The sequence below is a fragment of the Haliotis rufescens genome, unplaced genomic scaffold, assembly GCF_023055435.1.
Source record: "Haliotis rufescens isolate VD_foot unplaced genomic scaffold, xgHalRufe1.0.p SCAF_54, whole genome shotgun sequence".
NCBI lineage: Eukaryota > Metazoa > Mollusca > Gastropoda > Lepetellida > Haliotidae > Haliotis > Haliotis rufescens.
In genome coordinates this window covers 3,029,506-3,091,761 of record NW_025964268.1, presented here as the reverse complement: position 1 = coordinate 3,091,761, position 62,256 = coordinate 3,029,506, and the positions used below count along the sequence as shown (strand labels likewise).

The 62,256-nt window shown below is 40.1% G+C and overlaps 1 protein-coding gene across 1 annotated transcript; it reads right to left on the bottom strand.

The window, feature by feature from the left end:
• Positions 1 to 17,885: 17,885 nt before the first annotated feature.
• Positions 17,886 to 57,878, bottom strand: LOC124111690 (5-hydroxytryptamine receptor 1D-like). The gene is made up of 2 exons (XM_046471447.2): positions 57,758 to 57,878; positions 17,886 to 20,621 (listed from the first exon to the last, which is right to left on the bottom strand). Exon 2 carries the CDS (start codon positions 20,373 to 20,375, stop codon positions 18,783 to 18,785), a length of 1,593 nt encoding a protein of 530 aa, XP_046327403.2. The 5' UTR covers positions 20,376 to 20,621; positions 57,758 to 57,878; the 3' UTR covers positions 17,886 to 18,782.
• Positions 57,879 to 62,256: the final 4,378 nt, after the last annotated feature.

Here is a 62,256-nt window from a genome sequence, read left to right as displayed (position 1 = left end):
AGTCAGGTTGTCTCAAGAGTCAGTTCTTGCAGAGACGAGTCCTTGTTAGTACAGCTGTACTGACACCAAGACCACAGCTGATTGTGTTTCAGAGTTCCACATCGCATAGTTGTCATGGAAACGAAATGAGCTACTTTAAACAAACACTCACGTGAACCCTTTTGCTACGACCGGCGTAAGTCTACATTATCAGAACGTCGCCATAGTCATACCTCTACGACCGGCGTAACTCTACATTATCAGACAGTTTAGCATAGCCATTGGTCTACGACCGGCGTAAAGTCTACATTATCAGACAGTTACCATAGCCATTGGTCTACGACCGGCGTAAGTCTACATTATCAGACAGTTACCATAGCCATTGGTCTACGACCGGCGTAAGTCAACATTATCAGACAGTTACCATAGCCATTGGTCTACGACCGGCGTAAGTCAACATTATCAGACAGTTACCATAGCCATTGGTCTACGACCGGCGTAAGTCTACATTATCAGACAGTTACCATAGCCATTGGTCTACGACCGGCGTAAGTCTACATTATCAGACAGTTACCATAGCCATTGGTCTACGACCGGCGTAAGTCTACATTATCAGACAGTTACCATAGCCATTGGTCTACGACCGGCGTAAGTCAACATTATCAGACAGTTACCATAGCCATTGGTCTACGACCGGCGTAAGTCAACATTATCAGACAGTTACCATAGCTATTGGTCAACGACCGGCGTAAGTCAACATTATCAGACAGTTACGATAGTCGAGATTCAGGTTCTCCCAGATTCATCCCAGATCTATGCAGAACTGAGGCAAGATGAAGTTGGGTTTAACGTTGCTTTCGAAATTACTTCATAAATATAGCGACGTGCAAGCACATGTATGTGACTTCTTTTACTAATCCACACATATAACGGTTTAATAGTGCTACTCCACTGAGATACCTGCTAGTGACGCAGTTCAACATGGAAACCTTAACATGGTCAATCAGTCCTTGTTTTATTTGCCTAATGCCGAGCGACAGGCGGGGCAAAAACACTATAATCTTTCAAAGTTTTTTGCCATCCACTACATTATGGACAACATATACACAGAGCAATTAAGAGAAAAACTATAAAAAAATATGACGTGAAAGCCCCAGGGAGCAACTCTATGTGTATTAAGAGTTCAAACAATATAGAATATAAAAAATCTCATATCTGTACTCAGTAATATTCCGGCTATATATATGACGGCGGCCTGTAATCAAACGGTTCATGAACAGACAAACCAGTAATATCATGAGCAACGTCCAACGCCGTCGGTGACATATCTATCATCATAGTTGCCTCCTACAAGCATAGGTGTCTCCTTCACTCGTGAATATTTATAACTAAGTGATTTGTGTTTTACGCCGTTTTGAACAACAGTTCAACTGTATCACAATGTGTCAGATTGATGTGAGAGGAAAGCAGCTAAGTGGAGAAGGTGTTACATGATAACAACGTTCTGGATACCCATTGAGCACAATGCGACGCTTTAGACCGCCTTGGGGGTGTTAATGATGTAGTGTCGTTTGTGTAATGACCAAATAAGCAGTCTATGAAGTTCTTATTGCAAACATATTTATTTATAAGAACTGTCTGCGCTTGTGATGTATAAACGTAAAAATCTGTGCGCACACTTTGTGTAAATTCCGCTTCGATCCGCGGAGGCAGACAGTGTGCACACCAGATTATCCTCACTTATCGTCCCAAACTGTCTTCCACAGGAGATATCGCTATGATGAAATCGCAACACGAGGCTTTGCAGATCAGTGTGACATCATCGGTTACCATGACGTCACAATGAAAGGATATCACTAATCTCAATGCCACTGAAGCTGTATAGATGCACCTTTTACACTTAAGACAGTGGTTTCCACAGGTTAACTGAAAACGTTAGAATAAGACTTTTGGATGATTACTAGAATTTTACCCATTTTTTTTTATATGAGACATTTCAAACACTCGTCGTTGTGAAAGTTTAACATCTTCAGCAAGCCAGGCCGTTTTAAAATCTTATCGAATTTTGTTGATATATTTGTTTTAAAAAGACCCTTGTATGATATTCTTTATATTGTTTACGCTGAAATCACGTCATGGTCCAGCAGAATTGTGTCACGATTGTGTGATTGTCACGCACTGCTGACAACTCGCTATGTATGTGAGGGTATCTAGGACATGAGGTTTCATTGTAAATGTATTAAAGTCACACTCCTATGATAAGCACTGACAGGTACAAACAAACCATCGCCCCAGGATTAGAATCCTGACCATCCTGGGGACGCTCGTCCACCGAACTACTTACCTCCACCCAAGCATGTAAAGCAAACACGAAATCCTGCGGTTGAGCACTGCCGACAACCTCTGCCACCAATGACGGCTAGGCAGCAGGGGAGCCTGGAGGGATTCATTCACAGATACTTAGCAAACCAAATCACTACGACTCCATTACTGCTCTCTGGCCATGTGAAGCACACTTACATGAATGGCGTGAGGACTCCAAATACGTTTTGTACACGCCTATCTTGAGAGCATTAGCAGTTGAGACGAGTCTGTCATTTTCCCAGGAAGTGTTTCGTACTGAAGTTCTGTGATTTGACACTTGGTGTGTGTGTGGTGTGTGTGTGGAAGGGGGGGGGGGGGGGGGGGGGGGGGGAGAAGAGAGAGACTGAATATTTGGGACTGGAATTCCGGCAGGCAAATGACTGGCGCTCTCCATCAACGCGGCGGGCTTATCCTTTAATCCTAATGGCATGCTTGATTTAATATCCGGAGAAAGAAGGAAAGAGCTGCACTTCGTCAGCGAACGTCAGAAGCTATTCAATGGGCTCATGTAATCACTTGCTTCTCTTGGCTTTTGGGTATTTGAAACACAGAACAGGGAGTCTGATATTACTGCACTTACAGATGTAACGCTGGGAGTCTGCTTCGTCTGTCGCTTTATCGAATGATGCTGGACTGCCTGGAGATGAAGTCTTTGATTCCGAGCAAACATCACACAGGGCACCCCCGTCCTTGGTTATCAATATTTGGGCAATATTTACGCTTTCTCATCAGTTGGATTCTTTCAGACAGCTTGAGTAGGAGCTTCCAGGCTTCGCTGTTTGAATTGATTTAATATAGATAATACTGTTTGGCATTTATTGTATAGTTCTCACAAAGAACTAAAACCTTGGAACAAATATTTGGTTTATTATCATCCTAGTTATGCGATTTAATAAAGACAAGGTTGGCCTGTTTGTCATTCTGATCAGAAGGTTTATCTTAAGCCGCATTGGAAAACCTATTTCTGTCCTATACAAAGTTGGTGTACGTCGTTACATGATATTAAATTTAGTACGGAAAGGGCAAGTTCTCAGTGAGGAAATACCAAGGTTTATCCCAAGACACCAATGTCTGCTTTGGTTCCGGCTCTTTAGATGGACATTTGATATAGTAGCTCTTCTGCAGGAAGTGCCAATGTCTAAGATAAAATTATTTATTATATTTAGACGGTACGAGATGATTGTGGTCAGCACAACGACCCGTCTTGCAAATAAAGAAAGTCATCTTAAGAAGAAACATCAGTAAGGTGTGACTAATCGTTTCTTTAAGTAAAGTGGAATTAGATACATTGACCAGGGTCGCAGGTGACACAATTAATGATGTGCACAAGACTGCAAACCTTTTGATGGAGTTAGCGTATGTGTGGACACGGACTGAGCTGGGTAGGTGAACACTGATGGGCCGAACTGCTAAAAGGGTGCCCGGAGCTCCGAGACAATCCGGAGCTGTAGCTCAACAAGATGTTGCATCACTGGCAGGGAGCATGGTAACTTCCGGATCAACACAATGAAGCCATAGCTCTTCAAACCAGTATGGTAATTTGTAGTTTCACATTCAGCTTCAGTCACTCTTATCACACATTGTCTTATTGTTATTCAAAGAAAGTGTTTGGATAAAGCTTTACTTGCCCATATTGGGAATAGAACGAACGTACTGTTGTTTATAAAGGTGGTACTAGATTGTTTTTCTGTTTTTCATGGGCCGGATTGTATTTATTTTTACCATTTTTTGTTGTTGTTCAAGGACCGGCTCGTCCTGACCCCTCATCCCACTTTATACCTCAAGAATATGATTGGCAGAGATTCATCAGCTGGCACGGTACCACGTGGCTTTACTGACACGGTTTGTGTAGTTATAAACGGTAGGGTACGTCTTAATAACATGATGTATTTTAGTATGTGGGACAGGCAGTAACAGCAACATCCGATTATTCGAGTGAGCTTAGCACTGTACTGACAATGACAAAATATCAAAAGCTGAACCCAGAAACGTGTGTTGTAGAATGTATTAGAAGGTTGTTGGGCGTGCGAAAGGAAACTCAATACACTGCTCAATGCTTTTTTTTTATCCAAATCACGAACAAGATTTGCTCATCACACACCAAATAGACTTTGAAGAGATGTGTTATGCTTAATTTTGCATCAAAGCGATCTCACAATTATTAATCTGCTTTTTGACGTCTTCCGCCATAGTTGTCAGGAGTCCGGCGATCGTGCGACGAAAAGACTGATGCAATTAGCTAACTAGTCACGAACAAACTGAGACCCCTTGTGAAGCAGTCAAGGGAATAAATATTTGAGTATTCTATTTGCAGGAGAAGCGAATGCTGGTGCAGTTTTTGTGAGAATGGATGGTGCGCGCGCATTTCGTTCTTACTTGCTCTTTGATATACTAGGGAAAGGCGACGGCCATTCTTTATCACGTCACGGAGAAAAGTGTGCGTATTTTTTTCATTGTAGTCTTTGCTTTGAAGACAGCTTGTCTTTCCTGTCTTTGATTATCGTGTCAAGGGCTGTATGGGAAGGGAACTCACCATCTTCCCAATATGCTGGTCCTTCTCCCATAAAGTGTTGGTTAAACAATAAGAACACTTCCATGTGGCTTATTTGTGGACTGACGGAAAAGTGTTGGGATTTAACGGTTGATCGCACTGTATAGGCATCCTAAATACAGTACCACGATCCTTTTATATGGCACTACGATCCTTTCATATGGTACTACGATCCTTTCATATGGTACTACGATCATTTTATATAGTACTACGATCATTTTATATAGTACTACGATCATTTTATATGGCACTACGATCTTTTTATATAGTACTACGATCCTTTTATATAGTACTACGATCCTTTTATATAGTACTACGATCCTTTTATATAGTACTACGATGCTTTTATATAGTACAATGATTCTTTAATATAGTTGCTTTTATATAGTACAATGATTCTTTAATATAGTACTACGATCATTTTATATGGTACTACGATCAATTTAATATAGTACTATGATCATTTGCTATGGCACTACGATCATTTTATATAGTACTATGATCCTTTTACATGGCACTACGATCATTTTATACAGTACTACGATCATTTTATATAGTACTACGATTATTTTATATAGTACTACGATCATTTTATATAGTACTACGATCCTTTTATATGGCACTACGATCATTTTATATAGTACTACGATCATTTTATATGGTACTACGATCATTTTATATAGTACTTCGATCATTTTATATGGCACTACGATCCTTTTATATAGTACTTCGATCATTTTATATAGTACTACGATCATTTTATATAGTACTATGATCCTTTTACATGGCACTACGATCATTTTATACAGTACTACGATCATTTTATATAGTACTACGATTATTTTATATAGTACTACGATCATTTTATATAGTACTACGATCCTTTTATATGGCACTACGATCATTTTATATAGTACTACGATCATTTTATATGGTACTACGATCATTTTATATAGTACTTCGATCATTTTATATGGCACTACGATCCTTTTATATAGTACTTCGATCATTTTATATAGTACTACGATCATTTTATATAGTACTACGATCCTTTTATATAGTACTACGATCCTTTTATATGGCACTACGATCATTTTATATAGTAGTACGATAATTTTATATCCCCCGCCATAAAGTGTGTGTGTGTGTGTGTGTGTCTCTGTGTGTGTGTCTGTGTGTGTGCGTGTGTGTGTGTGTGTGTGTGTGTGCGTGCGTGCGTGCGTGCGTGTGTGTCTGTGTCTGTGTGTGTGTGTGTGTGTGTGTGTGTGCGCGGGAGGATATGGGGTTTTGCCCCGCCTTCCTTCAATGGGGCAGAAGTTGTGGATACAAGGATGACATTTTGCATACATTTTAAAGGGGTAATTATAGTAGTCGAATTAAAAAACCGTCAGCTAAAATAAATATTGACAAGAGTTATGGCCCATCTTTGAACTGGTGGGCTTGTCGTTCAAGATGCGCAAAAGCGACAGGTTTTTTTTCAGAAACTGCTATAAATGACATTAGACTAAAACAATCAATGATAACGATCTTGTTTCTTATAACCATTCCGCCAGTCATAATTTGTGAACAAACAAGCATTCTAAGCCTACAAAGATGTGTGGTTGACTTCTTTGTTTCGCAATCGAACACAGGCGTCATCTAGAATATAGTCTTTATCAGGGTTCCTTTCTCGTCTCAGCTGTCTCCAATAACTTCGAGATGTTTACATGACCTTCTTTCTTATTTTTTCATATGTACTCGCTTTGAAAAAGACAAGGTTAGAGCGTTGATTATCACACACACTAGTCCACTCAAAGTCGGGCTACACTGAGATGCAACACAAACATATTTCTTAAGCCACCTTTCTTTCAAGCAGGGCAGAACATGCTTGTCCTTTTGGCGAGCACCTGGTGTCATCACTGATTTTTCAGTAATCCTTTCATATACTTTTCACAGCAACTTTGCCCCGACCCAACTGTTGCGAGGCTCGTCCAGAAACGATGAGGATGTGCGAGTTGAAGAGGATCAGGTTTCCGCAATATATCGTGTAATAGTCACGATGCCGACGATACTACGACGTGTTTTTTGTTTGTTGTTGATTACGTCACTGTCAACAATATCCTAGCTATTTTCCAGCTTTGTTTTTTTGTCTCGAGTAAACCAATGGCGTCAACCCTTACGGCACACTTGGGTTACAGGGACTAATTCTTGGCTAAAGTTACCAAAGGGCAAGGGTAGCGTGCTATAAGGTCAACTTGCTTAATCTAGATGGAACTTGAATCCTGCTCCATCATATCCCCTCGGTCCTAAGGGGCAGAACCATAGTGAGTTGACAAGTAGGACACCCGGTGTTCGAACCGCAGTCCGCCTCACGCGGTACACATAGCTTATAGCTTGCTAACATCTTGTAAGATGCATTGGTGGTGTAAGTGAGCACTAAAGTGACACTAGTCGTAATTTTTTACAACTTTGGTGAACATGTGGGTAGGTGAGTGAGTGAGGTTTGAATAGTATTTCAGTTAATTAAAGGCATGTCAGTATGATGTGGAGGAAATCTCGAAGTGATACAGGTCTTAAAGTACTGTCGGAAATGCTAGAAAACTGCTTTTCTGGCTTTATGTAATAAATACGAGTCATAGGACTATAAAAAGAGCATATATAAAAATAACACACGAATTGACCTAATCTAATCTGTCCGAACTGAAATTGTGATTACCCTTAAAATGTACTTTTACAGGTAAAATGATGATAACCTGAGGTAATTACCTAACACCTGTCCCGAGGTGATGTCCCGTGCATTCTTCCAGGTGCAAATGTCACCGAGTTGGGGGTGGTCTCAAAATATTACTGTTATTGTACTTAAATGACATGCGTTGATGGGTAGCAATTTTGGATATGTACTGCATTATATTTGCTTGAAAACTTGATGGACTAGTTAAGAGCTATGAAACGGGATGAGTATTGGAAGGTAACTGGCGTTATCCATGACAATAACACTGGCGTTGTTTAAACTGGGCAATAGCTGAAGTTCCAACCAGTCTATGAACACATCACCTCCTATAATTTCCTTATGAAAATCACCAGTTTTATTTTTCGCCTCGAAAACTAGCACACATCCACCAATAAGCCCCATATCATGACACGATTACCTTTACCTGATGGTACCACGAGTGCTTTTTGTCCATCTGCCGATAGCCACATGTAGTCAGTGGAATGATTCATCAAGGAAAATTATCTGGACGCCCTGACTGTGGTAGCTATGAATGGTTCGGAGATAATGTGACCTCATAGACAGGATGGAATATTTTCCCCTGAAAAGTGCTCGGTCTTCGCCACGCACAGTGTATCGAAATCCCATCTCTTGGAGAGCAATTGTTAGGGCAGTCCGTGAAACATTAATTGTATCTTTAATTCTTACCAAATTCTACTACAAGTCAGGGTTGCCGTCTGCTCATACAATTTGTACACTATACGCCTAATCAACCTGTATCAAAGCTGTCTTATATCCTTTTACTTCCCAGTTTTGTTTTTGAGACCACCCCTATACCTGTTTTGGTTTCTTATCATTCCGTAGACTTGATGATATGAATTGCATACCCTATAGTTTGGACAGTTCGGTAATTCACCCTATCTAAATTGATCTATGTTTTCCCTCTATTTCTCTAAAGGGTAAAGAACTTGTATACATTTCCCAGTACAGACTCCATATCGTGTACCATGGTTATGGCTATGCAAGTGTAATGTGACATGCAACATGGTAGCAATGTTAACACACAAAACAACGCAGCGTCAGTTTGTCATTTTAGAATATGTACATCTGAAATTGTCTCAAAATGATATTTGTGTGTGGAGTAGATGTTTTATGAAGACTACATTATTATCATTATAACGGAGGCACGAGCGCATATTTCTATAATCCGTTTTAGACTGTCATCATTGGACTTAGATTAAATGTGAACTACCTGTTTTCGTTCGAATTTGTCTCCTGTAAACTTGTCGATAGGACTCCTTGTGACTGAAACACTTCAAGCCACAGGTAGGGCGATCGGAAGTTACTTGATATTTCAATAATAACAGTCTCCTTATTTAACAGGCAAAAAACAGTTTTCTAGCATTTCCGACAGTCTTTAGATGTTTACCACTATGGTGAAACCAGCGAGCACGGTAAGCTAGAGACATATAAGGGTCGATCTGGGGATTCAAACCCAGATCGTAAGTTTCTAGCACGACTTTGGGACGTATTTCTGAGTAGCGAATTTCGCCCCCCTCAGATGACTGTGCCTCCCGTGCCTCCAGGCTGTGGAGGAAGTATGGTACTGATAGCGCAAGGATCGTTGGCACCCACGCGAAGAAACCTTTACGTCTGAGGGCCGCGAAGGTCAGTTTCGTAAAACGGACATGCCTTTACGAACATTTTGTTCATTTAAATTTTGTTGTTCAACTAAACGATAACGATGGGATGCTAGTAAAAAAAACAAAAAACGTTGGGTAACTCAATATAGCTGACTCAGGCTTTTAGTTCCTTCTCTAGAGCAACATTGGGTGCTCAATGAGTGTGGTGAAAATCAACAGATGAAGAAGTAGACATCTAGCATCCCGTGGGTTGTGTAATTATATTATCACTAAATAACATAGAAGAGGCAATACGCTCGATTATATTTCACAACGCTTTCCGCAAGATAAGCATACATCGCCGATCGATGGACCAGATTCGGCACATGCTGCTGTAGATCGTGGAGGTCATCGCGACATTTCGTGCTCAGCTGTTAAATAGCGTTGATGTTTGTATCAAATCCCGCGACTGCTACTGAACATAACAGTTTTATAATAAATGAAAATGGATGTACCGAACTCTGGTAAAGGGAAGGAATCTCATTTAGTCTTTTAACTGTAAGTTGTTTTACGCCGCGTTTAGCAGTATTCCAGCTTTATGACGTTGGTCTGCTTTTAATCGAGTCTAGACAAGATAAACCAGTGATTAATGTTATGAGCCTCGTCCCTTTCCATCTAGGTACCAATTGACCGAGTCACCAAGCAAGACCACCACGACAAGCATAGGTTGCTTGGGACCATTTTAACGCGGAATCCCCGGCGCTGATAATAATGAATCTCTTGGAGGATTAATACTGACTTCGTTGTTGTAATCGTTATATCAAAATTATTTGAGATACATATTGCCTTTTAATAAGATCTTATCAACCAGAAAGTCAACCACGCCTCCAATACCTACATCTGTGGGTTCTCTTCAACCCGGCCATGTGTATGCAGCCAAGTAGATACTGCGTTCGCTCGTGAAGACGAAGACCTAGGTTTGATTCTTTACAAGAATACGTGTGCTGGTGTCTTCGCTATGAATGAAGATGAAAAAATCTCGTAAACATATTATAAGTCGTCATGATTGTCTTGCGCATTATCTTCGTATAGGATGCATATTACCCTAAGTTTGAAGTAAGTGACTTTTAAATTAGAAAATTATAATTACAAACCCTTATGAAAAAAATATTACAATATGTGTATTATCATTAATTCATTTACATGAAAAATGTAGAAAATAACCACTTAAGATTATACTAACAAAATGGCTACATGTTTCTACCTGTAGTGAGTGAGTTGGTAATCGAACCTGGGCCTTCGTCACGACGAACGCTTTACCCACTAGGCTACCCCACGGCACCGGTCCGCATTCATTCCGGCATCGGTGCCCCAGTTGTCTCAAATGCCGCTCCACCATACCAACTTCCGCAGGCCATGGTTCGAATCCTAGATCCGTCGTCTGTCAGCACCATACACCACACTCGCAGCAGTGAACGTTAACGACATAAAGGACATGTTCCCACATCAAGCTGACAAGCGGTGACATACTGATGAAACCGAACTCACTCACTCACTCCAAATGTTCAGCAGCATACAAACTTAATCCGAACCACTTACCTGCGTAATTCATGTCGTCCCCATAACGACTGAATTAGATTGTTGGCCAATTTCGGTCCTTGCCTCGTCTGTAGGGCAAAGTTTGCAAGTGTAATTTCGGTGTTAAGGGGTCAGTGGTCAGCTCAGACATTCTCGTTTCCAAGCCTCCTGATCCCACTATGTAGTTTGTCATATCCGCAGATAAGTCCCGCCGGCCTCAAAACGTGAACGTTGAAAATCCCCACAAGTCAGTATTGATTATAGACAATAAGTGCCCAGTGCGCTCCTGTCAGCTCGTGTTTTCGTATGACTCATCGCAACTGCGTCACAAGATGAAAAACGGACTATCAAGCAGACGGCTTGTGTTCGTGAGAAAGAAACTTGTGAACTAGGTTTTTGTGGCCTTTTACACCACGCCTCCTCATTATTGAATTATGTTCAGGTTGTGCAGATTACGGTGGGCTTAACGTGATTCCGTGTCTCCCTCCTTGCCAGTGAACTGTTCACGAGAAACTGTGTGACCAAGTAGTGGTAACATGTGCTTGTTTAAAAGTGGGAGTTCATTTATCTTTTTATTCGGAATCAGACTTTCTTTTGTTTATGATCAAATACAATCCGATAAAAGGACGCCTAAAGGTGTAGTTTTCGTGAAGAAATCGTATGAATGCTTTTATGCCTATGTTTGTTTTAAAGCGACACCAGCGCTTCAAAGTCGCTTTGTACGTGGACTAAACTGTTTCCTGTTTAAGCGTTTATATGCTAATAAAAATAGTCGTGCCTTTCAGTCTGAATAGGAGCAGTTATGACTATATACCAGGGTCGGTGGGGTGGCCTTGTGGTTAAAGCGTTCGCTCGTCACGCCGAAGGCACAGCTTCGATTCCCTGCATGGGTAAAATGTGAAGCCCATTTCTGGTGTATGTTTGAATATTGCTGACATAACAATAACTTACTCTCTATACCAACTATGTTTCAGGAATGATTCTGTTCCATAGCCAACCAGTTACAGTTCAGTTTACACTCTATCAGCAGACTTTCGGTTAATGCCTTCGCTTTAGTCCGACCCAGGTTCGATACCTGCATGGTCATGGGTACACTTTATAAAGCCCATCGTCAGATGTAACGCTGTGCTACTGGTGTTGTAAACCTCACAACCTCCTCATTAATACGTGTGTGAACACATGATAAAGTCCAAACAGGGAATATGCATCGAACTTCATTCGGAAAGGTCCTCCATACGTATACCATAAAGCTTTCTGAAAACTCCATTAAGGCCTTGAAAGTTGCAACAGCTTTTGAGCGCGATTCGCATGACACTCTTTGAAATCTTCGAAGAAAGGGCAGCATGCTCCACTGTACCTCATAAGTTGTGAAATGTAGACACCAAAGCCTGGACTTGCCGACATACTGCTCGACATAAAGGGAAAGTTGCCTACTGGAAAATTGAAGTCATTCCTTTTGCCATACATGTCATGCAGAAACGAAAAAATGAACATTGTAACGACTATTACGGATTTCGTTCTTAGTCTGCGGCAGTACTTGTGAGCCGTGGCCCCACAGAATTACCATCAAGCCAGAAGGCAGGATGTTCAAAGCCGTACCTTTTACTGATAGACCTTAAACAAGGTTAAATCATTTTTGCTCCAGACATTGAAAGGGCATGTTGAACCATCAAGATAATAGCCCTGTTTTCGCCTGGTCACAACAAGATCGAAAAGGTCGCATTTTACCGACCTCTTCGGAAGAGAAATTAGGGTTGATTGTGACTGCACTCTTTGATGTTCTGAGCAGTCATTCGCAAGACAAAATGTGAAAGGCCAACGGGCTGCCTAACCTAGACCAGTGGCGTGTCAAGCCCGGTTATTCCGTGTTGTCCAGGGCTATGCAGATACCCGTGTTGGGATCAGATGGAATGGTAACTCAATTTGCTCGGGAGTGGGCTTAACATAGGTTATCCACTCATCCGGGCTAGGGATTGGCTGATATTCATGAGCTACAAGATGGATATTGCCAAGACTTTTCTTACGCCAATGATGACGACAGTCTAGACAAACCTATCACATTTCAGCAGGCATTTTATGTAGGGAAGCGATTTTGTGAATCTCAACGTTTTGAACATGTACTTAGTGAATGAATTGGATTTAACGCCATCTTTTGTGAAGGTATATCAGCTATATCACGGCGTTTCAGCTGTATGATGGTGGAAAGATCTTTGCGGTGATTTAAGTAGTGCGTCGAGGTAAATTATAACATCAATGCGTTGTCGTATTTTTGCCACATACAAACAGGCCAAAAAATCAAGGGACAATTACAAAAACAAGCTATGCTGATGATTAATACATCAATGATGAAACCAGTTGTTTTTAGCGAAACGGATGATCATGCTAACTTTAATCACTTATTATCTGCATCCTTGATATAATTAACGTAAGATGTAGAAAACACTCCTCTGCTGTAACCCTTTCAGGCGTCTGTTCTTGTCATCCCAAGATGCTAAGAGCGATTATTGAAGGAATGGTTTTAACGCCGCGTTCTGGAAACCTTTATTCTTACCCAAATAATATACTGGGCACTGGAAGCCCAACTGTGCAGAGTTACGTCCCTCGGCCGTGCCAGGCTCTGCAATGCCTATGCAGACAACCTGTGGTCGTAGCCGTATGTTCAGAACGTTCTATTTCATTGTAGCCGATGATGATGTTTATACAATAGAACTGATTCATGAAGTTACCACACGTGTACAGTAGGATCGTTCAAAGGTGAAGATGATTCATGAAGTTACCACACGTGTACAGTAGGATCGTTCAAAGATGAAGATGATTCATGAAGTTACCACACGTGTACAGTAGGATCGTTCAAAGATTAAGATGATTCATGAAGTTACCACACGTGTACAGTAGGATCGTTCAAAGATTAAGATGATGTTAGGAGGATTGTGTATACTGAAGACTGAATGAAACGGACCCTGCTCAGATCACGTTACTCTTGAAACTTATGGTAACTTCATGAATTAATTCAATCATGTCTAATTATACTTTTGATTCATCCAATGCTTCGTCTACACAGTTATGCTCTCGCTCACACGCCAATAAAGTCACACATGTTAAAGGACGCTTGGCACCAAACATTCAGCCTTAAAGGAATTCGATTTTTGACCATTACTAAACTTGCATTTGTTGTTTTGTTGTATATGTCGTCTTTACGACACTGTCTGTTTATAGGCCACTTGTCACCGTTTTACGGCAAAACTTTGACAGACAAAAAAAGAACAAGAAAAATCATTCTCAATTCATAGAAATGTATTTTCTGAACAACAGTGGCAATATTCATGTAACAACCTTGCTTTTTAATACAAATATAGCTGACATCTCGATGGCTGCAGGGGAAAAGACAAAATATACTATGACATTTTATCTCATACAAAATATTAAAGTAAAAATACACATATCTGGCTAGCTCCGAGTCTAGCGCACAGTTAGTCCGCGAAGCACCTTCGAAAGTTAGGCTAACCAAACCAGCTCTCAATAGCACTCAGGTGTGCCATACCTGTACATATATTAACAGTATTCACTATGCAGGCAGTGTGCCATGTTTACCTGTTTAAAACGGTGGCATATTATAATGCTAAAAAGACTTATTCATTTTTGATTGATCTCGTAAGTACATTCTGCATACAGCATTAATGGTTAACATCATATAAGTCTGTGTTGGCAGACACTTTCCTGGCATTCTTTATCTCGGACACACGGCACATACCATAAGTACGGGTTAACGAGGTGCTGCTGTATCTTATATCCTTCAAAGGCTCGTCGGGGACTGCTTGGCTACACTCAAGAACACCATTTTAAAATCCGATTCGTTTTCATTTTCTTTCAAGTTCGAACCATGACATACTAAATAGTAAACATAGTAATAGAATAGCAGATGGTAGTTTACCTTTCACTTCCCTGACCCTGATGTCTGACCTTTTGTGGTTATGCCGGATAGATTCAAAGACATTTATTTAATTGCTGAGTTAGTGAGTTTGTTGTAACGCCGCTTTTAGCACTGTTCCAGTTATATCGAGGCGTATCAGCTTCATGTGGGAGGAAAGCCCGAAGTGATGCAGGTCTCAGACGTTTACCACTTCGGTGAAACGCACGAGTCACCAAGACAAACCTAGAAACATTTGATTTTTGCGAACATATATCCTCATGCAGCACCTTACCTTATGAAGATGCATTTAATGAGACGAAACACTGACAACATGACAAATGCTGAGGAAAGTGTATGAATAATGTACGTTAATCGTCAATGTCATTATGCGCGTCTGAGTTATCAGTGCATTTGAGTCAACATTACCTCACTGAGCACGAATTAATATGTTAATATTATGTTATTTTCAAGATGTCATACAAAATTAACAATTATTCGGCAATCGATAATCTCACGTGTATGTTTAGATACAAAAATTCCACATGAAAAAGACTGTTTACAGTGGTTACTCAAATCTGAGTCAGGGCTTCAAAACGAGACAATCTTGCCCTGAACAACCATATGTAATAACTAAATTTGATCTCTCCTGGACGTGAGCATTGCCTTGTTTTAGGGCCAAAATACGACCTTCTTGTTATAAATAGTGTTTTTTCTAATCAATATTCATTTTGATAACTATACGAGCACCGATTGTAAACGTGTTGTCTTCGAAATAGTAAGATCGAGGTGCCGCGTTTCACAAATTTAGATGGCTATTCTGTGAAATAGTAACTATCTATTTCTTGTGGAAGAGAATCTTTTGGAAATGTGGACACTCGAGACAGCTTGACCCTTCAATATCTTCCAGAGGTTCAAAGTAGTCCATTTTCCAATACCTACCAATGTAATTTATAGCACTGTAGATTTAGGATGCTGAATTACAAACAAACCAAAGCTAAAATATTGAACTAACGACCTGTTCAGCTGCCAAGTGAAAAGACCAATAGTTAAGGCGCGTGTTAATCAATACAGGGATGTTCGTATCGAGTTAAGATTCACAGGAGACCGAATTCCGTATTTGGATAGCCCCGCGTCTTCAATACGCCCCCACACAGCGTGTTTCAAGTGATAAATTCGGAAATTTATGAGTGTATATGTCTACATGACATGGCAGCGCCGTCGGATGTACAGACAGTGTTATGTACAGAAGCTAGCGGTAGGGATATGAGCGTGTAAAGAGCCTTACAGACACCGTATTATGTCTCTCATAACAGGGTAGGGTTTCCGAAATTGAATAATGAATTATAATAAAGTATCACCCTAACATTCCCTAAGTCAATACCACTATATCATTCTTCTAGATACTTACATATAAACTGTCATTTCAAGAGAATAACCAATCTAGATTCTCCTCCGAAACAGATTAAATTTTTGGCGTAAAGGGGAAAAATAGCTTATATAAATGGACTATTGAAAATCAGTGGAAACACCAGGTGTTCGCGAAAAAGGGTAAGCCCGGGACATCATTGTTAATTAGGATTTGGTTTCACATGGAACAGTTGTTCGTGAAAGTGACTTGCGAACAATCGATAATTTCGCGCATCAAACTTCAAAATTTAATATCTTTAAGCAATTTTTTAATGAAACGGCCTTTTAATTAATACAAGTGGAAACAGATCCGTGAGACATAGGTCCGTGACAAACTGATCCGCGACACACAGATTCGTGACTCAGATCCGTGACCCACTGATCACTGGCATATAGATCAGTGACTCACAGATTCGTCACAAACAATTGCGTGTTCGACCGATTCGTAACAAACAGATCCGTGACCGACAGATTCGTAACAAACAGATCTGTGACCGACAGATTCGTAACAAACAGATCGGTGACTCACAGATCTGTGACCGACAGATTCGTAACAAACAGATCGGTGACCCAAAGATCCGTGACCGACGGATTCGTAACAAACAGATCCGTGACCCATAGATTCGTGATCGACAGATTCGTAACAAACAGATCTGTGACCGACAGATGTATGACCGACAGATTCGTAACAAACAGATCGGTGACCCATAGATCCGTGATCGACAGATTCGTAACAAACAGATCTGTGACCGACAGATTCGTAACAAACAGATCGGTGACTCACAGATCTGTGACCGACAGATTCGTAACAAACAGATCGGTGACCCAAAGATCCGTGACCGACAGATTCGTAACAAACAGATCCGTGACCGACAGATTCGTAACAAACAAATTCGTGACCGACAGATTCGTAACAAACAAATTCGTGACCGACAGATTCGTAACGAACAGATCGGTGACTCACAGATGTATGACCGACAGATTCGTAACAACAGATCGTTGACCGACAGATTCGTAACAAACACCCGTTACCGACAGATTCGTAACGAACAGATCCGTGACCGACAGATTCGTTACAAACAGATCCGTGACCCACAGATCCGTGACCGACAGATTCGTAACAAACAGATCCGTGACCGACAGATTCGTTACAAACAGATCCGTGACCGACAGATTCGTAACAAACAGATCTGTGACCGACAGATTCGTAATAAACAGATCCGTGATGAACAAATCAGTAGCAAACAGATCCGTGACTCATAGATCCTTGACCGACAGATTCGTAACAGATTGATCCATGATGGACAGATCAGTAGCAAACAGATCGGTGACCCATAGATCCGTGACCGACAGATTCGTAACAAACAGATCCGTGACCGACAGATTCGTAACAAACAGATCCGTGATCCACAGATTCGTAACAAACAGATCCGTGACCGACGGATTCGTGACAGATTGATCCGTGATGGACAGATCAGTAGCAAACAGATCGGTGACTCACAGATCCGTGGCAGACAAATTCGTGACAAACAGATCCGTGACAAACATATCAGTAAATTACATTTCCGTGCCAAACAGATCCGTTACTAACAGACCTGTGACAAATAGACTGGTAAAAAACTGATCCGTGACAACAAGGATCCGTGACAAAGAGACACGTACCTGCCAACCATTACGCATCTTTCACCGAGAACTTTGCAACATAACTTTCAAAACAATTATATCAAACTTAGCTTTGAAGTTATTTGAGGCAAATGAGAGGTTATGTGGTAACTGTGGCATCAGAATTACATTGTAATATACAGACGTTATATAATATATTTTAAGTAGCACATTCCAACACATTGTTTTGTGGTCAGTACAATAACACTAATGTTTTCATATACTGGTTTATGGTATCTCCATCGGTTATACATCCATGCAAGTAATGGCTGGAATAGCTATAACATGTGTAGATAAATGACATAATTAAATGAATAAATATGTTTGTTGAAATGTTTCCTAGGCACAGATTCACAGTACTATTAGGGATTTTTGTGCTCACAATCAGAAAACTGCTGCTCAAATGTCCCCACAACGGATGCAATATTATGTAGGTATATCAGACGTTCTCTTGAAGAACTAATTAATACTTTCCATCCGTAATGAGTTGTCAGACAACGAAAAACGTTTCGAGTTGAATTTTTATACAAGTTCAGCAAGTTTTCATGACAAGCATGGCATCGCAAGCATTACAAGCATGACTATATTGTGGAAATATAATAGTTTGAAACAAACAATAAATTAAAATATAAAGTTAACAATGAAGATAACATGGTTACAAACAGTTTTTTGTTAATCGTTTTGATACTACATATATATATCAACAGCAGTCAATCAATCACAGCCTTTTGAGATCAGATCACTCTTAAACTCCGAGCTTCGCTAACACCCGTATTCCAAGTATACAGAAACAAACAGGATACCACTGTACATATAGGGATTGGTGGCTTTAGAGTTCTCTCCCTTAGAGGTCAACGTTCAGTGATCTTATGATAATGACAAGCATTAATCCACAGCACTAATGTTCATGGCACAGCACTTTCGAAGGAGCAACTATTTGGCTTTTGGGAATGTCACATTTAACACAATGGGTCCAGCATCTTAAACATAAGATCCTCTCACGGATAAGAAGTTTCCAGTTTATAAAAGCGTTGCCGTTTTCTTTTGTCCACAGGTGATCATCTTTTTGAAAGCGTACCTGAAATCCTTATTGAAGAATGTGTATATTATAGGATTGAGAGCCGAGTTACAGTAGCCCATCCAGAGGACAACGCCCACCAAGGACGGATGTAGCTCACACTCAGTACATAATGGTTCAATCAGGGCCACTAAGAAGAATGGAAGCCAACACATGATGAAACACCCCATCACTATGCTAAGTGTTTTTGCAGCACGTTTTTCTTGAGACACCGAAATTTTCTTTTTCTTACGACGATTGTCTTTGTTGATGTGCACTGTGTACCGAGAGACTTCATCGACAGAAACATCCTTCTCTTCGCTGCTCCCATCAGCGGGGACTGGAGCCGGCATCAGGAACGTAACACTCTTTCTGTAGTTAGGATTAGAATCTTGGAAGACCTTGAACATTGAGTCTTTTCTTTCGAGAAGGATCGCGGTTTTTATAGAAGCCCTTTTATCGAGAAAACTATCAGTCGTGGTCTCTGAGCTCGCGGTCGTAGATGTTGAAGTAGTTGTACTGCTGTCACTGCTCGGGAGGTTGGAAATCTGACGTATCAACTTCTTTGGGAAAGCTGAGCGAGGAGGGCGGGAGGAACCAGTGTTGGGACCTGAGAGTGAGGGTCGCTGGGGGCATGGTATTTCACTACCATCTACTTGTCCATACGTCCCATACGTTGGCAGTGGGGGCACTTGGGACTCGGGGGTTGAGCTACTTTTTTCTTGAACTGTTTGTTCAGCGTTGTTGGCAGTGGGACATACCTCATTTGAATTTTTCAGACTTAAAAGTTTGAAATTCGCAGCCTCTTGGTCACTATGACGTTCCGTTATCATTTTGCTTGAACCAGGGCCTCTCCGCCATTGTCGAGTCCTTCTACTGGTTACTCTGTATATCCGTATATAGGAAAACAGCATGAAGAGCAATGGCAGATAGAAGGCACCAATGGTAGAATATAGGGTGTAGCCCTTATCTTGAGAGATCTGACACTCGTTCATGTGCGTGTCATCAACAGGCTCTCGCCATCCTAGAAATGGGGGCACAGCAATTAACACAGAATATGCCCAAACTGAGAGTGTCGAAATCATCGCCCTCTTGAAAGTCCTCTTACGGGCGTATCTCAGTGGTTGGGTAATAGCATTAAATCTGTCATAACTGATTACACACAAGTTAGCAATACTGGCCGTACAACATATGACGTCCATGGAGATCCAGAAATCACAGAACGGGCGTCCAAATTTCCACTCCCCGATCAACTGATATGCCAACGCCATAGGGGTAACAAGCGTTCCAACGAGAATGTCGCTCACAGCAAGGTTTATGATGAAGGTGTTCCCTACCTTCCGTAGTCGTCGTTCTACAAGAACTGCTGCAATAACCATCAGGTTACCGATGACGGTTGCGAGGATGATAATGCACGCGAAGATGGTGATAAGAACATTGGTAATAGCGTGGCTAAGGAAGTCGCTGGAATCGCTGTTGCCGGTGTCGTTGAAGTCGGAGGTAGACACTGGCACCGCCACCAGAATTGTCTCCTGCGAAATATTATCAAGCGTCATACCTTGCCAATGTTAAACATCGTTGTCTGTAACTAGCACATCAGTGCATATAGTCCATGGAATAGCACATCCGATGACATCACACCACAACGGAAGCCTACACAGTGTTTCCCAACGACTCACGGCTATCCATATATGGCTGGTGTACGTTTATCTACATACAGGAATCCCTGACGTCTCAAGTGGCTTTGTAGACAAGATCCGCTCTCGGAAAACTGTCAGAATATCTCAACTCCAGTACGTGCTCTGAAAGAAACGATAATGGCATGTCAGTAAGAAGACTGGTCTAGAACATGGAGTCAATGGCTTATACATCATGGAATTCTACCTCGAAGCGGGGGAAGGGAGTTTGTGTCATGAACATGACTCTATGAGATTAATAGCTTAGTAAATGCTATGACAATTCATCAATGTGATGGTCGGTGTATATAACATGAAGAGCATTAGGCATCTATCGTCAATACGTTAGAATAATTCTACAGATTTGGTCGCGCGTGGGCGAGATGGGATAGTCAGGCGATTCAGGGAGTTTCCTTATTTGTCGTGGAAGGAATGATTACACGGTTTTCTTACCGAAATGGACAGTAAAACTACGGTCAATGAATTACCGCTTTATGCTGAAATAGAATTGTGTTGGCGTTGACACACCAGATGTCTGAGTTATGTTTCCTTAACGGACTATGTCAACTGACCGGAAACACGCCATTTACACACGCATGGGATCTTGTAATCGCTTTTTATTACAGTTTTGGTACAGGCAGAAAACATCTTACTATTTATGGTTTCGTGTGGTCTTTCAAAAAGATGAATCAGCACTTCCGTTCTCGTGCTGGTACTATGATAAGAATGTGGTAAAATATTCAGACTTCATTCTTTTATACTCGAAACCAAAGACTGAGTGAGTTAGTTTAACGCCGTTGTCCAGTTATATCACGCCGTGTCAACTTGATATGAGAATAAAATGACATATCAGACACGTTTGGAGGTTGATGTTGCCACGGCAATGGTTTGACGCTCACAAACCAAGGGAAGTATTTGGTGGGGTTCTAACATACCTAAGACACATCATCACTTTCATTGATGACATCAACCAAAGATTTTAAAGTGAGTCTTACATGGTTATACATATGTGTACAAAATGGTTAAATGGAACAGGAAATGGTTAAAATATTAAGTGTCGAAGTACAAATTACATTGTTTATTCTTATTTGGCCATCAACTGCGATGTTTTCGGAATTTGATGCTGCTTTTAACAATTTCTAAGTCCTATGTTGACGGTCAGTTTTAATGTTTGGCTACAACCAATGAATCCAAGGGAGGTTTATAATCAGCCATCCTTGATTCCCTCTCTTGTAGTACAAATACTACATATACTTTTAGACATCAACGTCAATCATCACATCCAACTATATCACACGACTGAAACATATCACTCAAGGCTGACAGAGGAAAACGTCAAACTGCACCAATGCGGTCAATTACAGTCATGTACCCACTAAACAGACCAATATCACGGTGAAACTGAAACTGAGTACCTTGTTGACAAGCTATCCAACTATCACACGTTGTCCAAGCACGATACAATCACACACATTTCAAACGGTGTACTCACTCTGAGCAGAGAGCCTGGACAGTACAACCCCTGTTTTCGTCTCGATAACTACTGTGCTACCTGAGACGTCCATCTCTTATAATATTCCTATGAAATCGATACCAAACAGCTGATCAGCTGACCCACGGAAGTAGGAAGAGCGGGATAATGCCAGTGCACAAATGACACTAAATCCAAGCATTGGTAAAGTGTACTTGGTACCCCTGTTCGATGCTGAATCATAAAGATGGGATGGCGTCGTCGCCCCTCCCTTCCCATCTTCCATGGAATACCCTTCCGCCCACGCCTTCCGTGCGATCTCTACCGTGATACTGTGTGAAAATTATTTGGACGGACAAAAAAGCTTGAGTCGTTCACTGGCATCGGAATGATAGGCTTAAGGGAGGAGTTTAAGATCAATACATACCGCTGGTGTGAGAGAACATTATCCCTTCGCTGTTGTGGAGGAGACGCATGCTTGACATTTATTAGATGAAATAATGCCTTGGAACTATATTACCCTGGATAAAAATACGATGGCGACTATTGACATCCCAACAACTAGAAAATTAATAATGTTCTTTTACGCTTTTCCATATTTTTTTTCAAGTATGCGCTTATAGCAATACGACAGTGTGCGCTTCATGTCTTCGTAAATATTCGTGCTGGCAACTTTATCGTGGTTCACCGTCGTCAGTTTTATTATGCTTCAGGCAGAAGCAACTTTATGTAATAGAAAACTCTGTACTCTGAATACTTAGCACTATAACGATCATATCTGACCTAATTTATTAGTCCTGCGACGGTCGTAGAAGCTACGATCGTTATGAGAAAGAAGGTCCAGTTTTTGTATATTTTATATTAAAACTGAAAACGTAGTCTGTCTCCCAGACCTTAGAGAATAAATTAAAAAAAAGAGTCCAACTTAAATCTATAATGATTTGGTAAGTCTAGATTGCATCAGCTCTACACTTTAAGGATTGTTTTGGGGTGGAGATTCGAACCCGAGTGTTTGGTGTGACGAGCCCGCGCTTTAACCTCAAGGCTACCTTGTGGGTGTTCACATAGGTTAATGATGTTTCCAGGAACGGAGTTATTCGGTCAGATAATGCCTTCATTGGTAGCCATAATTGATCTTGTTAGCAATTACTGCCACGTTGAGTAGCTTTGATCTCCCGCGGTAATACAATAAGATGCTGCACTTCCACCGTGTGCTTAAGAGGTACCCAGGGACATCGCTGTCGAGAGAGCACTATTAGTGATATAGGCTAACAAAACTTATGATCGCTCCCATAAACTTCTGTGCTGTAAACGTCAGTTCCAGTCTGGCGGTCAGCGGCAAGCTTGCCCTCGTGTGACCTAGAGGTCATCGTGGTGAACACTGTCAACTCACGTGCGAGGATACATAGCAAACGGATATATTAACATTAGCATGTAGCCTAGTTGTGAGGTATGATATTACGCGGGGGTATTCCTAGGAAGAGGGTTGCCCTGTGAGGACATAATTTCAATCTGGAAATGTTTTAGACCATTACGATTTGCACACGGCATTTGTCTGACCATCGCGGTCATGGCTGGTTTGCGTGGAACAATTTCGTGATTGATAGGTGTAGGGAAGATACGGGTTTGAATGAACAAAGCACTATATGACGTAAATAGTCATATATGGCCTGTATATAGTAGGGTCTTAAACAGGTAAACAAGCTCACTGATATTATGAGCAGACCCGTGAAGATCCGGGGTAGAATTGGTCTTCAGCAACCCATGTTTGCCGGAAAAGGCGACAATGCTTGTCGTAAGAGGCGACTAACGGGATCGGGTGGTCAGTCTCGCTGACTAGGTTGATGCATGTCATCGTATCCCAATTGCGTTGATCGATGATCATGATCTCAATAACTGGATTGTCTGGTCCAGACTCGATTATTTACATACCGCCGTCATATATCTGGAATATTGCTAAGTGCGGCGTTAAACAACAAACAAAAAATATTATTAGCAACGATACAAGCCGTCGGGGGACATTGTCGCGCCAGTAAACTAAGTCACCGAGCCTGACCATCTGACCCATTAAGTGATCTCTCACGAAAAGCACAGATTGTTGGGGATCAATCCTCACCCTAAATATACACGGATGTAGGGATGGGGAATACAAAATAGATCGGAACATTGGCATTGGTACTTATTCTGCTAAGACAATAATGTAACATCGACGTCAGCCGTATATCGAGTAAATAGCGTTCGAGTTAACCGGATTACCTTTACACAGAAACACACAAGCATGTAACAAATCGAAAATACATATTTCGTTTTCTGGGTTATTAAACACGTGCGAGCACGTCGCTATATTAGTGCAATATTCTTGGACGCGACGTTGAACCCCATTTCACCTCACCAGGGTTTTTAATGTGTATTTCAAAACTTGAAACAGTCAAACCATTTCACGAATATCCGACTTGCACCCTAATTACGAAAATACTTTCTTCACATAAACTGAGTCGGTCTACATTTCACGACCCCTCAGCTAACTGTAGTTCTAGTGACATTTCAAACCCCGATATTTCCTCTCAAATACGGATTGGCTTGAATCATATCATTGTTCTGGATATATAAATAATTTTCACATCACCTTCAAAGGCCTTCACCTTACACAAATATGTCAACTTTCACTCACATAAAAACTACCGCACACCATTTTTCCTAACCTTCATGCTCACGTAATTTGGTAACTGGGCAATGTTTCTTTTCAATTAAATGACGTAATTCCTTCGGTACCAAGTCTTCACAATCGCCTTGGGTCGCATTTGTAGGACCGCGAGTGCCATGTCTTTCGATTCTAAGGACTATTGACTGCACACGGCGTATCATCCGCCTCGCGTCAAGCAGTTGGTGTGATATTAGTCAAACAGTTAATTCCCCGATCTCCGTTACTCGCTGCTTCAAGCCGCCGTTAGTGCTGACACGGATAGCTACAGGACTCCAGCCAGATCGCTGATACTGTTTGGACCCGATGGTGGAGTAAGGTGTGGCGTGACGTGAGGTGTCTGCTACGTCTCCTGACTCTACTGTCAATAATTAAGGGTGTCATGAATGGTTTAAATCAGTCAGATAATCACTTTTAGTTCTTAGAACGGAATGGTCAGAATGACAACGATTCCATGCCAAACAGATCATCGTGATTGAAAGGACGTTATAATTCAAATGGAAAGTATCTAATAAAAGGACGAAAAGAAACTTTTAAATGTTTTATATTCATATGTGACAACTGCGAGGTAAACACTAGTATGCATGTGTTACACGGACCGGTGGGATAGCCCAGCGGTAACTGAGCTAGCAGAAAATGAGTAATCACGTGTGCACCATATATGTGTCCCTTCATTGTTTTTTCCCCACCGTTGGCTTAAATTGTGCCAAACGTGGCATAAAACAATAGTCAATCCTAATTAGTAAGATCACTCCTACTGGTTAAACATACATGCAGTTTCTTGGTATTTCAGCATCTTACTCTCAGACACAAAACTGGCTGCTTGCGAAGATGAAGGCTGCTGTTTCCCACACACTCTTACATCGAGAAGTACATCATCTCAAACAAAGCTGCACAGTGTGTCACGGGGAAGAACATTCCAAGACCCGGTGTAAACCATGCAAGAGGAAGACGAGGCACCGCTCGAGACAGCTTCCAAATATTGACAACCGGGGGATTATTAAACAAAGCAAATACTGGCTTGTCTGATTGGGTCTCCTCCGCACTGGGGAGATTTACGTCATATCAAGGAGTAGCTTGGCACAAACCAAGTCTTTTCGTCTTGTAACGAAATAGAATTAGTCTTGTTTTAAGTTCAGCCACAAAATCAAATGCCAAGATCTTCAGAAAATCTTAACAAAAGTTAAGTTCTGTATTGAATAATATGATCATAAGAAGATGTTTTGTTTTAAACTGTAAATATATAACATGATATATGTATCTTTACTCATGAAATGGTAGTATTATTATGTACAGATTAAAATAAATAAAATGCAGCAAAGAGGATTGGGTGATCCTGGCACAGTCAGGCTGGCTAGGCTCATCATCAGCTCAGGGCCCTTGCGAATGGGTCTCCTCCCAGGAAGCACTGCCTAGTCGACCCGACCCAGGACTTTTCGGAGAATGTGAAGAGACCCAAACACTGCAGCCTTCTGCATTACCCAGATTGTCAGAAGGGCTGTATTTCTGGTAGCAAACCCGGGTACTCTCCCAATGTCAGTCAACAGATTTGGAGATACCAAACCTAAGGCACCGAGAACAATGGGGAGTCGGACACCTTGGTACTTGGGATGCAAGGGTAATATTTCCAAAGCGAGATTCGCATATTTGTCAGGCTTTCCTGAATCTTGTCAATCACATCAGTGTCAAAAGGGGCAGAAAATTCAATGATATAAATGATTTCATTGATTTATGAAAAAGGACACGATCAGGTGTGTTGGCCTGGATAGGTATGAGGCAATATACGGGCCTATTCCAAAGAATTTTGTATTTATCATTTTCCATGACGCTCTCTACATATTCTGTGTCGTACCATTTATGGACCTCTGTGTCAAAACCACGAGAGTGACGAAGACGGGAATGATAAGATTGAGCCACTCAAACATCTCGCTTAAGATACTGTGCCAAAGCTGCGCATCCACCGACAATGTGTTGGACAGCCTCATTACATTCATTGCATAATTTACATTTCATATTTACATTTTAAAGCAAAATCACACATTAACGGTTTTGAGTGGGAAATGACAGGTCCTAAGCAGCAAACAGGAAGCCCTATGTTTCACTTTTCAGGCCAGCCGACTTCATCCAAGCGAAGGACTCTGCGGGGTTGCTGATCTTCCCAACACACAGCACATAAACCCGATGTAGTGGTCTCTCTTTGAAACACTGAGTGAGCGCAGATTTGATATGACACTTCGCTTGGTTGACACTCATATCTGTACCGTCCAGCAGTACAGAATCATAAACAAAATCAACGTTGACATTGAGATTGTATCTCAAATCCTTGGCTCGTATAAAAAAACTGTGGAATGCCTTCTTTTCATTATGAGTCTTGGCATGCTTTACAAGAGGATCATTAGAAAAATTAAATGTGTGCAAAAGTGCATATTACAATTCTATCATGAAGAGCCTCAACGTTAATCAAACCACCCCCTTCAATTATAATTAACACGTCCCATTTTAATTCTGGAAACCCAAAAGTCCAGAAACTCTACGCTCTTTGCCCAGTCTCGGTTAAAGGTATTTACAAAATTAAACATGCCGTTTTCATGGGAACATACCAAGGAAGAAAAAATGAAAAAAAAAATGTTTAAAAACTCAATATTTAGACTATGTCGCCCATGGGCCTGCCCATGGGCGAAGTGTGGCCCATGGGCCTGCCCATGGGCAAAGTCTGGCCCATGGGTAGGCCCATGGGCAGGCCCATGGGCGAGAATATGTTCCTTTACTTAAAACTCATGTTTTTGTTTCGCAAATACATTTAATGTATTCATTCAAGTATCATGACACAAAATTTAACTCATTTTAACTTAATTCAACTATTTTATAGCGATATTGAAATATTTCGCCCATGGGCGAGAAAAAGGTTTGGCCCATGGGCGAGAATATGTTCCTTTACTTAAAACTCATGATTTTGTTTCGCAAATACATTAAATGTATTTATTGAAGTATCATGACACAAAATTTAACTCATTTTAACTTAATTCAACGATTTTATAGCGATATTGAAATATTTCGCCCATGGGCGAGAAAAAGGTTTGGCCCATGGGCGAGAATATGTTCCTTTACTTAAAACTCATGATTTTGTTTCGCAAATACATTAAATGTATTTATTGAAGTATCATGACACAAAATTTAACTCATTTTAACTTAATTCAACTATTTTATAGCGATATTGAAATATTTCGCCCATGGGCGAGAAAAAGGTTTGGCCCATGGGTAGGCCCATGGGCAGGCCCATGGGCGAGAATATGTTCCTTTACTTAAAACTCATGTTTCTGTTTCGCAAATAGATTTAATGTATTTATTGAAGTATTACGACACAAAATTTAACTCATTTTAACTTAATTCAACGATTTTATAGCGATATTGAAATATTTCGCCCATGGGCGAGAAAAAGGTTTGGCCCATGGGCGAGAATATGTTCCTTTACTTAAAACTCATGATTTTGTTTCGCAAATACATTAAATGTATTTATTGAAGTATCATGACACAAAATTTAACTCATTTTAACTTAATTCAACTATTTTATAGCGATATTGAAATATTTCGCCCATGGGCGAGAAAAAGGTTTGGCCCATGGGTAGGCCCATGGGCAGGCCCATGGGCGAGAATATGTTCCTTTACTTAAAACTCATGTTTTTGTTTCGCAAATACATTTAATGTATTCATTCAAGTACCATGACACAAAATTTAACTCATTTAAACTTAATTCAACGATTTTATAGCGATATTGAAATATTTCGCCCATGGGCGAGAAAAGGTTTGGCCCATGGGCAGGCCCATGGGCGAGAACATGTTCCTTTACTCAAAACTCATGTTTTTGTAGCGATCTTTAATGAACCCGGCCTTACCTCTCAAAACGTTTTGACAGTTTATCATACGAATTCATGTGCGTGTACTCCAATTCATTGGAGTTATTTTCCACAACATTAAATTTTAGTTAGTTTCTATTTCATTTCCCGTTTTTTATGTCCCGTTGATACATCACACTGGGCAATTACGCGACACTAGGTATGCAATATACAGGTACGCGTGCGCGTATTTTAATGAAAAAAACTATTCGTCTTTTATTGCATAACCTTTGGCTGAATATCTTACATTCTAACGAAATCTCGAAATAATTATTTAATTACAAGCAGTGTCGAACTGACCAGTACAATTATGTTTCAATGCGATTGAGGAAAACGTGAGTGAATATTGTGACACTAAAGCAACTTTTAACTGCATTGTCACTTTTGGTATGAAAATGGTAACAGTTCAGAAAAAACAACAGCCTTCTTATGATAGTTCTCATTAGTACGTTGTATCTAATTACAGTGTCGGCCTTATTTACAGGTGATTCTACAATACCTGCTCTCGGTCAATTACGATCTACCACACCACACGTGAATAAACAGTTCTGCAGGTGTTGCTGTGGGCAAATACCTAGCCTGAAAATGTTTATTTTTTTTAGGATACATGTTTTACAAATGTTCGTTGATATGTGGATATATTAAGCACAAAGACAAAAAAAATGTTTATGAAAGATGAATTAGTGCCTTGATATATTCATCGAGATGTGTATCATCGTTTAATGGGGTCATTCAATAAACGTATGTTTGGAGGAGATATCAAAGGAGCCGCCCAATATACACAGTATCGTCCGGTGAACTACCAACCCACCCTGTCCATTAGAGTTATGTAATCGGTACACAAATATATTTGATGCGGTGTCAGTGCGGAAGGAGTTTGAATTACGTCCGCCACTTGCCACAGAAATCCTCAAAGTATAGAAACAATAAACAAGGTCAATCCGTACTAATTACCAATAGGGAAAATGGTGAAAACAAATTGAAATAGATTTTAATAAAACATTATTGTACTAAATAACTCGCAAAAGCGGTGCCTAAAATTGTTTGACCGTGTTATGTGTGTTGTAAACTGACGAATAGCAAGTAATTGTCATGCTGTACGCATGGTTCCATATACAAATTCAGTTATGCAACCGGTATGAAACTGAGAACTGAGATACCAAGTACAACCTGCATTCACACACGGAAGCAATATACTTGTGTGTATGCCCCCTCCTCTACAAAATGTATCACTAAAGTATTTGCATTGTAATAAATATAGTAATGATAAAACTTGGTAATTTGGTAGGTCTCCTACAGATATGATTTTCAGTTTTTTTTACACCTTTGATTGATACGGATTACGTACCTGTAGTCTAGTCACTGTCTCTAATGTATCTGCTTGTTAGAAATTTCAAATGTCTTGTTGTAGCACTGTTCCTAAAATACGGTAGTTTCTTTTATCGGGTATAAATAGTTGATTCGTCTTGTCACGCAGTCATTTTTACTTGATCGAATGATTTCTACAAAAAAATTACGGCAGAGAGTTTTGTATTTTATTCTATTTTTAGAAGATTTTAGAAGATGCTTACATCACTGTATCTCAGAACGTAAAACTGATAACATTCAAACATGTAATTAGTACACAGTTAATTGTTACATATAATTTCCTGCATATTCCTTTTTGAACAAAAAGCCTACATGTATACTGATATCGGTGTCCACTGTTAAAAGGGTATTAGTGCAGTCAGCCATGGTAAATGGAGAGACAATAATAAGGTGATTAATTATAGTCTGTTGCAGAATATGCGGTATAAGTGTAGTCATTGATACATATACACATTACACATATACAGATGAAATACACGATATGATGCAGTGCAAGAACAAATTAAGATACGGTTTCTATTAAAAATAATTATACGATTTTGGATTTAATTAGCATGTTTAAATTTTCAGGCCAACACGGCTGAGATACAGCATCGGCATACTCAACTGGAGTTGTTTTCTGCCGGTCGTAAGTTCATTGTTTGACTGAGCACACTCGTGTCGGGGTTGCGATATTTTCTTCTCTTTGTTGGCAGCCTGCCACCGGTCTGAATTTTGAGAAAGGTCTCAGCATGGGACTGTTAATTACTTCTTAATGATGTCTACAAGCTTACAAACTTGTAGATGTTGGGTGCGGTTAGGACCAAACTTTTTCAGCTCAGATTGTTAGTGGTCCTGGAACCCATAGTGTCAAACAGGTTCTGCACAAAACGTCCATCAGATTCTACTGTTCAGCAACATTGTCACTGAATTTCAGAACTCTGGCATGATATAATAATCAAGGATTTCGAAGGTGAACGAGGGGAAAGGCAGACGCACGTGGATTTACCCTCAGGTTATTATTGTCTGGAGTTCACATTTTGGGGCATTTCATATACTAATTGAACAGAGTTCACCTGCACATGTCCACTTTAGTGATACAGACTGTAACCAAAAATGCAATGAGCCGTAGCTCTTAATCCCTTATAACAACGGTAACAACAACCAGGGTGAGGACACAGTAAGGTTAAACCGTGTCCAACAGACAAACTGAGGTGGCTATCTCCCATCAAGTCAGCTCTGTTTTTAAGCGCATAGTTATGTTTTTACATATTGAAATAAAAGGAATTTAAAAAATTATATTTAACAAACCTACACATTACCAAATACAAAACTTTATAACCCTTTCTAGACTTCGTTCCAATTAACCTGGATCATTCAACTCGCTCGCGAAGGTCGTATGCGACTTTAAAGTGAATACGTGTACAGTGTACAAGTAACTTTTAACTGTATCATATATACTCACGAAAAGCAATTATTTTCGTTCCTAATTCGAATGAGCACATTCTGAGGCTAAATCTGCAAAAGGACAGATAAAATATTTCTTTGTACAATGCAAACGATACAAACGTAGCGGCTGATAATAGAGACAATGATTTAATAATCTGCAATATATCAAGTGTTCTCGTTCAATCTATTGTACATATTGAAGTGATTGTAAAGTTTCAAGGAGTACTAAAATGTTGTGGTATTATGAATGTATTTACAATATGAATAGCGAAAAACAGTCACCATATCGGATGTACATGTATAACTTGTCTTCCAACACCACGCTTGTGCCGAGGCCCATGGTCATAAAACTAATCGGTCCCATAAAAGGAGCAAATAGTTTCGCAGATACTTCTTGCTATGGTTCACTCCCAATTGTCAGACGACCTAATCATCAGTCAGACCAGTCAAGTGTGACCAGCGTACCTGTCTGGTTTTGGCTCCTAATTACTGAACTGCCCAATACTGTCATACTGTGGGCAGAGTAAGCGGCCTCGTTGAGTGATACAGACTAACCAGATTATGATTGTGTTTGTAAGTTGCGTTTAATCTGTGTCGGGTTGCAGTTGTTTTATTAGTCAAGACTAGGGGTAGTTTTTTCAATGAAACCTTTTAGCCGTTGAGTTTGTTTTGCACTCATTTCATTAAATACATTGTTAGGTAGAATAATAACACGTTATATGGATTAAACATCTCCCTAATCCGAGTATAATCTCACATGTACTCTAAGTACCGTACTATATTACTTTGCGGAGTCACTGAGTATATTTTTTTAGTTGGCATTGTATGCTGTCTGATGACTTTATACAAATCCCTGCATTCAATAGACCCGTGAAGATCTTCAACAAACCATTCTTGGCGTAAAAGGGCGACAGCGCTTGTCGTAAGAAGCGACTACCGGGATCGGGTGGTCAGGCTCGCTGACTTGGTTGATGCATGTCATCGTATCCCAATTGCGTGGATCGATGCACATGATGTCAATCACTGGATTGTCTGGTCCAGACTCGATTATTTACAGACCGCCGTCATACAGCTGAAATATTGCTAAGTGTGGCGTTATACAACTAACAAACAAACAAAACACAAAAAGAGAAAGTGTATGAGTACTAAAACTTGCAATAGATATGCGTACCCTACGTACACACATGAGTCCGATTCGACAGTCTACAACACACGAATAACTGTCAAACAAGTTTGGGTACCCCTTCTGTTCAGGCAAGTTATTTAGTTCGATTAATTTTGTATTAAAATCCTTTTCAATTTGTTTTCATCCTTTGTCCCTATTCCATGCATGTTTATGTTGCTACATCTTATTGCTCATGTTTCCAAGTATTGTAAAACACTTTAATGTTTCTCCTTCTTAATCTAACGTTATAACATTTCCGGTCATTGCCATCATCTAATACACAAGAGATGATAACAAGACATATTTTATTCGGTTTTATGGTCTATGCGGTCTTACAATTGATTTTATTAGTCTTTAAATCTTATGTCTAGTAAATATTTTCACAAACAGGGCTGTTAACTGATATAAGGAATGTGACATCCAGTTGAGGACTGAATACGACGTACGTTAGTCTGGTAACGACATTTCTACAATAATTTGTTGAATAAACCGTTAATACGCCAGTTGTGACAGGGATGATGGTATGGTAGATGTAGCAGACATATTGACAGCCGTTGTTACGAGAGTCACTAGGTTATTAGTACGGCATTGGCCTTGTTGATTGGTACTATACTTTCTGTGGCCACTGGCGGACGTAATTCAAACTCCTTCCACACTGACATCGCACCAAATATATTTGTGTACCGATTACATAACTCTTACTGACAGGGTAGGGTGGTAGTTCACGCGAAACGGACGACACTGTGTATATTGAGCGGCTCCTTTGATATCGCCTCACAACATACTTTTAATGAATGACCAATTAAACGATGATACACATCAGGATCGCGGAGAAAATACAAGCTTCGTTCGCGTTGAATATATATATCAAGGCACAAATTCATCTTTCATAAACTTTTTATGTCTTGGTGCTTAATATATCCACATATCAACGAAAATATGTAATACATGTATCCACAAAAATATACATGTACAGGCTAGGTATTTGCCCACAGCAACACCTGCATAAATGTTTATTCACGCGTGGTGTGGCAGATTGTAATTGACCGACAACAAGTATTGTAGAATCACCTGTAAATAAGGCCGACACTGTAATTAGACACAACGTACTAATGAGAATATGAGAATTATCATAAGAAGGCTGTTACGTTTTTCTTAACTATTACCATTTTCATACCAAAAGTGACAATGCAGTTAAAAGTTGCTTTAGTGTCACAATATTCGCTCACGTTTTCCTCAATCGCATTGAAACATAATTCCTACTGGTCAGTTCGACACTGCTTGTAATTAAATAATTATTTCGAGATTTCGTTAGAATGTAAGATATTTAGCCAAAGGTTATGCAATAAAAGACGAATAGTTTTTTTTCATTAAAATACGCGCACGCGTACCTGTATATTGCATACCTAGTGTCACGTAATTGCCCAGTGTGATGTATCAACGGGACAAAAAAAAACGGGAAATGAAATAGAAACTAACTAAAATTAAATGTTGTGGAAAATAACTCCAATGAATTGGAGTACACGCACATGAATTCGTATGATAAACTGTCAAAACGTTTTGAGAGGTAAGGCCGGGTTCATTAAAGATCGCTACAAAAACACGAGTTTTGAGTAAAGGAACATGTTCTCGCCCATGGGCCTGCCCATGGGCCAAACCTTTTCTCGCCCATGGGCGAAATATTTCAATATCGCTATAAAATAGTTGAATTAAGTTAAAATGAGTTAAATTTTGTGTCATGATACTTCAATAAATACATTTAATGTATTTGCGAAACAAAATCATGAGTTTTAAGTAAAGGAACATATTCTCGCCCATGGGCCAAACCTTTTTCTCGCCCATGGGCGAAATATTTCAATATCGCTATAAAATCGTTGAATTAAGTTAAAATGAGTTAAATTTTGTGTCGTAATACTTCAATAAATACATTAAATGTATTTGCGAAACAAAATCATGAGTTTTAAGTAAAGGAACATATTCTCGCCCATGGGCCTGCCCATGGGCCTACCCATGGGCCAAACCTTTTCTCGCCCATGGGCGAAATATTTCAATATCGCTATAAAATAGTTGAATTAAGTTAAAATGAGTTAAATTTTGTGTCATGATACTTCAATAAATACATTTAATGTATTTGCGAAACAAAATCATGACTTTTAAGTAAAGGAACATGTTCTCGCCCATGGGCCAAACCTTTTTCTCGCCCATGGGCGAAATATTTCAATATCGCTATAAAATCGTTGAATTAAGTTAAAATGAGTTAAATTTTGTGTCATGATACTTCAATAAATACATTTAATGTATTTGCGAAACAAAATCATGAGTTTTAAGTAAAGGAACATATTCTCGCCCATGGGCCAAACCTTTTTCTCGCCCATGGGCGAAATATTTCAATATCGCTATAAAATCGTTGAATTAAGTTAAAATGAGTTAAATTTTGTGTCATGATACTTCAATAAGTACATTAAATGTATTTGCGAAACAAAAACATGAGTTTTAAGTAAAGGAACATATTCTCGCCCATGGGCCTGCCCATGGGCCTACCCATGGGCCAGACTTCGCCCATGGGCAGGCCCATGGGCGACATAGTCTAAATATTGAGTTTTAAACAATTTTTTTTTCATTTTTTCTTCCTTGGTATGTTCCCATGAAAACGGCATGTTTAATTTTGTAAATACCTTTAACCGATACTGGGCAAAGAGCGTAGAGTTTCTGGACTTTTGGGTTTCCAGAATTAAAATGGGACGTGTTAATTGGTAAATATAAGCGATTAAGGGAAGAACCCAGGTGGTGGGGTCTATTCTGACATGATTCTTCGTGTGAGGGTGTCATTACCCTGGATTTCTTGGTTCGTCCAATCATAAATACGAAAGGGCGGGAACAGCTTAAGTATTTGTAGCTTTGGCGTTATTGCGAGCGTTCAACTCTTAACTCCAGATTTTCGTCAGTCTACATTTGTACATTGGCCGAAGTTTTTCCTTGATATGGGCTTTCCGGACTTTGTCCCTAACCTGCATCACTCAGTACGCATAGGCCAGACATTCCACGAGATGGTCAATAACTCCACCCCCAAGTTAACTGACTGACCCTCCCTCTTCTACCTTGCCACGACTCAGAAGAGGAATGTTGCATTTGGCGAGTCCAAAGGACATGCCATTGTCATTAGTAAAGGACTTGACAATTTTTCTGCTATGTTAGTGCGGATTCTCCTTTGGCAACAAGTTCAAGGTGATCCATGTAAAGGAGGTGAGTAAGGGGTGTTAAGGATCTGTGCTGAGGAGGTCCAGGATGATAACCTTCCTCGCTGCTAACCGAAACGCTTAGTGCATTTCATGATAAACAGAACAGCAAAGGACTAAAAGAATCGTCTTGAAATATTCCTCTTCTTGTAGAAATGGGTTCTGAAGTCACCACCTGCCCCTGCTGCTATTATTATTGTTGTTGTTTTCATTATTATTATTATTATTATTATTATTATTATTATTATTATTATTATACCCTTACCTTCAGCATCCGATTCCTATGCCTCACAACACAATGTCCAATAGTGTATTGCACTGAGAATCATCAATACTCCCTCGTTCCATGGCTGATCAGTCGTAACTAAGATATGATGACGCCTCGTTCCGAACACCCCTCCCGTAGATCCCCCTCCCTCTCCAATACAGCTGATGATGTACCCCACCCCCATCACAGTAAATGTTACCACTCGCCTCAGGTAGAGCGTTAATGCCGGGCTGCGGATGAGGCTAGTGGTAATTGCTCATTAGCCTGATATGTGACCCTGAGTCGCGCGCGTTCAAAGCCAGACATCCACCCCCCTATACCCCCTCCTCTTTATTTCCTCTATCTGCCACGCCCACCGGCAGTCTGCAGTGCATAGACACCAATTATGATATACAAAACAATCACTGCAGCGTGTTTTGTCACATTAACGAGTTCTAACAAAGGACGAGGCGAGTAGACTGTAAAATTAAAAGGATAAATCTATTGTACTCCATCTCGTTTGAAACGTCTGACTTTTTACCTTTATTCAGTGCGAGATGGAGTCTTACAATGCAGACAGACAGACATACAGATTATTCTCTATGTAAGGCCAGTTGGTCTTGAATGTAACAAGATTTCATATGTGTCATAAGAGATGTGCCCAGCCACAACAAATACAATGTGAATGGCGGGTCTTTTTAGTCAAGCTATACGATTTGAATGTGTACAACTGCATATGGTGGATTTGGATATTTATCCTTTTTATTTCAGTTTCAAATTTGTATTTGAAAAAAATGTCGAGTCAACGATACAAGATATTTTCATACAATTGAAACCGACATCATTGGAAATATTAAGCAACAGGCATTAATCGCCTGCAGAGTACAGTTCGCATCAGTTGTATGGGAAACCAACTACCATCAAAATTCAGGATTTAATATCAACTTTTAAAATATTGAACAAATTTGTTACAGTATCCTTACACAATAAAACAAAATTAGCGCATTGATATTAAGCGATAATCAATAATAACCCATGATCTCGCGTGAAACCCGAGTGAACGAGATCACGGTAACACTTTTCGCCTATAAATGGAAAACGCTACATTTGGTGAAGTTATCTTTGAAATGGATGAAATCGACATTATCGCAGTTGATTTCATATCTGGAATTGTTTCTTGTTGTTGTTGGTTTGTTTTGGAAGAGGGGTAGGGAATCATGCAATGCATTAGAAAAGGGTACATCTACACTGCCACTTACACCTACTATTGAAGCAACACTGTGATGCATTATAACTCTGGCCATACAGATAGGACGTACGTTTTTTATGAAACTAGGAATCTGACATTTCAGTTCGTGATCGTTTTACATTTTGAAACGTGAAGTGGAAAGGAAAATGTTTTCACATTCTAAAATTGCAGTCATGATATGATCACTTCTGAACCTGGTACAATATTTACTTTGCAGACGTTAGAAGTAAAATTGTTTCTGTTTCGTAATTACTCAAACGAATTCAACGCGATATCAAATCCAATGTGTACTTTATTAACACACAATTTCAGTACAGTGACAGAGATAAAAGTGAGTAAGCGAGTGATTTGGGTTGAACACCGCTTTGACAGCTATTTAACATATTGAAGTTTCATCAATGGGAACAGAGAACGCTCGCATTTTTCGCATTCAATTCACGCTCGCGTTAATTTCAAGATTTACAGTATCACGGCCTGTCGGATTTTTATGGGAGGAACACGCAAAGTGCTGCAGGATCTTAGACATTTACCACATCGGTGGAACCAGCAAACATGGGTATGGTGCTAACACACCTGGAAAACCACTCACGGTGAACCGTGATTTAAACCCATGACCATGGGTATCTGGCACGCCGCAGGGACGTAACTCGACACAAGCGACTGGGACACCCATGACCCCTGTAGGCATAAAAAAACATGCCTTTTGACGTGAGTGTGAAGAGAGGCTTCTGTCAGCATGACGTCATCACCAGGCCTATCAATCTGGGTCAAACCAGTTGTTCAGCTGTATTACGATGTCACTAAAGACAAACGCACCAGTTTATGAAACCTACTATTTTGGGCGCTGATCAAAATCGGATAATAAGATTCGAACCCATGTTCAGCAGATCCTGGCATCTGAAGGGGCGTAACTCTGGTCAACCTTGTCCACTCTTGACACACAATTGCGCGCAGGCTAGTTTGCTAACCACCAAGCAAGTATGTTTTTCCACATGGGAACACGTACATTTTTTTTTCTCATCTGATACTTAAGCAATACAAAGCAATCATTCACCAATCGCGCAAGAACAAATATTTGTTTCGCCACAAAGGTTTAAAACTAACTCTTGAGTTTGAAAGAAACATTACACGTCATTGTACGTCATTGATGGAAGGATTATACTGATCATCCCTTGTCAGTAAGTCAAATACCATACGTCATGATTCCTAGTGCACACAGAAGGTGACTGTTTATTGACCAGACACATTGAAGGGATTGATCAAATGCTAATATGACTGCGCGACTAAATGATGACATATACTCTATGCTGTTAAGAGAATAACAAAATAATTTTGTCAACTTAGTAATTCTTCCATATCTACAATTACGTTTTATGAGCTTAAACAAATAAAATTAATCCAAATCATGAAATCAGTAACTGAATTTCGAGGTAAAGGGGCATTATAAGTTCGTTGATTATTGATATTTACATTTCGAAAACGAATCATCAATACGTTGGAAAAATTAAGAAACCAGACTTAGAAACAGAAACGCATGCAGCACTGTTTTATCCTTGAAACTATAGACAGACTTGTCGTTTTTAATAAAAGACATTTTACAGATAATTAAAAACGTGTCTATATTGAATGGTTCGAAGTAAAATGCGCCATTTGGCTTTTGTCCACCGAGGAACGGAAACTATACCAGAAGACACATCAATTTCAATGGCAAACATTACATAGCGTCAGCATGTAATGAGATCTGTGACGAGATCAAAATGTCAGACAACTGGAACCACGTGACATCACTTAAATAGAGGCTATCTTGGATAAAAGTGAAAAAGTCACGACCTCGCAGAAAATGACTTCACAATGTCTAATCATGCGGACATATTTATTTAGTTTCACACATAATTAAATCCAACTACTGCCATAAACAGCCCACTGAGATTTCCCGGGTGCCCCCGCACTGAAAACGAACAACTGCTGCAATGTTCAGAAAAGCGTCTGATTGGTTGGTTGGTCTGTCGTTTAACGCCGCACTCAACAATATTCCAGCTATATGATGGCGGTCTGTAAATAATCGAGTCTGGACCAAACAATCCAGTGATTAATATCATGAACATCGATCCACGCAGTTGGGATACGATGACATGCATCAACCTAGTCAGCGAGCCTGACTACCCGATCCCGTTAGTCGCCTCTTACGACAAGCATAGTCGTCTTTAACGGCAAGCATGGGTTGCAAAAGCGTCTGAATATAGTTGGTCATAGATCGTGTCAAAACCATGCACAATCATTATAGAACGAATTGCCACTAGATCTCAAACTGTCAGCATCACTCTCATCTTTCAAGGCTCATCTGAAATGCGTTTTTCTTCAAGCAGCACTGTCCTTGTTTCACGTCACGTTGATTAGTATAACTTGCTAAAACATGTGTAGGCCATGAGCATTAATCTGGCCAAAGGAATCTCGCGCATTATATACAAAATGTTTAGAATCATTATTTCATTATATAAAATCATGTTGTTATATGAAATTATGTTCAACCGGCGCTGTATTGGGCTATTGCATGGTAAATGACGATGGTTTCTTGCTTTAATGATTTTGTGACGGCGGCAAAACCCCTGATATGATTGATATCTGCCAGCAACGGCAGGAACCCATAGTGGCGACTGCCGTGTGCCATATATAACTGCTCAAATTGTTTCCGTTTGATCTTGTCACAGCAAACACCTATTTTTTCTGTTTAGCACAGAATAACATAAATCCAAAAAATGACAATCTAGTAATACGAACTAGTTATACGATATGGTTTACAGTAACATTCACGCTCTGCTCCTCTGTTGCCTGAGTAAGACCCTTTCTCCGTCATGTCTGAAACTTTAAAAGAATACTCGTCACTTTTTTTCTATGCATGAAATGAGATCACTTTTTTTCGGAATATAATGTCAGTGTAGATGTACATCGACCGAATCCAAAGGTGTGCGAGTGTGTGTGTGGTGTGTGTGTTGTGCGTGCGTGTACCCTCATTCAGCAAACTCACCCTCAATAATGCTGACACACACACTCATCGCCTCCTTGATTGGGGAAGGATCGTATTCGGCGAAATGGAGGATTCCAATCCAGCACTGACATACAAGTATCTCGTCAACCTGCGCACGACATCACACAAAGTGTCTCCTACCTCATCAACACCCAGCTAATGTCTACACAATAAACCACACCCTTTGTTTCCAGGTATGTGCATGATGTAATGTAGGTCAATGTAGGTCAGCAGCGCCGGTCAGTGTAGGTCACAGGTGAGAGACAGTCCTAGACTAATATTCCTCTATCAGCAAAGATGAACTATATTTGTTCCCTGAGCCTCTTATACGGCGAGACGATGGGAAACCGACAGTGTGTAGTCGGGTGATGTTAGGGGACTACTTCTTCAACGTAACACATTTCTGTTGATGACACATCTTCCATGGCTTGTTTGTTTGATCAGTTTTGAATTTTGAATGTTTGACTATTAATTCTAATGTGCCTTAGTACGAGTTACAGCAATTGTCATGTTAAGATGACGAACACGGTCCTGGATATAAGCATGATCTTTATGTCCCATACTATATAATATAAACTTACGATTGGCGTACTATGAGAAAGACTTTGGCTGACCGTGCAATGTACAGTATATCTTTCATATAGCCATCGTTCATTTCATCGTGTTCGTCCTACTTAGCGACTTTTGCATTGGCGATGACAAGTGGGACAGTATTTATTAGGGCTCCAAGCCGAAAGGCTGTAGAGCCCTATTGTAATCGTTCGATTTATTATTATTATTATTTATTATTATTATTATTATTATTTATTATTCCGCCGATTTTTGTACCTGCCCTAGCAAAATAACCACGAGCTCGATTTTGTTCAAATTTTGTGTGTATTTGAAGACCGTTGGGTACTAGTGCCCGCCAGAAAGCCAAGGCCGTAGGCCTTAAGGCCAAGGGCAGATAACTGAAAAACAAGTATTTTTTGACGATATATTTTGCCCTGTTGCTCTACAACCGTTTGCCCGTTTACTTTCAAACCTTGCATGTATCTACTGCTTAAGTTGCTTGATATTTTTTGTTCTTTGACTTTGGTCATTGATCACATGGTTTGGCAGCCATATTGGATTCAAGGTTTTGACAGGGTTTTATGGGCACCTGTCTTCAAATACTATCTCCTCTGAATCCGCTGCATGAAATGATTTCAAACTTTTTGAGAATTGTCTCGATACAGAACACAACAAATGAGCATAGCCGTTTTTTTATATCTTTTTTAGTTGCGGTCATATTGGATTTTGATTTTGATAAAAAAATTCACCCAAGTACAAATACGGATGGAAGCGCCTCATAAATCTACTATAAACACCCATTCACTGGCTTTGCAGATACCCTAGCGTTCTCCACAGCCTTGTTCAATATTATGTGTACTACCCTTGACGACCAGAGTTAGAATTGGCCTTTTTCAAACGATGCTTGTCTCAAGAGGCAACTATGCTTGACACAGGAGGCGACTGATCGGATTGGGTGATCAGACTCGCTAACTTGATTCTTCATTTCTCAATTGCCAATTGCTACGGTACCTTATTTTTGACAGCGTTGTTAAAAGCAAACCATTTGCAAACCATTTGCGGATTAGAATATGGAGGTCGGCATTTAGTCCACTCTGGGAAACTGTGGCACACGCCAATTTGGTAGCGGCAATGTCCTGCAAACGTGGACTATCTTTTGATGGCGTTGGTACAAGCAAACCATGTGCGGATTCGAACATGGTCGAAGTCAAACATTGGTTAAGAATACACTGGGACACATGTCATGATGTCTCACAAGCGGTTTATTACATTTAACGGCGTTGGTACAAGCAAACCATTTCGGGATTCGAACATGGTTGTAGTCAAACATGGGTTAAGAATACACTGGGACACATGTCATGATGTCTCACAAGCGGTTTATTACATTTAACGGCGTTGGTACAACCAAACCATTTGGGGATTCGAACATGGTCGAAGTCAAACGTGGGTTAAGAACACACTGGGACACGTGTGGTGATGTCTCACCAGCGGTTCATTACATTTGATGGCGTTGGTACAAGCAAACCATATGCGGATTCGAACATGGTCGAAGTCAAACATGGGTTAAGAACACACAAGGACACGTCTGGTGATGTCTCGCAAGCGGTTCCTTAAATATGATGGCGTTGGTACAAGCAAACCATTTGAGGATTCGAACATGGTCGAAGTTGGAAATTGGTAAAAACATCCTGGGACACCCAAGCACATGTCAATTTAGTAGTGGTGATGTCTCACAAGAGGTTCCTTACATTTGACGGCGTTGGTACAGGTAAACTCTTTGAGGATTCGAATATGAACGATGTCGGAAACAAGTTTAGCACTTTATCTCAGCAATGCGACAGGAACCCGGGGTCCGGACGAACGCAGAACGCTAATCCGTTTGACTGGAGCCCAACTGACAAAGAAGTTACAGCCTGTTAAAGAGTCCCCAAGCCGAAAGGCTGAAGAGCCCCAGTGTTAGCGTTTGATTTAATATTATTATTATTCCACCGATTTTTGTACCAGAGCTAGCAAAATAACCACTGGCTCGATTTTGTTCAAATTTTGTATGTGTATGAAGACCGTTGGGTACTAGTGCCCGCCAAGGCCGTAGCCCCAAAAGCCAAGGGCAGATAACTAAAAATCAAGACTTTTTAAAGATGTATTTCGCCCTATTGCTCCGCAACCGCTTATCCGATTATTTTGAAAACTTGCATGTATCTGCTGTTTGAGCTGCTTGACATATTTTATTCTTTGACTTTGGTCATTGGTCAAATGGTTTGGCAGCCATATTGGATTGAAGGTTTTCACAGTGTCTTTTGGGTACCTGTCTTCAAACGCAAACAACTCCGAGTCCACTGCATGAAATGCTTCCAAATTTTCTGAGAATTGTCTCCACACACAACACAGCAAACTCTCATAGCCGTTTTGGGATATCTGTTTTAGTTGCGGTTGTATTGGATTTTGATTTTGATAAAAAAAATTACCGAAATTTTACTTTAACGATCATATCTTGTAAGCTTGTTGACAGAAACTATTGCAAGTTTACATGAAGTTAGTGTATCATATGCATCTTATTTTCTGTTCTTGGGTGCATGGAAAAAGTAACAACACTTGGTGGTAATATTTGATTAGAATTTGGGACACCCCTGGAACACGCCAATGTCCTGCAAACGGTGACTTTCTTTTGACAGAGTTGGTACAAACAAACCCTTTGAGGATTCGAACATGTTTGATGTCGGAAATGGGTTTAAAACAGACTTAGCACACGCCAATTTCGTAGCGGCAATACCCTGCAATTTGTGCCTACATGTGACGGATTTGGTACAAGGGAACCCTTTAAAGATTCGAACATGGACGTTTGTGCACAGTGTAACTTGGAGCCCGCCATTGCTGCTTGCAGCTTTAATTTATGTTTGTATTTATTGACCTAGGTTTCAGATGCCACGATGAACGATGCAGTGGACAAAGGATATGTAGCAGATTTCTTAAGGTTTAGTATCTGTTATCAACATGGAGATGCAATATCACATAAACACTTGAAGCAGGAAATATCATGTAATGCATTAAACAGAATGAATACAGCCAATGTGATTTAGAATTTCTGGTGTAAGATTCCGAATCGACCAAATCCAGTTTATCATAAACCATATGGCCTGTCGGAAACAGTATATTCGCCAACATAAAAGCATTTACGAGAAATGAAATAAAATTAGCATCATTTCCCTTTTAAAGCTGGAGGAAATATCAACTATAATTCCTTTAGAAAGCAAGGCCATTAGGACCAATCTTATTTGCTGATTTCGCTCACTCTCATTTAATAGGAAAATGACACTCTGAAGTGTTCATGACGTTACAGACTGCATGGTTATGTTCCATGAAAACACTGAATGTATAAGTTCGGTTGCTCGTCGCATCAAAAAGAACCCCCCCCCCCCCCCCCCCCCCCCCCTATATTACAACTGTATACATTTAATGCCAAACTTAAACATGTTAAATCTCGCCCCATGAGCCGGATATTTTTCACCATGGATACATTATATGTGTCTCCACGTAAATGTGGCGCGAACATCATTTTCTAATTGCGTCCCTTACTCCTGACAGGATCCGCTGGCCATGTTCTCGAATCCCTATTTCTCCGATCTTACGCTCCCAGCACCCTACCCATGCTCGTGGGTGTCACCAAGATAGTCACGTGCACTCCATGATGTAACTGACACCCGACACCCATCATCCTACATCCACTTTCTCAGCTGACATCCACGCTCCCTCTAACAGCCCTGTATAATAGATGGGCATGCAAAATTGTAGGTTAGGTAAAGTGCTGACATTAAAAACCTATCCTCATATCCGTTTCTACTCCAAGCAATTACCCTATTACCTTTCAAATGACTCTATCGTCTTCTAAGATTTCAAATAAACTTTCAAAATCACTTTCAACTTGAATGATCAACTGCCTCCAATTTATTGGTAATCTAATAGCGCAGGGCTTGAAAGTAAGGTTACAATAAACTAATGTTAGATTTTCTTCCAGATGTTTCAAAAACGTGAAGCGGGGTGTGTTTTTTTTATAATATTTACAAACTGTTCAAGGCATGCGTTTGTATTAACTTTCGGCGAAAATGACTTTCTCAAGACTAATAAAGGTGCTTCGAGTAAAGAAAACATGGGAAAATACATAGCTATATGACGATTCGATCCCTGTCCTCACTGTGACGAGAGAAGCTATCTACGAGTGAGTGAGTTCGGTTTAGCGCCGCTTTGTACAGTTTATATAACGACTTGTATGCTTAATGATTTAGGACAGCGCAATTTGAAGCAGGTCGTAAATGGTTTACCACTTTAGTAAAATACACGAGAACGGATATGGTGAAAACAAACCAGGATTACAAATTGTGGCGCCTTACACGACTGGTCCATCCGTGCCCCCGAGAACATACCAATGTGTCTTTATATCGACATGTTCGTTAGACGTGACAACACGGTATGTCCCAAGCACAAGTCATTATGTTACAACTAGGAAATAAGAATTAAATGACTGCACATGTATTGATTTAACGTAATTCCATACAGTTATTGTCTACAAATCGTATAACCAAGTGAAAAATAATTGATTTTTCTGTTTAGCTAAATATATATATGAAATATGAGTTGAACGATTCCGGTTAAATAAGTATAATCATTTTCGAGATATTTGACAAAATGAACATTATTTATGACATATGTTTAGGTTAATAAAGATATTATATTCTAGTAGTCAATATCAATCATGTCAATGCTTTTTAATATGTATCTCCTTCAGAACAAATTTTCTAACAACTTCATATATAATTGTATTTTGATATAATGTGTTCACATATATAAATGAATGGCATAAATAATGGGAAGACTTGAAGATTTGACTTCTTTTTTCATACAAGGAGCTCCATGTCCAACCAAAAGTCGCAGTACAGTTGACATACAACGAACTTAGACGTTGGTCATTTGGGTAAAACCATTGGTTTTCTCCTGACAAGCCTGAACCAGCGGATCCTGAACTAGCAAGGGGCGTAACACACTGCAAAACTGCTTCGCCTCAGACCGCCTTGACACGCTCGATACTAGAATACGGAAGAAAATAGACAATGGTTGACTATTTAATGAAAACACATTAATGCAAAGACCAAAGAAAGATGGAGCCATGCTTTTCATTCAAGAGCTGATATTTAATATTATAAACGTTAGTGTCAAAATGAAAAACGAGACAACGACAATCAAATGCATCCTTAAAACTATCTCTTCCTATCAAACGAAAGATTGATTGACCATCCTGATTGCCAAGCCCTTCTTCCACATAAACTTCTTTGGGAAACATTTATGTATAATATTCCTTGATGGCGACATGTAGCGATTCCTATCATATCGAGAATGACATAATTCATACGCAATTACATAAGATGCTGATGTAGGACAAACCTTCGTGGCGTTCTGTGTATTTGCAGTCTCTAGTTTTGCATGATGAATACCCTAGACAAACCTTCTGTACATACTGCATGTCCTTCCCAACACAAAATCGATGTCCCCAAAGAATAATTAACATTGATTGCTTAAATATAATTACATACGACACTGGAAGCAAATAACAGTCAAGGATGCTCTTTAACAACCTTCAGAAGAACTGCGTGGGCATTGAAGACAAGCTGGACGTTTGTAGCGTAGCGGAATAAACCGAGTGGCTCCGAGTGGTGATGGAAACGAGACGGGAACTTTGGAAGACTGGAGACGTGAAAAAGTCCGAAGGATCCGCGGACGAACATATTAGTCGATATTACAGATATTTTGGTAAGGGTTCGGCGATCCATGGCCCGTAGGGCAAGACGTGGGTTCAGCTACAGCGAATATAGATGTCGATCGAGACAATTTGCTGAAAGAGTTAAAGTGTAGATATTTGGATGGATTTGGGGAAACGTTCAGTAGAGCGAGCAGTGTTGGGACAGACACGTGGCCGTTGTAGACGGTTTAGGAGCAGTAGATGTGGCCAGTGCTTTAATAATTTAACCCTTTGGAGTGAGCTAGACGTCTGCAGTTAGATGGGAACGTGATTCACTATCTCGAGGGCTTGTTAGCTCGTACTTGTTGTTGTATAGCGGTGGGTTTTAGGTGATATTGGTAGATGAATTGTCTAAAGACGGATTATGAAACAAACATGATACTAATGGGTCTTCTGTAAGATGGCATGATTGATTAAAGGATTCATTACATGCCAGATAAGGTTGGATTTCATGAGTAAGCAGCTAATAATCAACATTCTTCTTAAGCTCGAAGCTCTCAGATAAAGATCGTTAGTAACGGTGAAGTGTCTATATTGTATATGAACTATATATTTGCTATATATTATTATTGAGTGAGCAGTTGTATGTTTAATGTTTACTGGTGTCTCGTCATGCGACATCGATAGAAAAAGAAAGACGGTTCGTTTGTCGATTTTCGCCTGCGTCCGATCATATCGACACATAAAGGAAAATCAACTAGAAACTCTCGAAAACTTTGGACACCCGGTGTCACTTCAATGAAGAAAGAAGTCGGAGTTACGTCCCTTTGAAATGATAACGTCTTCTCCCGCTAATGCGGAAAAAAAACAACTGATAACTGGATTGATAATCTGTTTTCGTTTTGTTTCCGTGGTCGTCCTAACCTTTAAATTCCGAGCTACGTCAAACAGACATGTTAAAAACTGTTTCCCTATTTGGGCGTTTGAAGTGGAGTGGACGTTAATGATAATCTGAGGATTTGGATAAAGGCCCATATTCAGCTTCCTGTAAGGGACTTCGGCGAACAATGTCCGTGTTTTATACGATGTCGGTTATTCTCAACACGGAAGAAACTAGGTCTCGAGAAGTATCGGAAATATTGATGTTGGAAGTATTTAGTTCACTTGGCTTCTTAAAATAGTCTTGACATAAACAACTTCGCACAATCACTCAAAGTTAATGGTATTCACGAACAGTATCATATTTCACGAATTCATAAACTTGAGATGAAAGTATTTCATACTGAAATTTAATATGCTGTAGACTGTTTTCATTCAATACAGGACACTGTTTATGAATAACAACTTCTTTAATTAATTGTAATGACGTTTCAGATACGTATCATATCATGTGTATATATAATAACTCTATGTACTCAGGATTCACCTCATGAAGGTGCAAGAAGTAGCTCTGAGTCGTCATTATAGTATCACTCTATATTATCGCGGTATCGGTAAATCTCGTAATCCACACCCCCTTTCGACTGTTTATTCATGCAAATCTAAGCACGATGTTTCATCGCTTGATCGAATACAGGACTCGTTGCGCTATGTCATGGTAACTTTTTTATGGTAGTTTCTGGAATGTTTTTGAAGTGGACTTACCCATACCTTCATTCGAAATTGGTTAGAAAAGAACCCATTTACTTGGACGAAGTCCCTTGACCCAAGCTAGGTCGTATGCATACTGATTATGCGTAATCCAAAACAGGAAGTAATGTAAACACTACAACCCACACCACAAAATAGTGATACCGCAATAATATACAGTTGCCCGCCCTCGAGTCGCTAATGACAGGTACTTTGTTTACCGAGCTCGGTAAAGAAAATCAGTATCGATCAATCCTAATTGATGTGTCATAAAAATTGAACAAACAACAAGAAACATTAAGGTTATTACATATTTAATAGGTCAGTTAGCGTTCGATATTGCGATCCATTAAAAATGAACTACCGCGATGATATAGGGTACCATGCTACAAAGGAGAAAAGAAGTTGATTTCCATAAAATAGTCTCATGTATTAATGTTCTTCCAACTTCCAAATGCGTATCAAAACCTTGTTTTCATTTAACAAGAACACTTACATACTTACGATTGAGAGAAATCTCCAAAGCACCAAACTACTTCAATGACAAAAGCATAATTTTTAATTTCTTTCTTGTTCTTTCAATGCATTAATTTCTTCAAGGTATTAAAATATATTAAAAGAAGTTAAAGCATTGAAAAAAATAGAAAAGAATTCCAAAATAAATCGTGTCTCCATTGATGCCAACCACTTCACAGATCGAAGAGCCACTTTAAGGGAGATATGATCTAAGGTAATTGACAGCCATAGCAAGTTTCATTCAGATCCTTGAGGACATTCCTTTCACTGTGTCAACTCCCATTTTATTAAGTATTCGATCTAGCAGTTCCTAATTGCCCTGTTTGGGCAGATACACTGTCTCGGTGTCACAAACAGCAGTGACTGCAACATCAAGTCCAACCTTGAAACCTTGCCGCGCTGTAAGGAGTTCATGGCTACCGTGGAAGTGTGTGCCTTTGCACGGAACAACCACACTATTACAAACTCTGCAACATGTTTACATATTTATCAGTATTTAAGAAATAGGATTCAAGGTCGGATCCAGCATTTTTAAAAGGGGGGATCCAAAATAGCAAAATCCTTTCTTAGATAAGTTTACTGCCTACAATATTCTTCATTTGGTTTTCAAAAGAGGGGTTAACAGACAAGCAACGTTATGCATAAACTATGTGAACTGCAAGAACTGTCACGTTGCTCGAGACCAGTCTCCATTTAAAATGTATTTCCCCATGTCAAGACAGGTTAGCGTATGAGCCTTCACGGACAATCACCAAGATCATAAGCCAGGTACAACTGGTGCTTGTTCCTTTAATAACAATTTACTTAAGCTAAGGCTTGATGAACCAACACGGACTCTTTAATCAATTGCCTCATTCAAAGAAATGGGCAGCCCTATGGTTCTGTTCTCTCAGTGACACACATTCGCGGGGTAGTTGGTCCGACATTGCATTATCGCAAAGAACCTGCGAGATGAAAAGCGCCACTGAGGGAAATGCAAGTTAACGTTGAGTAAGTGTCTTGAACAAGGACATCGTGAGGTCTGCCCAGTATCTAATCAAGCGAATCCCCCGAGGGACGAAACAAACTCGGTTAACACGAGACCCAACGAGACGTGAAGAAACAGGTGACACCAAGGTGAAGGTCAGAATCATTTGTCTCCGGTACAGTGTGAAGTTTACATAATGAAGAAATGTTTTAATTTTACTTGGTCTAGATCGACCATTGCGCTGCCGCATTCTGACGTCAATATCTGGTTATTTCTGCCGTTAATCCTCGTAGAGTCCGAACATTTCATGTCCTTGGGGAGGGGGTTGCTTGAGGCAATTATTATTCTGTTTCTGTAAGGTTTTTTTTCCCTTGCATGATGAGCCAAGCTATTAGTTTTCTGGACATTCGGTATGTTCGGTGAACGAGTTTTTTATCAGCCTTTTGGGAGATTACAATGTTCAAAACAATGTTCGCTAACGCTTCATATATACAAAGGTACATAACTCCACACCAAGTATCAGATATTTAAATGTCCGGCACATTTCAGTGGATGGATGCCGTCCGGATTATTGAGATTTTGTTTTAGAAGGTGGGGAACACGTTAGGTGTATGAAGGGCTAGGAAGTATGCACAAATCACCGGGTTAGACGGTTAGCCCCTGCCAACAGGTCCTGAGATCGATTCCTTATATCGGGAGAATACCAAGCGGAATAATAGACTTTCTCTCCCACTATCAATTGGCTGTATTATCGTCTATCCTGTAATACGGTAACTGAAATGAAGACTCATGACACTTGTCAATTCAGAACATTTGGTTTGACGCCACTTTATACAGTATGTTAGTTATGTCACGGAATGCAGCCTGATGTAGGAGGAAAGGATGCGGGTTTCATACGTTTACAGGCTGGTGAAACCAACGAGCACGGCTATTGTGCTGACGAACAAAGAGCAATACTTATGTCGGAATTCGAACTCGCGATCATAGGTTTTTCGCATGACTAAAAGGACTACCCTTGACAACTGAGCCACCTCTGCTTCATTTCAGCTGAGAGGCTTAACAGTCATCTATTCAATTTGAGTGAGTGAGTGAGTTGGGTTTAACGCCACTTTTAACAGCATTCCAGTCATATCGCGGCGTGTCAGCTTAATGTGGGAGGAAAGCCCGAAGTGAAACAGGTCTCAGACGTTTTCCACTTCGGTGAAACCAACGAGCACGGGTATGGTGCTGACAAACCTAGAAACATAATCGGGGCGAACCGGGATTGAACCCAAAATCATAAGTTTCTGGCGTGCCCAAGGGACGCAACTCTGCACAGCGAATCGCGGCGCCTTAGACGACTGGGCCACCCGTGCCCCAACCCGAGATAGGGAAGGGGTTTCAAAAACAGAGCCAATGTGAGAAATCAATCTAACGATTTTCGGCATGATGAGCGGGGACACGGGTGGCCCAGTCGTCTAAAGTGCCGCGATACGCTGTGCAGAGTTGTGTCCCTTGGGCACGCCAGATATCTATAATTGGGGGTTTGAATCCGGGTTCGCCCCGATTATGTTTCTAGGTTTTGTCAGCACAATACCCGTGCTCGTGGGTTTCGCAGAAGTGGTAAACGTCTGAGGCCTGCATCGCTTCGGGCTTTCCTCCCAGATTAAGCTGGCACGCCGTGAAATAACTGTAATACTGTTAAAAGCGGCGCTACACCGAACTCACTCACTCACTCTCTCACTATAACTGGAATACTGTTAAAAGCGGCGTTAAACCCAACTCACTCACTCGACATGACGAGCAAATGTTTTAACCCTTACACTCCCCTTTACATGTAAGAGGCTGTCCGCGAGATGGCGCTTAATTACATAATACATGATAGTTTTGAGTTTAGTGCAGTATAAACAGAATATATTTGTGACAGACGAACGCACTGCCCATCGTGCTAACCAGCCGTCACGCCAAGTCCAAGACTGGCCACCACAGAATTGATAACGTGACGTCGGGCTCTTCAAGGTCACGCTGCCCCAGCTTCCTGATAACATCCAGGAAAGAATTTAATTTTAAATCAATGAATATGCAGAGATTTATGACGTCATTTCAAAAGAAATGGTCTCGAGGCACGTATTTACATTAAGTTAAATTCTTGGCATTTAAGGTTCAGTCAATTTATTCATTGCTCCTTACGTCACAGGGGTCGGGCGGCGGCAGTCACAAGAAGTCCCCGGAAAGGAATTCAATGCGTTTAATCACAGTTAAGTCCGGAAATTTGGGGGCACTTTGATTTCCTTGCGTGGGTTCATACAAAAACTATCACCGAATGTCTGTCTCCGTTAATCTTGGGTGACTGGGTAGTCATATGTTCAAACGTTTCGCTTTCTTTTGTTTTCTAAAATTATTTGGAATCAATTTTTTTGAAATATAAAGATTGTTTTTAGGGCTTGAGTTTCTTTCTTTAAGTGCTGGGGTTAGTTGTTTTTTGGTTGCAACCTGACTGATCTGAACCTTGGTGTGACGTCATCATGCCCGTAAGTTTGGGGTTCCCGTTAATTAAGCTGACACAAGGTGATAAACCTCACATTCAGAGAAGCTTTAAACCCAACTCTCACCCTGTGTCGTGGAAACCCTGAAAAAACTTCAGAGAGGTACATTGAGAGCTTCATGAAACCCGGGTAAGAATGGACACAAGCAAAGCCAGACTAATGGATAGATCATACTGCCACGTGTATTTTTATTACATGTCGGTTGCCTTTAAATAAATAAACATGACTGTTGTCCATCCTTTTTTATTTATTTTTGTTGTTGTTAAACTCCGCAATATCTAGCTATCCGACGGTGGTCTGTAAAAAAATCTGGTATGGGCCAGACAAACAGTTGACTGGCATTACGATCAACGTCTCACTTCGTCGGGGTACGATGACTCGTTATCAACAAAGTCACCGAGCCTGACCACCCGATCCAGTCTGTCGCCTCTAACGATCAGCAGAGGTTAATGGAAATGTATTCTAACCCGGAATCCCAACTGAATAATTATATTTTTCGTTATCAACACTGTCAAATACTGTTCCACACGACTCAAAACAATCCACTGTCACGCAACCCCTACCCCACCCCGACTTCCACACACCTCTATCTCCCCGTCTTCCTTTATACAAGACCCGTGAAGATTAGAATAGGTCTTCAGCAACCCATGCTTGTCGTAAGAGGCGACTAACAGGATCGGTTGGTCAGGCTCCCTGACTTCGTAGATGCAGGTATCCCAATTGCTAGGATCGATGTTTATGATATCAATCACTGGATTGTCTATCCAGACTCGAATATGTCCAAACCGCTGTCATATAGCTGGAATATTGCTGAGTGCGTCGTTCAACAACAAACAAACAAATCGCAGTCAGTTTTCAGTTTTAATGCGACACTTGTCATAATTATCCAGTTTCATAAATATGAAATATCGATTTAGATATTTGACCTTGCTGAACCCCGAATAGCATAAACAAAACGTACAAACAAGTATTCTCCAAGGAATATTCCAGTTAGAATCAGGGGTCATTGAGTATTCCGTCAACGTCAAGGAAACAAAAGTGACGTCAATTCATGATGCTATTTTTTTCAGATCACTTCACACGAAAGGAAAACGTCCTACCACTGACCGGGCTGACATATCGCGGGAAAAAACAACAATCTTTGACAAAAATTCGATTGACTTAGACTCATCGTCGCCTATAACATTTTGCTTTCATCCATGTTGAGTGTAAACAATGTCAATCGGCTCGTACTGAAGGCGACTTCTTTTTCTGTGTCAATCAAAGAAGCTATAAATAAATGTCATGTATTATTTATGCCGACTTCTTTCCATTCACTGTGAAGCCCGAACTGCACGGAATACACGCGGTAGAAACATTGTTTAGAAAGTAATAACAATTCAGAGCCTTCGGGCATAACAAAGGATAGTTGGTGCATTGTTTTAGCGAGAACACTAATGCTGAACACACGCTGGTGTGGGTATAAAGTTCACTTTTTGAAGGCCAGTTTCGCAATATAAATAATCAAAGTCATGACATTTGTACCATCATTGATGCAATTGTCATTTGCAAGTTATTTGATAATGGGAACACCAATAATGGGCTTCACACATTGTTTTTTGTTTTTGTTTGTTGTTTAACGCCGCTCTCAGCAATATTCCAGCTATATGACGGCGGTCTGTAAATAATCGAGTCTGGACCAGACAATCCAGTGATTAATATCATGGGCATCGATCCACGCAGTTGGGATACGATGACACATATCAACCAAGTCAGCGAGCCTGACCACCCGATCCCATTATTCGCCTCTTACGACAAGCATAGACGCCTTTTACGGCAAGCATGGGTTGCTGAAGACCTATTCCTAGACCTAGACATTGTACCCATGTGGGTAGTAGTAGTCGTAGGAGAGGAGAGGAGGGGGGAGGAGAAGGAGTAGGAGTAGTTAAGTACATGGACGTTGTCTTGGTGGCTGTACTATGACTGAGGATGGTAAAACTGCCAGCAGTAATGGTGGAAGTGATATTAAGTGAAGTCGTATCTCCCACAATAATAGTAACATTTGGATATAATATGGCAAGCAACAGAAACCAGTGTCTTAACGACTTGTCCAGAGAGGCGACCATGCTTGTCGTAAGAGGCGACTAACGGGATCGGGTGGTCAGGCTCGCTGACTTGGTTGATGCATGTCATCGTATCCCATTTGTGTAGATCGATGCTCATGAGGTCAATCACTGGATTGTCTGGAACAGACTCTATTATTTACAGACCGCCGTCAAAATGCTGGAATATTGCTGTATGTGGCGTCAAACAACAAACAAACAAGCGACGTGAACAGTGCGAAAATTCCACACTGCTGCCAATGCCCACACACAGCATGTCTACCACACCCATCAACCCCCGCACGGGCCACAACCAACAATCCATTCACCGCTGTTAAGCCTATTATACACACGACGCAGTACTAGGCGCAGCGGCGATAATAATGAGTTATCAAAATATACCATTCACAACACTCTGTCAATGTAATCAGAACGCACAAACCTCTTACTGGAAATCATTATGTCGTTATGTCTTTGAGACCGATCATATACACCTGTAGACATGTACTTATCAGAACAGTATTTCTCTCTCATATGTGGTGTTGATTAAGTGTGTACTCAAACCTTTGTAAATGTCCTGTTTTAACACCCATTAAACTACCATCTGTACAACATTTAATTAGGTGCAGTCCCTGATTGAATGCAACCTTGTCTTGTGTACACACCCCTTCGTTGAATATAACCTCTCCTTGCATTGAATTCTTTATTGAAAACAGCCTTTCCTGGCATTGAACTCTTTATTGAATACAGCCTTTCTGGCATTAACTCTTTATTGAATACAGCCTTTCTGGCATTAACTCTTTATTGAATACGGGCATTTCTGGCACTAACTCTTTATTGAATACAGCCTTTCTGGCATTGAATTCTTTATTGAATACAGCCTTTCCTGGCATTGAATTCTTTATTGAATACAGCCTTTCTGGCATTAACTCTTTATTGAATCGCCCTTTCTGGCATTAACTCTTTAATGAATACAGCCTTTTCTGGCATTAACTCTTTATTGAATACAGCCTTTCTGGTATTAACTCTTCATTGAATACAGCCTTTCTTGCATTGAATTCTTTATTGAATACAGCCTTTCCTGGCATTAACTCTTTATTGAATACAGCCTTTCTGGCATTGAATTCTTTATTGAATACAGCCTTTCTGGCATTAACTCTTTATTGAATACAGCCTTTCTGGCATTAACTCTTTATTGAATACAGCCTTTCTGGCATTAACTCTTTATTGAATACAGCCTTTCTGGCATTAACTCTTTAATGAATACAGCCTTTTCTGGCATTAACTCTTTATTGAATACAGCCTTTCTGGTATTAACTCTTCATTGAATACAGCCTTTCTGGCATTGAATTCTTTATTGAATACAGCCTTTCCTGGCATTAACTCTTTATTGAATACAGCCTTTCTGGCATTGAATTCTTTATTGAATACAGCCTTTCTGGCATTAACTCTTTATTGAATACAGCCTTTCTGGCATTAACTCTTTATTGAATACAGCCTTTCTGGCATTAACTCTTTATTGAATACAGCCTTTCTGGCATTAACTCTTTAATGAATACAGCCTTTTCTGGCATTAACTCTTTATTGAATACAGCCTTTCTGGCATTAACTCTTTATTGAATACAGCCTTTCTGGCATTAACTCTTTAATGAATACAGCCTTTCTGGCATTAACTCTTTATTGAATACAGCCTTTCTGGCATTAACTCTTTATTGAATACAGCCTTTCTGGCATTAACTCTTTAATGAATACAGCCTTTTCTGGCATTAACTCTTTATTGAATACAGCCTTTTCTGGCATTAACTCTCTATTGAATACACTGAGTAAAATTGTTTTGCGTCGGCGTATATCATCAAGAAAAAATCATGGAATGAAAATGATTGAATACAACCCTATATTGACTTCAACCTGAATAAACACACAATATAAAATGAAAGTGCCAAAGTTCCATATATAAAAACACACTGAACGGAACAGATGCAACAAGATACAGTAAACTTACACTGAATCAAAATCAAACAATTTATATTTCTCGCTCTGAAATTGTGTTTATTTGAACAAAGGCGTTCTATAACCAACATGAGCTAAATCAGCCTACCATTACAAGATGACACTGATGCCAGTCAACAAATTGATTTCTCTAGCGAACGTTAAATAACTCCAGATTCTCCTATTATAAAACACATCTCAGCTTCTCGATGCGATATCAGCTTCATGACCTCATGACCTCTCTGGCAAAGGGTAGGAGGGAGGTAGAACAATGGTTAAAGCGGCTGCTCTTTAGAACCGGTCGATTCCCAACCGGTGATATAAAGTGTCACTTCGTCAACTCTATTGTGATTGCTGACATAACGCATAGTTCTATGAATGCCGTTATGAACTGACACGGTTAAAGTCAGACTAAGACACAAACTAAAAATGATCATTTGTCATTTGTTATCTCGTAGTTACCTTGGTCATCCGAATATATCGATTTAACCAAACTTCAACACAAGCGGAGTGCCTGTGGAGTGTCGATACGGACTCTGTCGGGACTGCAAAGTTATTTCCTTTAAACAATACATCGACTCTATGGTGTAGGAATGATAATTTTGTCGTAAAAAAACCATAAAAGTTACAATGCTCATGGAACTTAAAAAATGTCTAGACGTGAAAAGTTGACGTCTTTTATGATCATTCTATGTGTTAAACACAACCATCGTTGAAACGCATGTTAAACTGTTGGAACATGGAACGACCAAAAATACGGTTTCCATGCAGTAAAACCAGCCAGGTGAACAGTAACTGCGGATTAATTAGAACCAGCGATCTGTACGAACGGTGTTCATTTAAATCATGTGGGGTGACGGACGAGTTAGCTTTGAATCTCCTCTGTGGAAACATGTCAGCGATGCTGCCAGTTTAAACGGCAACTGTGTTACAAGAAATTGAACAAATCGATTTTAAAGTATGATTTACAACAGAGAATGACTTCTTTCGACATAATCAACCCCATCAAACAGTTATAGCCTTGTTATTTACAGCCGAACACGGTGGTGCAATATTTATTGTTGTTTAACAGTCTTTCGCGTTAAGAACTTAATATAATGACTCGAGGTTATGCGTTAGAGATGGTTTCCTCAAAATTTTATAACATTTGGTATGATAGAGACAATAGTGTTCATTTGCCTTTACAGAAGCAATAGGTTTCAACAGTCCATTGTCCCCTATCAGTTGCCATTACGCTACTACTCGTCAAATAAGATGGTATTTAACATACTTATGATATCCGCTAATGTATAGGTTACAAAGATGCAAAATCATTAAAAAACATATACACATTGGGATAAACACATGTTATCCCGATGACATAATACAAAGATGAAGTAAGAATCTCATTAACTGTTAAAGTTTGAAAAAAAGTTTGTGAATGCAACACCAGGAAGACGACTGATGAGATTATGTACGACCACTTCCACTGATACCAACGGTGTGTACTTACAATTGCCAACATTGTGTATATCCGTGCGGGAAGACTTGAGACGTATGTGGAGGGAGGGATCACGAGTTACATACGACTCGCACCCTCTCTCCCTGGTAACAACGTCGCCTTTCCTCCATCGATTACTTTCAATTCATTACAAATATAATGTCACGTGGTACTACGACTCACAGACACATCACGTGACTATTTGTGAATGTGGGAGACTCATTAATACGAAAACGAGGCTGGTCAATCTAGCGCAATAATCTAGTAATGCACGTTATTCTACAGCCTGTTCTAAATAACATGGACAAAATCAATTAGGAATGGGGGAAAGATAGGATGGTTACCAACATGCTACGGGCAGGGTTCTTCATCGATTTACGATGCCCTGCCTTTACAGACGGAAAAATAACCTTTAAATTAGGTTTTCGGGGAATTTGCTTTCGTCAAATAAAGCTAAAATATTGGATTGTGGGTGTCAACAAACAGGGCTAGGAGATTCTACTGTTATAAGTGGCGACACTGACAGGGTAGACTGATACACGGGGCAGTAAGTTTCATGGTGTTATAGTAGTGAGACGGCACCTCTATTTTCTTTTCTGTATAAGCTTTGGCTTTACTTGAAAAGATAATCCATCATCATCACATATCTACCTTGTATCTACCTGGCTATCCATTTTTTATTATAAAAATAGAAAAGGATCATATTTCAATAGATTCTTCCAATCAATTAAAACAGACCGAAAAGAACAAGCTACGGCACAGCCTTCCTCGATTTATTAGCGGTTACCTGGTTTTCGCTCATATCGTTTGCAATGAGAGTTGTCCCCATTCTTCTTTATAGTATCCTATTACACTAAACTGGTACTCGTGACTGTAGCGAAAGGACTGAAGCTAAAGCTTAACACACAAACGACTATGTAACGTAACGACCGCATCCCTCTTACTCTCCCTCATGACAAAGATGTGTTGTAAGAAAAATCCTAATCCACATATACGATAAAAAAATAATCTGTAGGCTGAAATTATTTTCAGCAATAAAGACATTGAGAAAATTATCACGAACTTTATACAGCAAAACCCGGATGCCCATCAGTGTAGATATAGCGAGTAAACCGTTGTCGCGACGGACCTCTGAAACAAGACCATAAAGTTGTTCAATACTTAACAAGGGCTATAAGAGTACATCGTCTTAAGTCATTTATCGAAAGTGGTATTGAAATCACGAAATGTTTTCAGAAACAAACACGTTGTGACAAGATAGGGTCAAAAATCAATATGAAAAATTCATGTTGACTTTACGCATTTTGGGTTAACCATCTTCACGATCTAGACATTTTACAGCTGAGTTTGAAATGTCATCACACCATTTTTGTACATACATCCGTTCGTTTTTTCTTGACTGACTGGTTTTAAGCCTACCATAAAAATCATGTCAAACTGAGTGAGTAATATGTTACGCCACTTTTAGCACTATTCTCGCAATACCCCGGCGGCGGACTCCAGTGATGGGCGTTACACATGGTACATGTTATGGTACATGTTGGGGTCCGAACTCGCCGTGACGAGACGTTAACTCCTAACGCCCCCAAAATACCAAATTCATTATTTGTTCATAACACTTTCGTTAAAAGAGACGCTTGCTTTTTTTAATGTAAACAACCCAATGAAAAGTTATTATTTTCTTTTATGTGTACATATTTGTTTCTCGTAGGTGTAAAGTGAAATACTTTTGTAAAGTGCTTACATCAGCTTTAGGAACATCAGCATGGTTAAGCATTTCATCTACAAGAAAACAGCAGGCTCTTGTCCAATGAAAAAGTATCTCTAATCGTGACCACTGCCAAGCCCTCTTGTAAGGACTCCCTCGATACCTGATCACCAAACTTAAAAAAGGTTGGTTGGTTGGTTGGTTGTTTAACGCCGCACTCAGCAATAATATTCCAGCTATATGACGGCGGTCTGTAAATAATCGAATCTGGACCAGACTATCCAGTTATTAATATCATGAACATCGATCCATGCAATTGGGATCGATGCCATGTATCAACCAAGTCAATGAGCCTGACCACCCGATCCCATTACACGCCGTAAAAGGCGACTTTGCTTGTCTTTAGAGACGACTAACGGGATCGCGTGGTCAGATCGATGCTCATGAGGTCAATCACTGGATTGTCTGGAACAGACTCGTGCGATTTTTGTCACTCATTCCTTGAAGCAATACTGCGTTTTTAATGTGTGGGCGTAGTTGGAAATATACATTTAAAAAAATAGGAAATATTATTTCCTGAGCACAATGAATGGTTATTGACAATATATTAAGCACAAAGATATTTTATCACATCCAACAGATAATAAGATTGTCAACATCTGCCACCGGCGGGGCAGGATACGCTCACCTTTTCTCGAACATCTGTCCTCACTGTGATTGTGATTCACATATACATGCTCATGATTTAGTCGGAATCGTACAATGTACTCTGCTTTTAGCAGAAGTTTCTATTGAATATGGAGAGGGTTTTGTCGGACATTGTACCAAAAGGGTTCCACTTCAGACGAAAAACATCGTCAACCCCGGAAACAGTGATTCAGCAGACAAAACATGACAGCGAATCAGTATTGAAACCAGCACTAAAGACTTCGCGAACCCATATCACCAACGTCACGTGTAAAAGCACGTAGTCCGTCACAAGAACAACACCTACACAAACACAAACGAGTGCATGGGTTCTGAGACGTGGAAGTGTGTGTTCGACAGTGTTAAATCGTCATGTTGTAATACTGGAAGCCACACAGAGTGACCCCTGAAAATAGCCAAGGAGGAAGTAATGCAGCGTCCATTTGCGAAACAGTATTTCATTTCGGGAATAGCTCGTCGCGTCACGTAAATGGACCTTGGAATAAATTGTCATTGATTTGAAACCTTTGTCTTTGTTTACAGCAATACAGTTATTCGTCTTATCGATCCACGCAATTAAGATCGATGGAAAATGGAAATTATAATACTTTTATATTATTTCAAGAAGAGTGATGATTTTTAAAATAATAAACCACATACTAAATAAATAATCATAATATATTTTTAAAAACAACAACGTATATGTCCCCAATATTCACCAGATGATAAGTCTTCAATAGCCGCCATTCCTATATTGTACCAGTCTGACAAGGCCACACTTTCAACAACTTCTACGAGAAAATGTCATTGAAAGAAGTACCTGAAATGTCACTCTAATGTCAAATGGCGGCGCTTAGCGTAGTCCGACAAGGAAGGGCAAGTTTTGTCACGATGCTTCTCATTTGTTTGCACGTGGTATTAATATTGACAGTGTCGCTTCTCATATGGCAACACAGACCTGACAATACAGTCAAGGTGCCATGTCCTTAGCTTTCAAAGGATAGGTCCGTGTTCCTCATTATAAGCAAGGTCTGATTGTTATTGTCTTAGGCATTCCGACACCTCCTTACACACTGGTAGTCACAAGAGAGATGAGATAATTGTCACTGTAGGAATTATATTCCCTGTTTCATTACAGACCGCCAGCGACACAACCTTGGTAACACAAGAGGGCCAGGGAGCGATAGGTTTCCCTTCAGCTAAGACGATTTCGGACTGTGCGAATTCAAGGCTACCTTTCACGTGATCTATTTCTAATGAAAAATCCAAACAATGAAGTCAGTAATAGACATACAATGACAGAAAAGTTGTAATTTTTATTTCGAAAAAAAACCCTATCGGTAGGATGAAAAACAGGAATGAGCTTCTTTGTGTTATGTAAATAATAAGTCGAAGAATTATTCCAATATCGACCTACCTCGGGGAAACGTCAGTTTTCTATCATAATATGTGTGGCCATCCAGAAACCAATCTTTATCAAAAACATTATTATTTTGTAATATTAGTTTACCATCCAAAGGATATAGATTTGCAATCACTGGATTGTCTGGTCCAAACTTGATTACTTACAGACCGACGCCATATAGTTGGAATATTGCTGAATGCGGCTTTAAAACAACAAACAAGAAAGCAATCCATCAAATCCGTGTATCTTTCTCATCCTTATCAGTCTTAGCCGATTCCCTGGCTACCTCTGACTACAGCACACAGGAGCAATGGTATTCCAAATGAGCTAAAAGGAGGGATCAAAATATATTTCTTTGTCAATTAGAAGGCATGGTGGGATTTCAAAATAATTAAGCAGTTAAGCCAATTTTGATCTCAGAAATCGTTTCTGGTCCAAGAGCACAGATTGCATTTTGCTCAAAGCCCGAGTGATTACTACAGCGTGTAATAGATATAAGACTCTGGCAATGAGACTTAAAGCCATGTAGCCCATCCCGCAAACAATTAAACATTGCCTCTCTCCTCCTTGGCTTCTCGTTAGGGTTTTCTGTGGCCATATCCTGTATTTGTCTTTCTATTTAAGGTCAATGGGAGATATTTTGACGGACAGTCCAATCAACCATTACATAGGCTGGAAGAGGACCGAGTTTCCCATTGAGGAGCGGCAGTT

Bases quoted from the DNA above. Each gene is read 5' to 3' on its own strand.
- LOC124111690 (XM_046471447.2), bottom strand. From the start codon at position 20,375: ATGACGCTTGATAATATTTCGCAGGAGACAATTCTGGTGGCGGTGCCA.